This window comes from Rutidosis leptorrhynchoides, chromosome 10 (assembly GCF_046630445.1).
Source record: "Rutidosis leptorrhynchoides isolate AG116_Rl617_1_P2 chromosome 10, CSIRO_AGI_Rlap_v1, whole genome shotgun sequence".
Taxonomy (NCBI): domain Eukaryota; kingdom Viridiplantae; phylum Streptophyta; class Magnoliopsida; order Asterales; family Asteraceae; genus Rutidosis; species Rutidosis leptorrhynchoides.
In genome coordinates, this window is record NC_092342.1 from 37326742 (window position 1) to 37398830 (window position 72089).

Genomic DNA, 72089 nt, shown 5'->3' on the forward strand with positions numbered 1-72089 from the left:
TAAGACCCATTTTAAGTAAATTGGGTGTTCTTGGGTAATTTGGGTCATGTAGACTCAATTATGTGTAAGCTAGGGTTTTAAATGTATAAATTGTTGTTATGAAACCCTAATTGGCTAGTAATTTGTTAGAACACCTTGACGAAGTGTAAATGGGTGTGATTTGGGCATAAATGACCCAAAATGGGTGTGTTGACTTTTATCGAGTCAAATGGGTCAAAATGGACCAAGATGGGTCAATATTAGTGTTTTGTGCAAAAACCTAGTGTTCTAATGTGCGTGAAGGCCATGAGTGCCAAGTGTTAGGGTTTTTGGTAAAAACGACCCAATTTAGGGTTAGTTGTCAAAATGGGTCAAGATGACCTAGGATGGTGTGTGTTATGAGATTAGACCAAGTTGATTGATTAATTATGCTTGTGAAATAGGTACGTTACCTTGGAATTCAAGCTTGGTTTAATAATCACCGAAGGCATAAGGTGAGTGGAATAATTATGCGTATGTGTATATAATGTATTTATTTGTGTTGCACGAATGTGGTATTGTCGCGGTGTTTAAGACACCACATTCTAAGTAACGAGTAGCATTGTCGCGGTGTTTAAGACACTACTCATGGTATGATTGACTTGTGGTATTGTCGCGGTGTTTAAGACACCACAATGTCATGGGAGTGGAAGTGTCGCGGTGATTAAGACACCACTCATTGTATTGAATGAAGTGTGGATTCGTCGCGGTGTTTAAGACGCCACATTGTTGTAAGGGTGAGTTAGTCGCGGTGTTTAAGACATCACCCGGGGACTAGTGATTACGCGGTGTGTAAGTAACACTAGTGGACGTTATGAACTCCAACGGTCTTGTAAGTACCGCTTCCCGTGTTCGAATTGGTTAACCAAGGTTATGTGAATTATGTATTGGAAGTATTAATTTATGAATCGTATGCTATTGTACTATTAGCTACTTGTGGGATTGTGAATTATTGGTATATGCTTATTAATGTAGCATGCTTGATGAATTGTTAAACTCGAATATGATGTTGTGTAAGTGATGCGAGTAAGTAGATTATATATGTGTATGTATAATTATTGGGCTCACTAAGCTTTGCTTACCCTCTCGTTGTTTACCTTTTTATAGGTTCGTGTGTGGATAAGGGTAAGGGCATTACCTTGGATTGAGTTTCCCGCTTCGATGATTAGGAAGCACTTTTGGGTTATGGCTTGGAGTTTGACCGAGACTTGGGTAGTTTAACCCCAAACACCATGCTCGTTGTGTCGTTTGGCAATTAAACTTTTTGTGGTCGAAACTCTAATTTGTATTAAACATTGTATTTTAAACTTAGTGGCGTTTTGGGCACGTGTGGGCCCCACCTTGTAAAACTTGTTCATACCTTAGTTATGTGCTAGTTTTACATATATGAATGTATGGTTAAAAGCGTTTTGGTTAAATATGCCGAGAACACGTTCATCTTTTTCGCATTTAAACTTTCCGGTAACAGCAGGGGTTTGGCGCGGCGCGCGGCCCTTTTGGCGCGGCGCGCCGATGGCCTGGAACAACAAATTTTTTTTTGTTTGAAATTTCGTCGTGTTTGGTCGGTTACGGTTTGGGTTGTTACAGCTCAGAGGAGGCAGTCATCATTTTGGACAAATTGAAGGAAGATGAGACCGACTCGATACGGGTTTTAGATCCCGTTTGGTTGAGAAATTGCTGTGAAGCTGACATCTTCACATTGTACTACAATCGGATGCTGTACAGGCCAGAAAATAGAGTTCAAGCACAACAGTACATTCGTGTTGCAAAGGTTTGCTATTTGAACAATATGGTTACAGATCCGTACAGAGATTGAAGCAGATCGAAGACTTATGAGGAACTAGGTCTTAGGGGGAGTTTGTTAGTGCATATTTTGTAATCCCTAGTTCCATGAACTTTAACGTTTTATTCGATCATGTTGTAACCTGCAATATTGTTAAACGTTGATTGTCGATTTGTTATTTTATACTTGTAAACGTTTAAATGTAATCTGTAATGTTACTCGACAGTCGGCCGACTGACATAGTCAGTCGACCGACTGTCATCCACAGTCGACCGACATAGGAACTGAGGTATTTAAGCCAAGTTAATCTCCACTAATTTGGTTAATCACTCTGTATATTTTCATACACACAAACAGTTCCATGCCGGGTCTCTCTCAATCTTCATGTCCAAATACCACAGAATGTCAGTCTAGGCTTCGTGTTTATCAAGATCTAATCTTGGTTTGACTTGTACGAATCCGAAAACCCATAGATATTCGTTTAAGCTCGTTCTAGTGTTATTCCGCCTCTAGATCGTGTTAGGTTGATTCTAAGATCATCTCCCAGCGTCTACAGTGGGTTTCCAAAGGAAACACTGGGTGTCCCTGCCAAATATACACCTTTTGGACCTAAAGTGGCTAAAAACACATATGTACTTCACTTCATGTACGCCTAACTAGTAAATTTACGAACAGAGAATATCCTAGAGAATGAGAGATCTTGCTTTACATACGAAGAGCATATCTATATCAATGACTATATAACTCACACGACATAGGCAACTAAGAATTCTACAGTATACAATCAACCTGCAAATGCGCGCACCTTCACTTGGCCTTTGCATAATAAACGTTAAAAAGCGAACCACCTATTAATCTATTATATTATAACCTCTATATATTAATTATTCAAACTTCTTATATAAGTTCAGCAAAAAGGAAACAAAAATACTTGTATCGACTGCTTGCACTTCATTCAGTCATCATGGATCAGGTTGGACAACTCGTCGTTTTCCTTAATACCCTCGTTTTTTCCTTGGGCTTTTGAGTTTTCGGTATCGCTTTCATCCTCATTTCTTCAAAAAACTGCACAAAGAATTTGTAGTTTCAGTAACAATAATTTTCCCTGTTCACCATCAAAAAAGTTTTGAACATGCGCGCAGTGCACCATTTCGATAAAAATTCAAAACTATATCACATTAATATTTAATACTTTAGTTCTTACCAAAGCGTGTTTTAGTTGGGCATTCTCCTCTTTTAACATGTTCAATTCTGCCTCCAGTTCAACGGTGTAAGCCTTATATAAACAAAACCAGATGAGATCACAAATAACAAATAACGATAACCTTTAAATGTAACGTTTGTGAGTAAAAACTATATTTAAAAAAACATTAAGTTTGATACATAAGCCCTTAGGTTATCTATAAAAATAAATGTTATAAGCACAAAAATGCTCATTCCTTTCAGTTGCATATTTGGAGTAATTGTTGGTATCTAACAATTGTATCACTATTATTGTATTACTATTAATTGGTATAATATCATTTATGAATAAAGTCTATTAAACAGCTGTTAATAATAAAATTCAAAATTGTAACAATAGTGTTAATGTACCTGTTTTCTAGCTCGTGACCTTGCAGCTGACTCACGGTTTTTTATCATCCTTCGTTGCCGTCTCTCCACCACTTTCTCGACCTGACCGTCTATTATCCGTTTCCGGCTACCCCTTATACCGCCCATATCCAATCCATACTGATTTCCGCTATCTAGCTGATTAGTAGCAATCCCATCGGAAGATACCGGACTTACCGGTGACCCGATCCCCAACCCAGTCCCATAACCGCCACCATTTCCCACCATGCCGCCATAACAAGCAGGTGGTTGCGATTGGTAACCGCCGCTCTGTTTGCCTCCAGGATAACCTGGTATCTCCCTGATGAGCGGAGAGTAAGGTGGGATAACGGTCCCGCCAGCACCTGGATTTATGCCCATCATGGGTCGTACCATGTGAGACGATCCAGGTGGCAGTCCAACAACACGATTGTTCCCGTTCGGGTATACCCCGAATGGGGGCGGTTGCTGCTGAAGTGGCTGAGCGTTGGCTTGGTTTTGTTCCCGAACGACACCAGCTTTCACTAAGAAGTCTTCAAGTGTCATTTCTCCATAAGTAGGCTGACGTTGAGTAGAACCCGTAACTTGATCGTTATTACCATTATTTGGTTGCTGGTGATCATGTTGAGTTTTTTGAATTTCTGACCAAACCTCATCAACCGTTTTACGAGAGAGTGGGCCCGGGAGGGTTAACGAGCCTTGTCTAACCAAACTACCTTGCCTAGCAATATTCATATTAGGTTCAGCAGAACTTGTGTTAATTCCCATCAAAAATTGTCCGCTGCTAGCCGGTATGGCAGCGGAAGTAGAGGCGGTGGGGCCACCAACGGTGTTGATTGCTGAAGGGTGGACTTGGGCTTGGGCTTGATTCTCTTCTGCAGTCCAAATGCTGTTGAGAAATTCGTCCATATTCATTGAACCAAAATTTTTCCCACTCTCGTTAAGAGTGTGTTGAAACTCGTCTAAGGTGAGGGAGTAGATGGAAGATTGTCGACCGAGTTGAGGCATGAAGGCGTTATGGATATTGTTTCTAGATGGGTGTTGAGCAGATTGCATAGCCGATTCGACCTCTCCGGGGGACATGATTTCGGTGTTGTGAACCACCATTCGTTTACTTTTCTGCTATTTAAGATAAGTTAGAACAATCAGATGGAAACTAAATGATGAAGATCAATTTGAGCATCGTATATAAGAATAAACAAAAAACTAAGAAACTAAATACATTTGAGTTCCGAACACATATCCACTTGTGTTAAGATTTATAAAAAGTAACTAAATTAAATGATGCGACGTTAATTATGGTGACTTTTGGCAACAGTAATTAATGATTAAATAATGATGCTAATCCTACCATGACGCAATTGAAACTATCAATAGTTATCCTAGACCAAGATGCAAATGGGACGCTCATATTCCTGAAAAAAGTTTAAGCGTTGAATAGCGTAAAGGCACGTATTTTGGGGCTCATATTCAACGTCTAAAGTAAGTCAAATGAACATATCATTGAAAAGAATGACTATTTTCTTTGAATACGATTGGTGCATGTAGTAGTAGTAATATACAAAAACTAAGTATACATAAATGGTATATAGTAAGATCATTACCCCTGATGGTGCTTGATGGTGCTAGCCGATAGGGTGTGACTATCGTTTGGGGGTTCATCGGTCCAGTTATCCCGGTTCGGTTTTGAAAATATAAGGAGCAAAACCGAAACCGAAATCAGATTTCTAAACCGAAACCCAACCAAACCTAATTAGAATACGTTCTAGTCTCGGTTAAAACCGAATTCAATTTTCCAAATCGGTTTGTTACTTTTCCCTCAAGGGATAAACAAGCACAAGCACTCTATTAGTAACTTGTCAACTACCGTACTAAATACTAAATTAATATTCATAATCGAACAAAGATACAAATACACAATTTAATAACCTTTTGGAGTATCATAATTTTTTTTTTTTTTTTTTTTTTTTGTGACTCAGGAACCCCCCTACGAACGAATCCTTTGGACTCCCCCGCAGAGGGTAAACCTGGGGGAACGAGCCTGCTGAGCGCCAGACCCGCTACCTGGTGAATTGCCTGTGAAGGCACCCCTCACAACAACCTCCCATTTTGAACGAGCGACCGAAGCCAGACTCGAACCCGGGTGGGTTGCAGGGTGGAGCAACTCAGTGGCCATCCAAGCTATGCCCGGATGGTTTTTTGGAGTATCATAATTAATAATCATAATATAATACATACTTTGTTTGCAAAGCAATATAATACATAGTAAATCAATTTGTTAAAGGTTTCAATATATCAATTTGCCTTTTTAAAAAAAAATATATATAATACATAGTAAATCAAACAAAATATGCAAAATCGATAATCAAAACAAAAACCTAAATATAAACCTTTAAACCAATTCCTCTCTCCAATTTAGTGTCTACATGGCACACAATTTAGTGTCTATATGGCACACAATTTAGGGAATATTCCCTAATATCGTTTTTGACCAATCACATAATAAAAATACGGAGTACATTTTAGGTATCTTCACTAATTACTTTTTTAACCAATCACAGAATAAAGTGGGTTGTGTTGGAAGCTTCGACGAGCCCAACACACCACTATAGAGGATCTAGACTATACTAGACTCACTACATCAACACTTTGACGTTGGTTAGCCTTTAATTTTATAAATCCTTAGTGCACAATGTACTTAGGCGACAGTGTCGACCATATATCTTTAGGCGGTATAACCGACCATGTATTACTTAGGCGGCAGAGCCGACCATATAATAAGAACAACAAAAGTGCACTAAGAACTTAAACACAAACTAAGGCTTGATCGGGAAACTTAACAAAAACACTTATATTAAATTACACTTACAATATTACTTACAAGCTTTATCTTCTCTACTTTCGCTAACTCACACTCTTCTTCTCTTCTTCACAACTCACTTCTTATTTCACTCTCACAACTTCACACAACACAAATGAAATCTCCTCCCATATTTATACTACTCCATGGAACATTCTAGAACCTAGATATTTCCATGGATATATAAATATCTAGATATTTCTACAACCTACAAATATCTAGATTTTTCTTTTACATTTCAATTTCTAGATTTTTCTCTCATATTCTAATATCTAGATATTTTCTTATACATATTAATATCTAGATATTTTACCCATATACATTTACTAATTCCATATTATTCTAAATTTGCATTGTATTTTAACACTCCCCCTCAATGCAAATTTTCTTCCAACGATGTCTTGCAGACCATTCCAAGTGCTTCTCTGAATTTTGTAAACTTCGATTTACTTAGGCTCTTGGTGAATATATCTGCTACCTGTTCATCTGTCTTTGTTGGCACCATCTTGATCTCCCCTTCAAGGACCTTCTCGCGAACATAGTGATAGTGTACTTCTATATGTTTTGTTCTTGCGTGAAAGACTGGATTCTCTGCTAGACGTATAGCTGATAGGTTATCGCAGAAAAGCTCTACTTGATAGTCTGTTGATTGATGAAGATCATCCATTAGTTGTTTCAACCATGTAATTTCTTGTGTTGCTGACGATGCCGATCGATATTCTGCTTCAGTGCTTGACAAGGATACTGTTGGTTGTCTCTTGCTGCACCATGATATTACTCCTGATCCAAGACTAAACATGTATCCAGTTGTTGACCGTCGTGTATCATAGTTTCCAGCGTAATCAGCGTCACAATATCCAGTCACGTGACATTCTTTTGTTTTCTTGTACAAAATGCCAAAGTTAATAGTGCCTTTAACATACCTTAAGATGCGTCGTACAACATCAAGATGAGGCTTCTTCGGATTGCTCATGTATCGACTAACCACTCCAACTGCATAAGATATATCTGGCCGGCTTAGTGTGAGATAAATAAGACTTCCGACCATCTTTCGATACATGGTAACATCTTGAAGACTTTTTCCTTCATCTGCTCGTAGTTTTGTATTCGGATCCATCGGAGTTGAGATAGGTTTACAATTAAGCATTCCGTACTTTTGTAAAAGATCTCGCGTATATTTCTGTTGTCCCATAAATAATCCTTCTCTTTTCTGCTCAATTTCGAGTCCAAGAAAATGTTTGAGTTCTCCAAGCTCCTTCATACGAAATCTGATAGACAGATTCTCTCTTGTCCTTTGGATCTCCTCATAGTGATCTCCCGTGATGATTAAGTCATCCACATATACTAGCACTATGGCTATTTTTCCTTGATCTTGTTTCACAAATAAACTAGAATCTGAAGGAGCAACTGTGAAACCACTTTGTACCAAGAACTCGCCAATCTTCCCGTACCAAGCTCTTGGAGCCTGCTTCAAGCCGTATAGTGCTTTCTTTAATTTGCAGACATGTTCGGGATGAATTTTATTCTCAAAGCCTATTGGTTGATCCATATAAATGTCTTTGTCAAGTTCTCCACGTAAGAAAGCGTTCTTGACATCCATCTGCCACAGCTTCCAAGATTTGCTAGCGGCTAAAGCTAGTAGAGCTCGAATTGTTGTGATCTTCGCCACTGGACTAAACGTTTCTTCATAATCCAGCCCATATTGTTGAGAAAAACCTCTAGCAACAAGTCGAGCTTTATACCTTTCAATGGAGCCATCTGATCGAGTCTTCACCTTGTAAACCCATTTACAAGATATTGGTTTTACATCTTTTGGCTTTGGAACTAAACTCCATGTCTGGTTTTCTTTTAGAGCATTAATTTCTTCTTCCATCGCTTTCTGCCATTCTTGACTTTGTGCTGCTTCTTCATAAGTGGAAGGCTCAATAGGTATTGATTCATCCACATGAGCAGCATTGGCATACCTCGGATTAGGTTGCCTCGGCCTTGTTGATCTCCGTAATTCTTGCACATGCTCCTCGGCATCCATTTGGCTTGGACGAACCTCTTCGGATGTAGATTGACGTACCCTAGTTTTCCATGGACTCGTTTCCTTAGAGTACGATCCATCTCCTTCTTTAATTGGATCCGATATGTGATCTTTATGTTCTTCTTTCTCTTCTGGAACTTCTTCTAATCCATGAGATTCTGGAAGCTCTATCTTTTGAGGTGACCACCATGAAGAAGCTTCATCAAATACCACATTTCTTGAAGTATGGCACTTTCCAGTATTTGGATCACAACATCTCCATCCTTTTCTTGATTCATCATAACCGACAAAAATGCACCGAATTGCCTTCTTATCAAATTTGCTTCGTAGATGATCTGGCATGAACACGTAGCATACACATCCAAAAACCTTGAGATGATTGACGGTTGGCTTGATCTTCCATAATCTTTCATATGGTGAAATATATCCCAACTTTGTTTGTGGGAGTCAGTTAATCACGTATGAAGCCGTCCTCATACATTCGGCCCAAAATCTTCCTGGTACATTCTTACCATGAAGCATACTTCGACAGGTTTCAGCAAGATGACAATTCTTACGTTCTGCCACTCCATTCTGTTGTGGAGTATTAGGGCAAGTTAATTGCCTTCTGATCTTGTGCTTCTCAAGATAGATATTGAACTCGGTTGATAAATATTCTCCTCCATTATCTGTGCGTAAGCATCGAATCTTAGTATTGAGCTCACTTTCTACTTTGTTCTTGAACTCTTTAAACTTCAGAAAAGTCTCCGACTTCTCCTTCATGAAGTAAACCCACACATATCTTGAGAAGTCATCAATGAATGTCACCATATATTTCATACCTCCAAGTGATGTTTGTTTCACTGGTCCGAAGACATCTGAGTGTATTGTCACACCCCCAAAATGGACCAGGGGTAATTGTGACCAATCATATCATAACACAGTTGTATAAGCGAGAACGACTCTAAATGAGGCGTTATATTTTTAAATAAACAGCGGAAGCATTATTCAAAGTTTTACATCATAAGAGTACAGTAAATGGGAAATGTCTAAATAAAATGATAAATATGAATGATGGATTTCATGCAAGCAGCAAAGCATACGTCAATCATCTAGTAGCAAGTAGCAGCTAGCTCAATCATTACCTGAGACAAAACATGCTTAAAGTGTCAACCAAAAAGGTTGAGTGAAATTCATAGGTTTATAAATAATATCCAAAGTTTTAGACCACAAGATTTAGTTTAAAGTTGATCAATATAGATATATCAATCTAAAAGTGTTGCTGTAGTTTGTAATATCGCTACTAAACAATTTACCCTATGACACCTTGTACTGTCAGTGTCGTGGAATCATTATTATGTAACCAAAGACCAACGGTCGAATGGTTAGAGACGTTACTCTCAATAGGCCTACTCACAATAATTAAGTTTGCATTTAAACGTAGCAATTGACGATATTACAGTAGGGATTTAGCATGAATCAAAGCATGACAGCATAGTTAACAATTTAGTACTTGTGTCTAAGCGTAAAACAGTTATAAAGCAAGCATGTGTCTCACCCCAAAAGTTATAAATAGTTAAGTAAACAGTAAAAGTGGGGCTATGAAAATCACCTTAGTAGCACACGAAAGAATTGAACGGAAGGACGTGACCAAGATCTCAACCTAGAGATAGAACGTATGATCAGACATTGCCTAACAGACAATATTATATAGTACTATATTGATAGTAATGGTTCACTAAAGAATTTCCATTTTCGGAAGGTTACTATTTATGGAAAGTTTCCACTTATAGTAATTTTTTCAATTTTAGAAAGTTCGGGTTAATCTTTAGCAAGATGTTGTACAACTCTACTCAAACTTCGTTGCTATCAAATAAGTCAGGAACGACCAGATGTAACCGGGGGCCCAGGATTCTTGACCAGAATCTAAGTCATGGCATTCAAGATCCACAAGCTTACTCATAAATGGCAACCTAGACATCATTCACTTACGACCGTGAGTAGCGATGAAGTTCACATGAATTGTACATTATCTTTGATTAACCTTCACTTTAGGTGTATACACACAATGAATTATTAATGTACTTAATAATTATATATGTGATAATATAACCTAAGTATTATTTAATATTTAGTTATTATACCTTGGTATTTCTTATATAAATTAAATACAATTACCTTTAAATAAATACCTAAATTACTTCAAAAATAATAGTGTTTTATTAATCGAACATTATCCAAAAATGTCTAAATAATTAATTAAATATGTAAAAATTATATACATAATTTTTATAGTCTTAGTTAATCATATATATTAGTAAAAAAATTTAATAAAACGTTTTTATTATATTTTTATATTTATTTTTGTTTTTACCCTTAATGTATTCACAAAACAATTTTAATTCTACATAATTACTAAATAAACCTAAATAATTATTTTTATAATTTTTATAAGTTTCTATCAGTCTAATAACCTGTAGAAAAATATTTAAAAAAATATTTTTTATTATTTTATATTTATTCTTAATTTACCTTCGAATTACATAATAATAGAGTTTAATTATATAATAAATACCAATTCGACCCAAGTAATTATTTTTATAATTTTTTCAGATCTATATAAGTTTTATAAACTCAGAAAAAAAAATATATATTTTATTTTTGGTTAAAAGTATTTATTACGAATTTTACATTGTTTTTACGTTTAAACACTACATAATTCGTATTTAATTATAAATAATATTCCATAAATTATCAAAATTATTTTTATGCATCATAACACTTATAATACTAATTATAACATATAAACATAATTAATTTCAAATTTTACAAATAATATACAATAAATATAAATATAAATGACAATATTGAAAAAAATTAATAAAAATAGAAAGTACCTCAAATTTTCTTTAAGATTTTGAGAGAATAACTTAAGTTTTTGTGTTTGGCAAGAAAAAATGAATGAGGAGCCATGTATTTATAGGTAAAAATGGTTGGTGAAAAGAAAAAAAATTATAAAATAAAGGTGCCAATTTTGACAAAATAATAAAAACATGTTAAAAATGTTTTTAATAAGTTTTTGTTTTTGAAAAATATTTAGTCAAAATTCATGGGCTCATTATTTAATTTATAAAAAAAAATCTTATTTTTTTATAAGCTAAAAATATAAATAATGATTAAAATAACTTATCATTTAATTAATAATTATGTTACATATAGTTTTATATATAATACACATTAATATTAATATTAACTAAAGTTATTTTATATAATTAGTATAAACTTTAGTTAACAAAACGTGTCAAAAAAAAATATTTAATCAACGTCAAATTTAATCATATATTAAGTATGGATAACAACCCTAGGGGCAAATTAGTCAATTCAGGCATGGAAATATGAGGGTTGTTATAGTACCTACCCGTTAAAAGAAATTTCGTCCCGAAATTTAGTTGTTGCCATTAATCGGTGTTGTTCGTACATAGACGAGGATATTTACGTTTTATTTGGTTTTCACGTTCCCAGGTATGCTCGGGGCCTTGCGTGAATTCCAACGGATAGAATATTGTTCTGTTTCAAGAATTAAAATCATACAAACCATAATTTCTACAAGTTCTTCTACGAAGTGCATTTTATTATTAATGCGGAGATCATTCAAAATGATGATGTTATACAAGTCATTTCAGTAAATTGGATATATAAAATGTGTTATGAATAATATCGAGCTCATTTAAACCTTGAGCGTTTATGCCACCACGCTAGGGTAGACAAAATAGAAAGGAGTTCATGAAAATCATAGTCGTGAAATTTGATAGTGATTGTCATTCTTTACAACAAGAATGATGAATATGAGTTGAAAATATTGTTTTATCAACATTGGGTAATATGGATAAAACGGTTCGATTATAGGAAGAGTATAAATGAAGTTATCTTAAAAGTTTGAAATAAGGAAATATCAGTTTGCCTTAACTTTTGACATAATTAAAGGTGATTTCCGGAATTCAAGGGATTTAAAGGAAATCTTTATAATCTGTATAAGATTTGATTCTCCGGTAATTAAGGAAATTAAAATTGCCTTGATTGTTGTGTCTAGAATTTTGCTATAAATTAGCTTCTTTTGTTTCATTATCTTCACCACTTCTATACTTTCTTTCTCGATTCATACTTTCAAAGATTGTGAAAATGCTCCATCCAGTTCTTATCCTGGATATTTTTCTGACTATCGTTTCTGTCATTCTTCTTTTTCATTTACCCCCAGAGGAATCTGTTTTTTTCTTCTACAATTACCTTGGGGTTATAGTGTTTTTAATTCTCCCGTGTCTTTATGTTGCTATACGCATTGATATACACGGTTTGTAATTTCCGTGTTGTTATCGGGCTTTATATTTTCCCTTATATGTCGGAGCTCTATGCTCTTGTTTTTCCTTCCCGACTTCAAGTCAAGCGAATAATGGTCTAGAATTCGTAGGTATGGAGTTTCAAATGATCATAATATACAAAGCAGCAGGAAAGGTAATAGCACGATTTGATTTGTCAAATTACTAGAATTACTAAGGATAGAACTATCAAGAATATATATTCTTGATATGTTCAGAGGTTAAGTAGAATGTAAAAGTCATGTAACATGGCAAATGATGATTATAAAGTCTATGAATCATCATCTTCCATTAAAAATTTAGCATGACTTACTGTAATATAATCACGTTGGCCTGACATCATTATATTATACTAACTCATGCTTCAATTCCCAACACTACCTCAAATCATTCAAAATTTAAACTTGTATGTTATAGAAATATAGAAACTAAAACAGTTTCCTTTATTATGTAACACAGAAAGTGCGAAGTGATAAATAATTTCGGACAAGAGTAGTTATGAATGTATCTTCAGAAATATGGAGGATATTTATAACGAAAGATACGATGATATCTTAGAATTTTCTAAGATCAAATGATAACGAGAAAAATTCTTCTGTAAGGATTTAGAATGCGTAAGGAGATCTTTTGTGATTTTCATCAGAAATTGAATCATCTAGATTCTTTGATTACAGGTTTAATCCTTGTGATTTGTCCACGGTCTCCTTCATGGTTTGCTCAATCCATTTTTCAGTACCAAATTTTCTATCGAGCGTTCCCAATACCCCATTCTTTATCATCAAACTCCAGGCCATTTAGGCCATCTACAATTTTGCTGTTTCCTCTGCATTTAATGCAGCCATATTTGAATCGTCGGTTATCAATCTGAGATGGTTTCAAGAAATTTCATTTTTAGATAATTGAACGCTGATTGTGATCGTCAAGATTCAAAGGATGTTTTCAAAAATTTTGAATTTGAAGTGTTTAAGCGTAAGATGCATCCATCAATGGATCTAACAGTTGACGAAGAAATGTTTGTGATTTTCAAAAGTAAGGAATGGTAAGTTCGGTGGTTTGATGTGATAATTCATCATAGAATACGAATGAATATAATTCATGAATGTAGTGATCTTTAAGAAGATAACACTTGCTAAAGTTTTACTTAAATTCCGATATGTGAATATGTATTTGAATTTGTATGTAAATGGTTGTTCTTTAGTGAACGGATACATATGTGGATGTAAGTAGTATAGTTAATGACTGTTGAATCAGAATTGAAGAATGTACGATGTAACATATTAATGTGAGATATAAATATTTCTCGGGTATTACCTACCCGTTAAAATATTTTCACCGTCAACAGTTTGTACAACAGAATATTTAATTACAATCTTTATGAAAATATACGTACATATATATTTTCTTTCAGATGTAATCATGGATTTAATGAGTTAATATAATATTAAACTCATTTGATTTACAGTTGAAATGAGAATTAATAATCTCCAAAACCTTAGAGATTTCATAATTGTCCCGAAATATTTCACTAATACTTCATCGTTCATTGTTATTGATATATCTCGGTATATGATGTTGGTGCTCGTGGATTTCTTGTGAAATTCACAAGGCACGAATAATGTTTTCTAGAAAGTTTTGAGTACATCGAAAATGGAAGTGTGAAATCAAACATGTATTTGAATAATACACTTGATTTATTATGAAAATGGAGTTTAGTGTGCTGAAGCAGTGATTAACATTGTTAAGTCATTAACGAAGGATATACATCATAGCATATTAGTGATATGAATTAACCGAGTAGTATTTACTAGTTAAGATTCACACGTAATAGCTTAGTACGAAAATATTTATTATTGTTCCAAACCATATATATATAAAGTATACATATATAATTCTTCAGGAAGAATGAGTCAATACATCTTAACTCATTATTACTAATATTCCTTGGTATCTATGGGGCGTATGATGTTAATGTTTGAGGTACTGAGTGTGATGTTGAGGCGTGGAATGCAGATGTTGTTGTTGGTGAAGCTAATGCTATTGGCGGTGATGCTGATGGTACTGGTGGTACTGGTTATGCTGCTGGTGCTCGTAGGTTTTGCACCATATTTTCCAAAGCCACTACTCGAGCGCGAAGCTCGTTGACTTCTTCTATTATTCCGGGATGATTGGCGGTTTGGACAAGGGGATGAATAAGATCTGAAATTTTAAATATTATATATTCGTGACGGGATATCCTGGAAATGAGGGTGAAAATAGTGTTCCGAACGGGTTCGCCGGTAAGTGCTTCAGGTTCTTCGCCAATAGGGCAATGTGGTGGGTGAAAAGGATCACCTTCTTCACTTCTCCATTGATTAAGTAGACTACGAACCCACCCCCAATTCATCCAGAAAAGATGATGACTAATTAGTTGGTTCATTCCAGTTACGCTGCCATTAGAGCTTGAGGAGTTCGAGGAATCAAGTGAGACATCCATATTATCTGATCGGAATAAGGGTTTTTGTTATAAGATGAGTGTTGAATATTGAATGATATATTTGTCTTCTTGATATACGTATATATAGCAAAAAAATTTCCGTAATTTACGGAGGAAATTTAGAAAAAGTGTTAGACAAAGTCTATTAAGATAGATATGATAAGATATAATAAGATATGATGTGTCGAGATCATAAAGTGATAAGTATGTAATCTAGTAATCTTTTGATTAAAGACTTCCAATTCGTATACTGTGATAACCCAATGACATTTTCCGGTTCGCAAACCGATGCATAAAGGCATAAGGCATATAGGTACGTGATATAATAGGGAGTTACATATGTTTGAGTGTGAGTAGTAACAAATATAGGAGTTTCAAAAATCATGGATAATATTTCATGTAATACATATGTAATACACAAAACCATGATAGATGACATAGGAATGTCAAGAATTTCAGAAATCATGGTGTCGCATTTAAATGTGGTGGCGGAATTGAATAGTACTTAGGAAAGTGAGCAGAGTTCTTAGGTTGGCTCGGCATTCTAAGATAAGTAAATTTTCTAAAGTATAGTGTAGCATTTAACAGTTTAAGGCAACAATTAAAGGCACTATAGTCAAGGAAAGTTGTAGTCCTACATTGCTAAGGTACCTAATTATATAAGGCACACATAAAATGCAATCCTAGTTCTCTACAACAGCCTGCTCTGATACCAATATGTCACACCCCCAAAATGGACCAGGGGTAATTGTGACCAATCATATCATAACACAGTTGTATAAGCGAGAACGACTCTAAATGAGACGTTATATTTTTAAATAAACAGCGGAAGCATTATTCAAAGTTTTACATCATAAGAGTACAGTAAATGGGAAATGTCTAAATAAAATGATAAATATGAATGATGGATTTCATGCAAGCAGCAAAGCATACGTCAATCATCTAGTAGCAAGTAGCAGCTAGCTCAATCATTACCTGAGACAAAACATGCTTAAAGTGTCAACCAAAAAGGTTGAGTGAAATTCATAGATTTATAAATAATATCTAAAGTTTTAGACCACAAGATTTAGTTTAAAGTTGATCAATATAGATATATCAATCTAAAAGTGTTGCTGTAGTTTGTAATATCGCTACTAAACAATTTACCCTATGACACCTTGTACTGTCAGTGTCGTGGAATCATTATTATGTAACCAAAGACCAATGGTCGAATGGTTAGAGACGTTACTCTCAATAGGCCTACTCACAATAATTAAGTTTGCATTTAAACGTAGCAATTGACGATATTACAGTAGGGATTTAGCATGAATCAAAGCATGACAGCATAGTTAACAATTTAGTACTTGTGTCTAAGCGTAAAACAGTTATAAAGCAAGCATGTGTCTTACCCCAAAAGTTATAAATAGTTAAGTAAACAGTAAAAGTGGGGCTATGAAAATCACCTTAGTAGCACACGAAAGAATTGAACGGAAGGACGTGACCAAGATCTCAACCTAGAGATAGAACGTATGATCAGACATTGCCTAACAGACAATATTATATAGTACTATATTGATAGTAATGGTTCACTAAAGAATTTCCATTTTCGGAAGGTTACTATTTATGGAAAGTTTCCACTTATAGTAATTTTTTCAATTTTAGAAAGTTCGGGTTAATCTTTAGCAAGATGTTGTACAACTCTACTCAAACTTCGTTGCTATCAAATAAGTCAGGAATGACCAGATGTAACCGGGGGCCCAGGATTCTTGACCAGAATCTAAGTCATGGCATTCAAGATCCACAAGCTTACCCATAAATGGCAACCTAGACATCATTCACTTACGACCGTGAGTAGCGATGAAGTTCATATGAATTGTACATTATCTTTGATTAACCTTCACTTTAGGTGTATACACACAACGAATTATTAATGTACTTAATAATTATATATGTGATAATATAACCTAAGTATTATTTAATATTTAGTTATTATACCTTAGTATGTCTTATATAAATTAAATACAATTACCTTTAAATAAATACCTAAATTACTTCAAAAATAATAGTGTTTTATTAATCGAACATTATCCAAAAATGTCTAAATAATTAATTAAATATGTAAAAATTATATACATAATTTTTATAGTCTTAGTTAATCATATATATTAGTAAAAAAATTTAAGAAAACGTTTTTATTATATTTTTATATTTATTTTTGTTTTTACCCTTAATGTATTCACAAAACAATATTAATTCTACATAATTACTAAATAAACCCAAATAATTATTTTTATAATTTTTATAAGTTTCTATCAGTCTAATAACCTGTAGAAAAATATTTAAAAAAATATTTTTTATTATTTTATATTTATTCTTAATTTACCTTCGAATTACATAATAATAGAGTTTAATTATATAATAAATACCAATTCGACCCAAGTAATTATTTTTATAATTTTTTTCAGATCTATATAAGTTTTATAAACTCAGAAAAAAATATATATTTTATTTTTGGTTAAAAGTATTTATTACGAATTTTACATTGTTTTTACGTTTAAACACTACATAATTCGTATTTAATTATAAATAATATTCCATAAATTATAAAAATTATTTTTATGCATAATAACACTTATAATACTAATTATAACATATAAACATAATTAATTTCGAATTTTACAAATAATATGCAATAAATATAAATATAAATGACAATATTGAAAAAAATTAATAAAAATAGAAAGTACCTCAAATTTTCTTCAAGGTTTTGAGAGAATAACTTAAGTTTTTGTGTTTGGCAAGAAAAAATGAATGAGGAGCCATGTATTTATAGGTAAAAATGGTTGGTGAAAAGAAAAAAAGTAATAAAATAAAGGTGCTAATTTTGACAAAATAATAAAAACATGTTAAAAATGTTTTTAATAAGTTTTTGTTTTTGAAAAATATTTAGTCAAAATTCATGGGCTCATTATTTAATTTATAAAAAAAAATCTTATTTTTTTTATAAGCTAAAAATATAAATAATGATTAAAATAACTTATCATTTAATTAATAATTATGTTACATATAGTTTTATATATAATACACATTAATATTAATATTAACTAAAGTTATTTTATATAATTAGTATAAACTTTAGTTAACAAAACGTGTCAACAAAAAAAATATTTAATCAACGTCAAATTTAATCATATATTAAGTATGGATAACAACCCTAGGGGCAAATTAGTCAATTCAGGCATGGAAATATGAGGGTTGTTATATGTATTAGCTCTAGTGGTGTCTTGGACTGATGCGCTGACTCCTTGAATGGCAATTGGTGAGCTTTGCCAAATTGACATCCAGCACATATTGTATCTGTTCGGATATCAATTTGAGGAAGCCCATTTACTATGTGTTTCACCGTCATCTCCTTTAACTTGGTGTAGCCCACATGCCCAAGACGTTCATGCCAAAGATCAGCCGTCTCATTCTTTTGAGTCTTATCCACATATGCTGTTTCAGCAGATAGTACATAGACCGACTCTATTCTTCTTCCTTGCATAATTGGATTGCCAACCACCTTCACTCTCTTGAATACGGACACATCTTCTGGTCCAAAGAGCACATAATTCCCTTCTGCTGTCAATTGTGGTACTGACAGTAAATTCTTCTTTAGGCCAGGGACAAGATACACCTTCTCGAGTTGGAGCTTATGAGAACCGCCTTCATTTGGAATTATTGTCTTTCCAATGTGAGAAATAGACAACCTTGAATTGTCGGCTGTCAACACGACTCTCTTTCCTTTGTAATCATCCATTTCTTGCAGCTTCGTCTCATCATTGATCATATGATTTGAGCACCCAGAATCGATGATCCAATCATCTTTGTAGTTTATTGTTGACTTTAAGATTGCTGCAAGAGCTTGATCATCCATGCTAGCTTCAACAGAAAATCCAGCTTCTGCATCCCATGTTTCTTCATTAATGGTTGCTTCAAATGTGACCCCTTTCTTCTCATCTCTTGCGGTGACCACATTTCCTTCAAAAGTTCGCCTTTTGAGGAATTTACAATCTCGAGCAAAATGACCCTTCTTGCCACAATTGAAACATTCACCATTCTTTCTCTTATCATTTTCTCCATGTTGTTGGCGATAATCTCTTCTTCCTTGTTGAGCTCCCCGAGCTCCCCCTGAAGCGTTGCCTTTTGACTTTGGGTGACTCTTCCATCCATATGTCTGACTTTCTTTCATCACTTCTTGTCTTCGAGACATAGTTTTCTTCTTATTGGTGAAGAGTGCTTCTTCTTCGCCTTTTATGCTCACTTCATTCATCTGCTTGGCTAATGCCTCTTGGTTAGCCAATAAATTCTCCAGCTCTATTAATGATGGTTGAGTAGGCCATCCTCTCACAGCAGCTATAAATCCATTATATTCGGATCTTAGGCCGTGGATGATAATTCTCTTCATCCTTGCTTCACTCACTTTCTCTTCAGGAGCAAGTTGAGATATCTCACAGCAGATAGATTTCACCTTGGTGAAATACTGAGAAATAGACAGACTTCCTTGTGAGATACCCGCGAGCTCATTTTCCAAGAGCTGGAGGCGTGCTTCATGTTAGAAATCGGGTATGAATTGACTGCCGGATTCGTTCTTGAATCGTGTAATCACTATCTCTATAAAGTATTTCGACCCTACGATTGCCACGGTTGCACGAAATCTTTACAGGGATCAAACAAGAACGCAATCAGTGTTTTGGGCAACGAAATCACTGATCAAATTGTTAGAGAATATGTGTGTGTTTCTGTTGGTTTTTATGAATGCAGAATGAATGAACAAAGACGTTCATAAACTGTTTATAGGAAAACAGTTAAACCGAAAGGGTGTAACCCTTCAGTTTTGGCGGGAAAATCGGTTATACCAAAAGGCATACCTGTTCGCTGACACTTATTTGAACGCAACTTTTCTAGTTAACGAATAGTGCAATTTCTGTTGAGGTTTCGGGGCGCTGCCCCTTGGACCCCGCAAGGGGGCACAGCCCCCTTGACCCCCGCATTTTACGCGACAGTTAGTAGCCAACTCTTACGGACGTGTACTCCACACTCTCCGAACCCGTTGGTAAGTATAGCTAGCTAACACCTGCATTCAAGTAAATCGCAACTAACTAAAATGTACGTTGGATGACACTAAAATCACCAACACTTCATTCTTCTTTGAAAATAATTTTTCAAAAGTTTCCCAAGCTGCCTTTGGTGTTTTCTCGTCACGGATGTGCTCCAATAGATCCTCCTCGATTGTAGTCTTCAATATAAATAAAGCCTTCCCGACCTTGATGTTCCATTTTCTAAAGGCTTCGGCATTTTCTTTCGGTGGAGGCGTTGTGTCACTGCCAGCAACTATTTCCCATAAATCCTGTCCTTGTAGGTAGGATTCTATACAAGTCCGCCAATAACCATAGTTGTGGTTATTGAGACTCTTGATTCCACTGCTCGTACTTGTAGTGACCCGAACTTTTCCATATTTATATATATTAATTGAGATTGATATTTACATGATTAAATGTTTCCAACATGTTAAGCAATCAAACTTGTTAAGACTTGATTAATTGAAATATGTTTCATATAGACAATTGACCACCCAAGTTGACCGGTGATTCACGAACGTTAAAACTTGTAAAAACTATACAATGACATATATATGGTTATATATATAGTTAACATGTTTTTATTATAAGTATGTATCTCATTAGGTATTTTAACAATGAGTTATATACATAAAAATGAGACTATTAATTTAAGAAACTCGAAAACGATATATATAACGATTATCGTTATAACAACGTCTTACTAGGTACATATGAATCATATTAAGATATTGATACACTTGGTTAATTATGTTAAATGATAAGTAAATATATTATTAAGTGTATTAACAATGAAATACATATGTAAAAATAAGACTACTAACTTAATGATTTCGAAACGAGACATATATGTAACGATTATCGTTGTAACGACATTTAACTGTATATACATCATACTAAGATATATTATATATCATAATATCATGATAATATAATAATTTAACATCTCATTTGTTATAATAAACAATGGGTTAACAACATTCAACAAGATCGTTAACCTAAAGGTTTCAAAACAACATTTACATGTAACGACTAACGATGACTTAACGACTCAGTTAAAATGTATATACATGTAGTGTTTTAATATGTATTCATACACTTTTGAAAGACTTCAAGACACTTATCAAAATACTTCTACTTAACAAAAATGCTTACAATTACATCCTCGTTTAGTTTCATCAACAATTTTACTCGTATGCACCCGTATTCGTACTCGTATAATACACAGCTTTTAGATGTATGTACTATTGGTATATACACTCCAATGATCAGCTCTTAGCAGCCCATGTGAGTCACCTAACACATGTGGGAACCATCATTTGGCAACTAGCATGAAATATCTCATAAAATTACAAAAATATGAGTAATCATTCATGACTTATTTACATGAAAACAAAATTACATATCCTTTATATCTAATCCATACACCAACGACCAAAAACACCTACAAACACTTTCATTCTTCAATTTTCTTCATCTAATTGATCTCTCTCAAGTTCTATCTTCAAGTTCTAAGTGTTCTTCATATATTTTACAAGTTCTAGTTACATACAATCAAGAATACTTTCAAGTTTGCTAGCTCACTTCCAATCTTGTAAGGTGATCATCCAACCTCAAGAAATCTTTGTTTCTTACAGTAGGTTATCATTCTAATACAAGGTAATAATCATATTCAAACTTTGGTTCAATTTCTATAACTATAACAATCTTATTTCAAGTGATGATCTTACTTGAACTTGTTTTCGTGTCATGATTCTGCTTCAAGAACTTCGAGCCATCCAAGGATCCGTTGAAGCTAGATCCATTTTTCTCTTTTCCAGTAGGTTTATCCAAGGAACTTAAGGTAGTAATGATGTTCATAACATCATTCGATTCATACATATAAAGCTATCTTATTCGAAGGTTTAAACTTGTAATCACTAGAACATAGTTTAGTTAATTCTAAACTTGTTCGCAAAAAAAAGTTAATCCTTCTAACTTGACTTTTAAAATCAACTAAACACATGTTCTATATCTATATGATATGCTAACTTAATGATTTAAAACCTGGAAACACGAAAAACACCGTAAAACCGGATTTACGCCGTCGTAGTAACACCGCGGGCTGTTTTGGGTTAGTTAATTGAAAACTATGATAAACTTTGATTTAAAAGTTGTTATTCTGAGAAGATGATTTTTATTATGAACATGAAACTATATCCAAAAATTATGGTTAAACTCAAAGTGGAAGTATGTTTTCTAAAATGGTCATCTAGACGTCGTTCTTTCGACTGAAATGACTACCTTTACAAAAACGACTTGTAACTTATTTTTCCGACTATAAACCTATACTTTTTCTGTTTAGATTCATAAAATAGAGTTCAATATGAAACCATAGCAATTGGATTCACTCAAAACGGATTTAAAATGAAGAAGTTATGGGTAAAACAAGATTGGATAATTTTTCTCATTTTAGCTACGTGAAAATTGGTAACAAGTCTATTCCAACCATAACTTAATCAACTTGTATTGTATATTATGTAATCTTGAGATACCATAGACACGTATACAATGTTTCGACCTATCATGTCGACACATCTATATATATTTCGGAACAACCATAGACACTCTATATGTGAATGTTGGAGTTAGCTATACAGGGTTGAGGTTGATTCCAAAATATATATAGTTTGAGTTGTGATCAATACTGAGATATGTATACACTGGGTCGTGGATTGATTCAAGATAATATTTATCGATTTATTTCTGTACATCTAATTGTGGACAACTAGTTGTAGGTTACTAACGAGGACAGCTGACTTAATAAACTTAAAACATCAAAATATATTAAAAGTGTTGTAAATATATTTTGAACATACTTTGATATATATGTATATATTGTTATAGGTTCGTGAATCAACCAGTGGCCAAGTCTTACTTTCCGACGAAGTAAAAATCTGTGAAAGTGAGTTATAGTCCCACTTTTAAAATCTAATATTTTTGGGATGAGAATACATGCAGGTTTTATAAATGATTTACAAAATAGACACAAGTACGTGAAACTACATTCTATGGTTGAATTATCGAAATCGAATATGCCCATTTATATTAAGTCTGGTAATCTAAGAATTAGGGAACAGACACCCTAATTGATGCGAATCCTAAAGATAGATCTATCGGGCCCAACAAGCCCCATCCAAAGTACCGGATGCTTTAGAACTTCGAAATTTATATCATATCCGAAGGGTGTCCCGGAATGATGGGGATATTCTTATATATGCATCTTGTTAATGTCGGTTACCAGGTGTTCACCATATGAATGATTTTTATCTCTATGTATGGGATGTGTATTGAAATATGAAATCTTGTGGTCTATTGTTACGATTTGATATATATAGGTTAAACCTATAACTCACCAACATTTTTGTTGACGTTTAAAACATGTTTATTCTCAGGTGAATATTAAGAGCTTCCGCTGTTGCATACTAAAATAAGGACAAGATTTGGAGTCCATGTTTGTATGATATTGTGTAAAAACTGCATTCAAGAAACTGATTTCGATGTAACATATTTGTATTGTAAACCATTATGTAATGGTCGTGTGTAAACAGGATATTTTAGATTATCATTATTTGATAATCTACGTAAAGCTTTTTAAACCTTTATTTATGAAATAAAGGTTATGGTTTGTTTTAAAAATGAATGCAGTCTTTGAAAAATGTCTCGTATAGAGGTCAAAACCTCGCAACGAAATCAATTAATATGGAACGTTTTTAATCAATAAGAACGGGACATTTCAGTTGGTATCAGAGCGTTGGTCTTAGAGAACCAGAAAATTTGCATTAGTGTGTCTTATTGAGTTTGTTAGGATGCATTAGTGAGTCTGGACTTCGACCGTGTTTTCTTTAAAAAATGATTGCTTAACATTTTTGTTGGAAACTATATATTTTTAACATATGAATATTATGTGATATATTAATCTCTTAACGTGTTTGACATTATGTAATAGATGTCTACCTCTAGAACAAGTCCCATTGACTCACCTAATAATAATGAAGAGTCAAATGTAAATTGGAATGATTCGTGGACTGATTCACAAGTTCCCGAAGAGGAACCGGAAGAAGAGTCGGAACCGGAAGAAGAATCGGAACCGGAAGAAGAATCGGAACCGGATGAAGAAATAGAACCGGTGGGAGAAATAATAAAACGGTTAAGTAAAAGAAAATCCTCAACCAACCGACCAAGGTTAATTATGGTCAATGGTGTTTCCGCCAAGGAAGCAAAATATTGGGAGGATTACCAATTCTCCGATGAATCGAATTCCGACGAGAATTCCGATGATGTTATAGAAATTACCCCAACTGAATTTAAAAAGGCAAAAGAAAATAATAAGGGAAAGGGCATAAAAATAGAAAAATCTAATTCCAACCCCGATGAACTTTATATGTATCGTCAACCCCCGAAGTCCTTAAGTTGTAACAATGACCCGGGAACCTCTAAACCACCAGGTTTTTCTAAACCAATGTGGACAACGACAGTTAGTATTAGGGGAACATCATATATCCCTAGAAACTTGGCAAAACGAACCAAAACCGAAGAAGAAGAAACGAGCGAGTCGGAATAAGATAGTTGTATTCGTGTGGTGTAATATATGTAATATAGTGTGCTTATGCTTTATGATATATGTAAAAATTACTTGTATTAATAAGTATTTTTTTATGAATCTAACTCTTGTCTATTTTACAGTTTAAAAACACAAAATGGATAGACAACCCAATATTTTAAGAGACCTACCCGGAGACATGATTGATGAAATCTTGTCTAGAGTCGGTCAGAATTCCTCGGCACAACTATTTAAGGCGAGATCAGTTTGTAAGACATTCGAAGAACGTTCCAAGAATGTCTTGGTTTATAAGAGACTTTCGTTTGAAAGATGGGGGATATCACATTGGGAAACCCATAAGTTACGATGTGTTTACTTTGACGCATATATTGCGGGGAACCCAAATGCTATTTTACGCAACGGGTTAAGAAATTATTTTGACTCAATATATCCGAATATTGGACTTCGTGATTTAGAAAAAGCGGCTAACATGCAACATAAAGAAGCATGTTATGCTTACGGATTAGTAATGTTCGCTTCTCACCAAAGTGAGAACAAGAACATCGGGCTACAACTATTAAACAAAACGTTTCCACAAGTGACGGAGTCGGTAATTGGGGTAAGAAATGAGGTTTTTAGATTGTTACGGGACTGTTGGACATTATGTAACCCTCGTCCTTTTGACGACGTTACAACACGCTGTCTTTTCAAAGGCCATAACGGTTATGTTCCACAAGACCAAGGATGGGAAGTAATCCTAGTAAAACCAGAATGCATGACTTGTTTCTGGACGTATGAATTACGTGTCTTTATTGCCTTTGCTGAATGACTTGTGTACTAGCTAGAATTATCTTCACAACTATCTTGTATCAAAGTTATTGCGTGCTATATTTCATGCTTTATGTAAAATAAGCGGTATTGTAAGTTTGTAAAATATTGTATAAAAGTTTGAACGCGAAATATTATTATAATCAGTTTTTCATATAGAATTGTAGTAGTTGAATTGTATATTAGCTACTAAGTATGAACTTAACGGGTAGGTACTACCCGAATTTAAACTTATAAAACGCTAATATGAAGAAAAAGCTTTTATAAATGAGTTCATATTATGCTACGAAATACTATTAACTACTCTTAATATTCTGTATGATTAACTTGTTCCATTTGAATATTTTGAAGGAAATGGCACCGACTACTCGACACACCTTGAATATGAATGAAGAGGAATTCCGTACTTTTCTAGCTTCAAACATAGCCGCAGTACAGGCTGCGCTACATACCAACAATAACCTTGGATCTAGCAGTACAGGAAATCGTGTAGGATGCACCTACAAAGAATTTACTGCCTGCAAACCTTTGGAATTTGATGGAACCGAAGGACCGATCGGATTGAAACAGTGGACCGAGAAGGTTGAATCGGTGTTTGCCATAAGTAAGTGTACTGAAGAGGACAAAGTGAAGTACGCTACGCATACCTTCACAGGTTCTGCGTTAACATGGTGGAATACCTATCTAGAGCAAGTGGGACAAGACGATGCGTACGCACTACCGTGGTCAGCATTCAAGCACTTGATGAACGAGAAGTACCGTCCCAGAACCGAGGTCAATAAGCTCAAGACAGAACTTAGAGGGTTACGAACCCAAGGATTTGATATTACCACGTACGAAAGACGATTCACAGAATTGTGCCTATTGTGTCCGGGAGCATTCGAAGATGAGGAAGAGAAGATCGACGCGTTTGTGAAAGGATTACCGGAAAGAATCCAAGAAGATATAAGTTCACACGAGCCCGCCTCTATACAACAGGCATGTAGAATGGCTCACAAACTAGTGAACCAGATTGAAGAAAGAATTAAAGAACAGACTGCTGAAGAGGCCAATGTGAAGCAAGTCAAAAGAAAGTGGGAGGAAAACGGTGATAAGAATCACCAATACAACAACAACAGCAATTACAACAATAATCGCAACAATTATCCCAACAATCGCAACATCAATCGCAACTACAACAAACGGCCCAACAACAACAACAACAACAACAACAACAACAACAACAACAACAACAACAACAACAACAACAACAACAACAACAACAACAGCAACTACAACAATCATCCCAACAATAATAATAACCGCAACAACAACAGCAATCAAAAGCAGCTATGCCAAAGGTGTGAAAAGTATCACTCGGGGTTCTGCACCAAATTTTGCAACAAGTGTAAAAGAAATGGTCATAGCGCGGCGAAGTGTGAGGTCTACGGACCAGGGGTTAATAGAACGAAAGGAACAAATGGTGTCGGAACGAGTAATGGCGGAGCAAGTAGTGTCGGAGCAAGTTATGCCAATGTAGTTTGTTATAAATGTGGAAAACCGGGCCACATTATTAGAAATTGCCCGAACCAGGAGAACACGAATGGACAAGGCCGCGGAAGAGTTTTCAATATTAATGCGGCAGATGTAGTGACCCGAACTTTTCCATGTTTATATATATTAACTGAGATTGATATTTACATGATTAAATGTTTCCAACATGTTAAGCAATCAAACTTGTTAAGACTTGATTAATTGAAATAGGTTTCATATAGACAATTAACCACTCAAGTTGACCGGTGATTCACGAACGTTAAAACTTGTAAAAACTATATGATGACATATATATGGTTATATATATAGTTAACATGATATTATGATAAGTAAACATATCATTAATTATATTAACAATGAACTACATATGTAAAAACAAGACTACTAACTTAATGATTTTGAAACGAGACATATATGTAACGATTATCGTTGTAACGACATTTAATGTATATATATCATATTAAGAGATATTCGTACATCATAATATCATGATAATATAATAATTTAAAATCTCTTTTGATATTATAAACATTGGGTTAACAACATTTAACAAGATCGTTAACCTAAAGGTTTCAAAACAACATTTACATGTAACGACTAACGATGACTTAACGACTCAGTTAAAATGTATATACATGTAGTGTTTTAATATGTATTCATACACTTTTGAAAGACTTCAAGACACTTATCAAAATACTTCTACTTAACAAAAATGCTTACAATTACATCCTCGTTCAGTTTCATCAACAATTCTACTCGTATGCACCCGTATTCGTACTCGTACAATACACAGCTTTTAGATGTATGTACTATTGGTATATACACTCCAATGATCAGCTCTTAGCAGCCCATGTGAGTCACCTAACACATGTGGGAACTATCATTTGGCAACTAGCATGAAATATCTCATAAAATTACAAAAATATGAGTAATCATTCATGACTTATTTACATGAAAACAAAATTACATATCCTTTATATCTAATCCATACACCAACGACCAAAAACACCTACAAACACTTTCATTCTTCAATTTTCTTCATCTAATTGATCTCTCTCAAGTTCTATCTTCAAGTTCTAAGTGTTCTTCATAAATTCCAAAAGTTCTAGTTTCATAAAATCAAGAATACTTTCAAGTTTGCTAGCTCACTTCCAATCTTGTAAGGTGATCATCCAACCTCAAGAAATCTTTGTTTCTTACAGTAGGTTATCATTCTAATACAAGGTAATAATCATATTCAAACTTTGTTTCAATTTCTATAACTATAACAATCTTATTTCAAGTGATGATCTTACTTGAACTTGTTTTCGTGTCATGATTCTGCTTCAAGAACTTCGAGCCATCCAAGGATCCATTGAAGCTAGATCCATTTTTTCTCTTTTCCAGTAGGTTTATCCAAGGAAATTAAGGTAGTAATGATGTTCATAACATCATTCGATTCATACATATAAAGCTATCTTATTCGAAGGTTTAAACTTGTAATCACTAGAACATAGTTTAGTTAATTCTAAACTTGTTCGCAAACAAAAGTTAATCCTTCTAACTTGACTTTTAAAATCAACTAAACACATGTTCTATATCTATATGATATGCTAACTTAATGATTTAAAACCTGGAAACACGAAAAACACCGTAAAACCGGATTTACGCCGTCGTAGTAACACCGCGGGCTGTTTTGGGTTAGTTAATTAAAAACTATGATAAACTTTGATTTAAAAGTTGTTATTCTGAGAAAATGATTTTCATTATGAACATGAAACTATATCCAAAAATTATGGTTAAACTCAAAGTGAAAGTATGTTTTCTAAAATGGTCATCTAGACGTCGTTCTTTCGACTGAAATGACTACCTTTACAAAAACGACTTGTAACTTATTTTTCCGACTATAAACCTATACTTTTTCTGTTTAGATTCATAAAATAGAGTTCAATATGAAACCATAGCAATTTGATTCACTCAAAACGGATTTAAAATGAAGAAGTTATGGGTAAAACAAGATTGGATAATTTTTCTCATTTTAGCTACGTGAAAATTGGTAACAAATCTATTCCAACCATAACTTAATCAACTTGTATTGTATATTATGTAATCTTGAGATACCATAGACACGTATACAATGTTTCGACCTATCATGTCGACACATCTATATATATTTCGGAACAACCATAGACACTCTATATGTGAATGTTGGAGTTAGCTATACAGGGTTGAGGTTGATTCCAAAATATATATAGTTTGAGTTGTGATCAATACTGAGATACGTATACACTGGGTCGTGGATTGATTCAAGATAATATTTATCGATTTATTTCTGTACATCTAACTGTGGACAACTAGTTATAGGTTACTAACGAGGACAGCTGACTTAATAAACTTAAAACATCAAAATATATTAAAAGTGTTGTAAATATATTTTGAACATACTTTAATATATATGTATATATTGTTATAGGTTCGTGAATCAACAGTGGCCAAGTCTTACTTCCCGACGAAGTAAAAATCTGTGAAAGTGAGTTATAGTCCCACTTTTAAAATCTAATATTTTTGGGATGAGAATACATGCAGGTTTTATAAATGATTTACAAAATAGACACAAGTACGTGAAACTACATTCTATGGTTGAATTATCGAAATCGAATATGTCCCTTTTTATTAAGTCTGGTAATCTAAGAATTAGGGAACAGACACCCTAATTGACGCGAATCCTAAAGATAGATCTATTGGGCCTAACAAACCCCATCCAAAGTACCGGATGCTTTAGTACTTCAAAATTTATATCATATCCGAAGGGTGTCCCGGAATGATGGGGATATTCTTATATATGCATCTTGTTATTGTCGGTTACCAGGTGTTCACCATATGAATGATTTTTATCTCTATGTATGGGATGTGTATTGAAATATGAAATCTTGTGGTCTATTGTTAAGATTTGATATATATAGGTTAAACCTATAACTCACCAACATTTTTGTTGACGTTTAAAGCATGTTTATTCTCAGGTGAATATTAAGAGCTTCCGCTGTTGCATACTAAAATAAGGACAAGATTTGGAGTCCATGTTTGTATGATAGTGTGTAAAAACTGCATTCAAGAAACTGATTTCGATGTAACATATTTGTATTGTAAACCATTATGTAATGGTCGTGTGTAAACAGGATATTTTAGATTATCATTATTTGATAATCTACGTAAAGCTTTTTAAACCTTTATTTATGAAATAAAGGTTATGGTTTGTTTTAAAAATGAATGCAGTCTTTGAAAAACGTCTCATATAGAGGTCAAAACCTCGCAACGAAATCAATTAATATGGAACGTTTTTAATCAATAAGAACGGGACATTTCAGTTGGTATCCGAGCGTTGGTCTTAGAGAACCAGAAAATTTGCATTAGTATGTCTTATCGAGTTTGTTAGGATGCATTAGTGAGTCTGGACTTCGACCGTGTTTTCTTTAAAAATGATTGCTTAACATTTTTGTTGTAAACTATATATTTTTAACATATGAATATTATGTGATATATTAATCTCTTAACGTGTTTGATATTATGTGATAGATGTCTACCTCTAGAACAAGTCCCATTGACTCACCTAATAATAATGAAGAGTCAAATGTAAATTGGAATGATTTGTGGACTGATTCACAAGTTCCCGAAGAGGAATCGGAAGAAGAGTCGGAACCGGAAGAAGAATCGGAACCGGAAGAAGAATCGGAACCGGATGAAGAAATAGAACCGGTGGGGGAAATAATAAAACGGTTAAGTAAAAGAAAATCCTCAACCAACCGACCAAAGTTAATTATGGTCAATGGTGTTTCCGCCAATGAAGCAAAATATTGGGAGGATTACCAATTCTCCGATGAATCGGATTCCGACGAGAATTCCGATGATGTTATAGAAATTACCCCAACTGAATTTAAAAAGGCAAAAGAAAATAATAAGGGAAAGGGCATAAAAATAGAGAAATCTAATTCCAACCCCGATGAACTTTATATGTATCGTCAACCCCCGAAGTCCTTAAGTTGTAACAATGACCCGGGAACCTCTAAACCACCAGGTTTTTCTAAACCAATGTGGATCACGACGGCTCGTATTAGGGGAACATCATATATCCCTAGAAACTTGGCAAAACGAACCAAAACCGAAGAAGAAGAAACGACCGAGTCGGAATAAGATAGTTGTATTCGTGTGGTGTAATATATGTAATATAGTGTTCTTATGCTTTATGATATATGTAAAAATTGCTTGTATTAATAAGTATTTTTTTTATGAATCTAACTCTTGTCTATTTTACAGTTTAAAAACACAAAATGGATAGACAACCCAATATTTTAAGAGACCTACCCGGAGACATGATTGATGAAATCTTGTCTAGAGTCGGCCAGAATTCCTCGGCACAACTATTTAAGGCGAGATCAGTTTGTAAGACATTCGAAGAACGTTCCAAGAATGTCTTGGTTTATAAGAGACTTTCGTTTGAAAGATGGGGGATATCACATTGGGAAACCCATAAGTTACGATGTGTTTACTTTGACGCATATATTGCGGGGAACCCAAATGCTATTTTACGCAACGGGTTAAGAAATTATTTTGACTCAATATATCCGAATATTGGACTTCGTGATTTAGAAAAAGCGGCTAACATGCAACATAAAGAAGCATGTTATGCTTACGGATTAGTAATGTTCGCTTCTCACCAAAGTGAGAACAAGAACATCGGGCTACAACTATTAAACAAAACGTTTCCACAAGTGACGGAGTCGGTAATTGGGGTAAGAAATGAGGTTTTTAGATTATTACGGGACTGTTGGACATTACGTAACCCTCGTCCCTTTGACGACGTTACAACACGCTGTCTTATCAATGGCCATAACGGTTATGTTGCACAAGACCAAGGATGGGAAGTAGTCCTAGTAAAACCAGAATGCATGACTTGTTTCTGGACGTATGAATTACGTGTCTTTATTGCCTTTGCTGAACGACTTGTGTACTAGCTAGAATTATCTTCAAAACTATCTTGTATCAAAGTTATTGTGTGCTATATTTCATGCTTTATGTAAAATAAGCGGTATTGTAAGTTTGTAAAATATTGTATAAAAGTTTGAACGCGAAATATTATTATAATCAGTTTTTCATATAGAATTGTAGTAGTTGAATTGTATATTAGCTACTAAGTATGAACTTAACGGGTAGGTACTACCCGAATTTAAACTTATAAAATGCTAATATGAAGAAAAAGCTTTTATAAATGAGTTCATATTATGCTACGAAATACTATTAACTACTCTTAATATTCTGTATGATTAACTTGTTCCATTTGACTATTTTGAAGGAAATGGCACCGACTACTCGACACACCGTGAATATGAATGAAGAGGAATTCCGTACTTTTCTAGCTTCAAACATAGCCGCAGTACAGGCTGCGCTACATACCAACAATAACCTTGGATCTAGCAGTACAGGAAATCGTGTAGGATGCACCTACAAAGAATTCACTGCCTGCAAGCCTTTGGAATTTGATGGAACCGAAGGACCGATCGGATTGAAACGGTGGACCGAGAAGGTCGAATCGGTGTTTGCCATAAGTAAGTGTACTGAAGAGGACAAAGTGAAGTATGCTACGCATACCTTCACAGGTTCTGCGTTAACATGGTGGAATACCTATCTAGAGCAGGTGGGACAAGACGATGCGTACGCACTACCGTGGTCAGCATTCAAGCACTTGATGAACGAGAAGTACCGTCCCAGAACCGAGGTCAATAAGCTCAAGACAGAACTTAGAGGGTTACGAACCCAAGGATTTGATATTACCACGTACGAAAGACGATTCACAGAATTGTGCCTATTGTGTCCGGGAGCATTCGAAGATGAGGAAGAGAAGATCGACGCGTTTGTGAAAGGATTACCGGAAAGAATCCAAGAAGATATAAGTTCACACGAGCCCGCCTCCATACAACAGGCATGTAGAATGGCTCACAAACTAGTGAACCAGATTGAAGAAAGAATTAAAGAACAGACTGCTGAAGAGGCCAATGTGAAGCAAGTCAAAAGAAAGTGGGAGGAAAACGGTGATAAGAATCACCAATACAACAACAACAGCAATTACAACAATAATCGCAACAATTATCCCAACAATCGCAACATCAATCGCAACTACAACAAACGGCCCAACAACAACAACAACAACAACAACAACAACAACAACAACAACAGCAACTACAACAATCATCCCAACAACAATAATAACCGCAACAACAACAACAATCAGAAGCAGCTATGCCAAAGGTGTGAAAAGAATCACTCGGGGTTCTGCACCAAATTTTGCAACAAGTGTAAAAGAAATGGTCATAGCGCGGCGAAGTGTGAGGTCTACGGACCAGGGGTTAATAGAACGAAAGGAACAAATGGTGTTGGAACGAGTAATGGCGGAGCAAGTAGTGTCGGAGCAAGTTATGCCAATGTAGTTTGTTATAAATGTGGAAAACCGGGCCACATTATTAGAAATTGCCCGAACCAGGAGAACACGAATGGACAAGGCCGCGGAAGAGTTTTCAATATTAATGCGGCAGAGGCACAAGAAGACCCGGAGCTTGTTACGGGTACGTTTCTTATTGACAATAAATCTGCTTACGTTTTATTTGATTCGGGTGCGGATAGAAGCTATATGAGTAGAGATTTTTGTGCTAAATTAAGTTGTCCATTGACGCCTTTGGATAGTAAATTTTTACTCGAATTAGCAAATGGTAAATTAATTTCAGCAGATAATATATGTCGGAATCGAGAAATTAAACTGGTTAGCGAAACATTTAAGATTGATTTGATACCAGTAGAGTTAGGGAGTTTTGATGTGATAATCGGTATGGACTGGTTGAAAGAAGTGAAAGCGGAGATCGTTTGTTACAAAAATGCAATTCGCATTATACGAGAAAAAGGAAAACCCTTAATGGTGTACGGAGAAAAGGGCAACACGAAGCTACATCTTATTAGTAATTTGAAGGCACAAAAACTAATAAGAAAAGGTTGCTATGCTGTTCTAGCACACGTCGAGAAAGTACAAACTGAAGAAAATAGCATCAATGATGTTCCCGTCGCAAAAGAATTTCCTGATGTATTTCCGAAAGAATTACCGGGATTACCCCCACATCGATCCGTTGAATTTCAAATAGATCTTGTACCAGGAGCTGCACCAATAGCTCGTGCTCCTTACAGACTCGCACCCAGCGAGATGAAAGAACTACAAAGCCAATTACAAGAACTTTTAGAGCGTGGTTTCATTCGACCAAGCACATCACCGTGGGGAGCTCCTGTTTTGTTTGTCAAGAAGAAAGATGGTACATTCAGGTTGTGTATCGACTACCGAGAGTTGAACAAACTTACCATCAAGAACCGCTACCCACTACCGAGAATCGATGACTTATTTGATCAACTACAAGGCTCGTCTGTTTATTCAAAGATTGACTTACGTTCCGGGTATCATCAAATGCGGGTGAAAGAAGATGATATTCCAAAGACTGCTTTCAGAACACGTTACGGTCATTACGAGTTTATGGTCATGCCGTTTGGTTTAACTAATGCACCAGCTGTGTTCATGGACCTTATGAACCGAGTGTGTGGACCATACCTTGACAAGTTTGTCATTGTTTTCATTGATGACATACTTATTTACTCAAAGAATGACCAAGAACACGATGAACATTTGAGAAAGGTGTTAGAAGTATTGAGGAAGGAAGAATTGTACGCTAAGTTTTCAAAGTGTGCATTTTGGTTGGAAGAAGTTCAATTCCTCGGTCACATAGTGAACAAAGAAGGTATTAAGGTGGATCCGGCAAAGATAGAAACTGTTGAAAAGTGGGAAACCCCGAAAACTCCGAAACACATACGCCAGTTTTTAGGACTAGCTGGTTACTACAGAAGGTTCATCCAAGACTTTTCCAGAATAGCAAAACCCTTGACTGCATTAACGCATAAAGGGAAGAAATTTGAATGGAATGATGAACAAGAGAAAGCGTTTCAGTTATTGAAGAAAAAGCTAACTACGGCACCTATATTGTCATTGCCTGAAGGGAATGATGATTTTGTGATTTATTGTGACGCATCAAAGCAAGGTCTCGGTTGTGTATTAATGCAACGAACGAAGGTGATTGCTTATGCGTCTAGACAATTGAAGATTCACGAACAAAATTATACGACGCATGATTTGGAATTAGGCGCGGTTGTTTTTGCATTAAAGACTTGGAGGCACTACTTATATGGGGTCAAAAGTATTATATATACCGACCACAAAAGTCTTCAACACATATTTAATCAGAAACAACTGAATATGAGGCAGCGTAGGTGGATTGAATTATTGAATGATTACGACTTTGAGATTCGTTACCACCCGGGGAAGGCAAATGTGGTAGCCGATGCCTTGAGCAGGAAGGACAGAGAACCCATTCGAGTAAAATCTATGAATATAATGATTCATAATAACCTTACTACTCAAATAAAGGAGGTGCAACAAGGAGTTTTAAAAAAGGGAAATTTAAAGGATGAAATACCCAAAGGATCGGAGAAGCATCTTAATATTCGGGAAGACGGAACCCGGTATAGGGCTGAAAGGATTTGGGTACCAAAATTTGGAGATATGAGAGAAATGGTACTTAGAGAAGCTCATAAAACCAGATACTCAATACATCCTGGAACGGGGAAGATGTACAAGGATCTCAAGAAACATTTTTGGTGGCCGGGTATGAAAGCCGATGTTGCTAAATACGTAGGAGAATGTTTGACGTGTTCTAAGGTCAAAGCTGAGCATCAGAAACCATCAGGTCTACTTCAACAACCCGAAATCCCGGAATGGAAATGGGAAAACATTACCATGGATTTCATCACTAAATTGCCAAGGACTGCAAGTGGTTTTGATACTATTTGGGTAATAGTTGATCGTCTCACCAAATCAGCACACTTCCTACCAATAAGAGAAGATGACAAGATGGAGAAGTTAGCACGACTGTATTTGAAGGAAGTCGTCTCCAGACATGGAATACCAATCTCTATTATCTCTGATAGGGATGGCAGATTTATTTCAAGATTCTGGCAGACATTACAGCAAGCTTTAGGAACTCGTCTAGACATGAGTACTGCCTATCATCCACAAACTGATGGGCAGAGCGAAAGGACGATACAAACGCTTGAAGACATGCTACGAGCATGTGTTATTGATTTCGGAAACAGTTGGGATCGACATCTACCGTTAGCAGAATTTTCCTACAACAACAGCTACCATTCAAGCATTGAGATGGCGCCGTTTAAAGCACTTTATGGTAGAAAGTGCAGGTCTCCGATTTGTTGGAGTGAAGTGGGGGATAGACAGATTACGGGTCCGGAGATTATACAAGAAACTACCGAGAAGATCATCCAAATTCAACAACGGTTGAAAACCGCCCAAAGTCGACAAAAGAGCTACGCTGACATTAAAAGAAAAGATATAGAATTTGAAATTGGAGAGATGGTCATGCTTAAAGTTGCACCTTGAAAAGGCGTTGTTCGATTTGGTAAACGAGGGAAATTAAATCCAAGGTATATTGGACCATTCAAGATTATTGATCGTGTCGGAACAGTAGCTTACCGACTTGAGTTACCTCAACAACTCGCGGCTGTACATAACACTTTCCACGTCTCGAATTTGAAGAAATGTTTTGCTAAAGAAGATCTCACTATTCCGTTAGATGAAATCCAAATCAACGAAAAACTTCAATTCATCGAAGAACCCGTCGAAATAATGGATCGTGAGGTTAAAAGACTTAAGCAAAACAAGATACCAATTGTTAAGGTTCGATGGAATGCTCGTAGAGGACCCGAGTTCACCTGGGAGCGTGAAGATCAGATGAAGAAGAAATACCCGCATCTATTTCTAGAAGATTCGTCATCACCTTCAACAGCTTAAAATTTCGGGACGAAATTTATTTAACGGGTAGGTACTGTAGTGACCCGAACTTTTCCATGTTTATATATATTAACTGAGATTGATATTTACATGATTAAATGTTTCCAACATGTTAAGCAATCAAACTTGTTAAGACTTGATTAATTGAAATAGGTTTCATATAGACAATTAACCACTCAAGTTGACCGGTGATTCACGAACGTTAAAACTTGTAAAAACTATATGATGACATATATATGGTTATATATATAGTTAACATGATATTATGATAAGTAAACATATCATTAATTATATTAACAATGAACTACATATGTAAAAACAAGACTACTAACTTAATGATTTTGAAACGAGACATATATGTAACGATTATCGTTGTAACGACATTTAATGTATATATATCATATTAAGAGATATTCGTACATCATAATATCATGATAATATAATAATTTAAAATCTCTTTTGATATTATAAACATTGGGTTAACAACATTTAACAAGATCGTTAACCTAAAGGTTTCAAAACAACATTTACATGTAACGACTAACGATGACTTAACGACTCAGTTAAAATGTATATACATGTAGTGTTTTAATATGTATTCATACACTTTTGAAAGACTTCAAGACACTTATCAAAATACTTCTACTTAACAAAAATGCTTACAATTACATCCTCGTTCAGTTTCATCAACAATTCTACTCGTATGCACCCGTATTCGTACTCGTACAATACACAGCTTTTAGATGTATGTACTATTGGTATATACACTCCAATGATCAGCTCTTAGCAGCCCATGTGAGTCACCTAACACATGTGGGAACTATCATTTGGCAACTAGCATGAAATATCTCATAAAATTACAAAAATATGAGTAATCATTCATGACTTATTTACATGAAAACAAAATTACATATCCTTTATATCTAATCCATACACCAACGACCAAAAACACCTACAAACACTTTCATTCTTCAATTTTCTTCATCTAATTGATCTCTCTCAAGTTCTATCTTCAAGTTCTAAGTGTTCTTCATAAATTCCAAAAGTTCTAGTTTCATAAAATCAAGAATACTTTCAAGTTTGCTAGCTCACTTCCAATCTTGTAAGGTGATCATCCAACCTCAAGAAATCTTTGTTTCTTACAGTAGGTTATCATTCTAATACAAGGTAATAATCATATTCAAACTTTGTTTCAATTTCTATAACTATAACAATCTTATTTCAAGTGATGATCTTACTTGAACTTGTTTTCGTGTCATGATTCTGCTTCAAGAACTTCGAGCCATCCAAGGATCCATTGAAGCTAGATCCATTTTTTCTCTTTTCCAGTAGGTTTATCCAAGGAAATTAAGGTAGTAATGATGTTCATAACATCATTCGATTCATACATATAAAGCTATCTTATTCGAAGGTTTAAACTTGTAATCACTAGAACATAGTTTAGTTAATTCTAAACTTGTTCGCAAACAAAAGTTAATCCTTCTAACTTGACTTTTAAAATCAACTAAACACATGTTCTATATCTATATGATATGCTAACTTAATGATTTAAAACCTGGAAACACGAAAAACACCGTAAAACCGGATTTACGCCGTCGTAGTAACACCGCGGGCTGTTTTGGGTTAGTTAATTAAAAACTATGATAAACTTTGATTTAAAAGTTGTTATTCTGAGAAAATGATTTTTATTATGAACATGAAACTATATCCAAAAATTATGGTTAAACTCAAAGTGAAAGTATGTTTTCTAAAATGGTCATCTAGACGTCGTTCTTTCGACTGAAATGACTACCTTTACAAAAACGACTTGTAACTTATTTTTCCGACTATAAACCTATACTTTTTCTGTTTAGATTCATAAAATAGAGTTCAATATGAAACCATAGCAATTTGATTCACTCAAAACGGATTTAAAATGAAGAAGTTATGGGTAAAACAAGATTGGATAATTTTTCTCATTTTAGCTACGTGAAAATTGGTAACAAATCTATTCCAACCATAACTTAATCAACTTGTATTGTATATTATGTAATCTTGAGATACCATAGACACGTATACAATGTTTCGACCTATCATGTCGACACATCTATATATATTTCGGAACAACCATAGACACTCTATATGTGAATGTTGGAGTTAGCTATACAGGGTTGAGGTTGATTCCAAAATATATATAGTTTGAGTTGTGATCAATACTGAGATACGTATACACTGGGTCGTGGATTGATTCAAGATAATATTTATCGATTTATTTCTGTACATCTAACTGTGGACAACTAGTTATAGGTTACTAACGAGGACAGCTGACTTAATAAACTTAAAACATCAAAATATATTAAAAGTGTTGTAAATATATTTTGAACATACTTTAATATATATGTATATATTGTTATAGGTTCGTGAATCAACAGTGGCCAAGTCTTACTTCCCGACGAAGTAAAAATCTGTGAAAGTGAGTTATAGTCCCACTTTTAAAATCTAATATTTTTGGGATGAGAATACATGCAGGTTTTATAAATGATTTACAAAATAGACACAAGTACGTGAAACTACATTCTATGGTTGAATTATCGAAATCGAATATGTCCCTTTTTATTAAGTCTGGTAATCTAAGAATTAGGGAACAGACACCCTAATTGACGCGAATCCTAAAGATAGATCTATTGGGCCTAACAAACCCCATCCAAAGTACCGGATGCTTTAGTACTTCAAAATTTATATCATATCCGAAGGGTGTCCCGGAATGATGGGGATATTCTTATATATGCATCTTGTTATTGTCGGTTACCAGGTGTTCACCATATGAATGATTTTTATCTCTATGTATGGGATGTGTATTGAAATATGAAATCTTGTGGTCTATTGTTAAGATTTGATATATATAGGTTAAACCTATAACTCACCAACATTTTTGTTGACGTTTAAAGCATGTTTATTCTCAGGTGAATATTAAGAGCTTCCGCTGTTGCATACTAAAATAAGGACAAGATTTGGAGTCCATGTTTGTATGATAGTGTGTAAAAACTGCATTCAAGAAACTGATTTCGATGTAACATATTTGTATTGTAAACCATTATGTAATGGTCGTGTGTAAACAGGATATTTTAGATTATCATTATTTGATAATCTACGTAAAGCTTTTTAAACCTTTATTTATGAAATAAAGGTTATGGTTTGTTTTAAAAATGAATGCAGTCTTTGAAAAACGTCTCATATAGAGGTCAAAACCTCGCAACGAAATCAATTAATATGGAACGTTTTTAATCAATAAGAACGGGACATTTCAGCAGAGGCACAGGAAGACCCGGAGCTTGTTACGGGTACGTTTCTTATTGACAATAAATCTGCTTACGTTTTATTTGATTCGGGTGCGGATAGAAGCTATATGAGTAGAGATTTTTGTGCTAAATTAAGTTGTCCATTGACGCCTTTGGATAGTAAATTTTTACTCGAATTAGCAAATGGTAAATTAATTTCAGCAGATAATATATGTCGGAATCGAGAAATTAAACTGGTTAGTGAAACATTTAAGATTGATTTGATACCAGTAGAGTTAGGGAGTTTTGATGTGATAATCGGCATGGACTGGTTGAAAGAAGTGAAAGCAGAGATCGTCTGTTACAAAAATGCAATTCGCATTATACGAGAAAAAGGAAAACCCTTAATGGTGTACGGAGAAAAGGGCAACACGAAGCTACATCTTATTAGTAATTTGAAGGCACAAAAACTAATAAGAAAAGGTTGCTATGCTGTTCTAGCACACTTCGAGAAAGTAAAAACTGAAGAAAAGAGCATCAATGATGTAACATCCCGCCTTTTTCCATTTACTTTTCCGTTATACTAATATAAAGTCCGTTATATGTTTATAACATCTCCCGTTGATACGCGTTTTAAATTATCTCGTTTAGGTAATTCACGCACCCGAACGAAAGTTGAGGGACTAAACTTGACAAGGGATCAAACCCTTGACTAGGTCAAAGGGTCAAACCCCTTTCACCCATTCATTATCATCTCCATCTCTCTCTTTCTCTCTAGCAAGAACACACACCCATTTACCAAATTCATTCAATCATCATCTAAATCCGATCTAGGAGGCTTACAACAAAATAAATTACATATTCGTGATCCTCTCTTCATCCTCTTCATTTTGGTACCAACTTCATCTCGTTTGGGTAATATTTCTAAAACTCTAGATTTCTCTAAATTCGTGTTTTTGACTTGAAATGGTGTTAGTTAGTGTCTATGGCTCATTGTGATGTCGTGTATGTAATTTGTATGCTCGATCTCGTTGTTTTAGTGTAACTAGCATGAACTTGAATTTTGGTGTGTTGTTCTTGAATTTTGGATGATCATATGTTTTTAGATGTTAAAAGTTCATGTTCTAATTGTGTTCCTAGTATCATTAGCTTCGTTTTGATGTATAGGTTGATTAAGGAAACTCCAAGAACATGATTAGTGATTTTGTGAACTTGGATTAGGGTTTGATAAGCTTTAGATGAACTTTTGATGCACCAAATGCTATGAAATATTGTAGATAAGAATTTTGTTGCAATGTGTGTATGATTACCTTCGAAACGGCATATCATACATGTAAATTGGTTGCCCGAATCATGAAATGCATATTTGGAACTTGAACCTTGATTATGGACGTTTAAATGCGGTTTTGGGGTGTGTAAGTGTTGAATTGCTTGATGAAATGTGGCTAGGTGTTTTCCTCGTCAAATTACCTTTCCGGTGATATAAAATACATGTTCTAATTGTTTGCGGTTTGTAATTTGGGTTGGTTTGATTGTTGGTTCGTGCACTTAGAGTTGCAGCAAACAGGGCCTGCAAACCAACCAGGACGCCGTCCAGAAACTCAGGACGCCGTCCCAACCTTCATTTTGGGACGCCGTCCCAACCTTCATTTTGGGACGCCGTCTAGCAACTTGGGACGCCGTCCCGTTTGCCTAAAACTGACTGTTTGCTTGACCTTTTGACGAAAAATGTTTGGCATGTTCTAGACCTCCGATTAACATGAAACTTGGCCAACATGCTCATATATGATTATATAACTTAGAAAAATTGTCGGATACCCGACCCGACCCCGTTGACTTTGACTTTGACCAAGTTTGACTTTTAATCAAACTTAACCAAATGGTTGTGCAATCGTTCTAACATGCTTTTATACTTGTATCTTGCATGAAACATGACAACTTGATTCACATGCTACATTATTGAGTGGTAACGAGCCATAGGACTAATTGAACATCTTTGACCTATCGTGTTTACCGTTATTGATACAACCTATTGTTTAGGTCAAGACTAGCATTGTTCTTTGCACACGTTTACTTGTCGAAGTACTTTACTACTCGTGCACTCAAGGTGAGATCATAGTCCCACTTTTACTCTTTTTGAACTTACATTTGGGATGAGAAAACATAAACATTTCTTTTACTAAGAGAACACAAGTACAGGAAAACAAACATTCTACATACGAGTTTAGAACAAAATCCTCAATTCGATTATCATTAGTTACACTTGTCGGGTGTAAGCGAGAACTTATGTTGTATGGATCCATATGGGTTTGACAAACCCTCATTCAAACGGTTCGCTACCGTTTACGAATGAAATATATTTTCGAGAAACAGTGTATGTTCTAGCACTAAGTGATGGGGTTCAATGGAAGGAATGTTAAGCATTGATAATTGGGTGCTCGTGAAACAAACTTTTGGAATGTATTACTATTATTTCATTGATGCAAATCTTGTGGTTCACTTGTACTTACTTACTTAAACCTATGATTTCACCAACGTTTTCGTTGACAGATTTCTATGTTTTTCTCAGGTCCTTGAACGATACATGATACATGCTTCCGCTCATTATTTTGATACTTGCATTGGATGTCGAGTATATATGCATACATGGAGCGTCCTTTGGATACTTTTAAATTGTGTCGCATAAGTTTCATTTGTACTTAAAACTTTGTATCGTAACTTGTGGTGGAACTATTCTTGTAAACTTGAACAACCTTTACATTTGAAATGAATGCGACATATCTTTTGGTCAAACGTTGTTTTAAAGACTTATGACCACGTAACGGGACCTAAGTAGACGGCGCCGTCAATGACGATTTGGTCGGGTCGCTACAGATGGTATCAGAGCGTTGGTTGTAGGGATTTAGAGTTCATTAGTGTCAACCCCGAGTCATAGGGTACATTGGTGAGTCTAGACTACAACCGGCATATAGACTTGAAGTAGGAATTACTTGACTACTTGTGCATTTATACTCGAACGCTTCTACTCATATCTACTCTTAGTTCATCTTAATCTCACGTTGTTTAATTTGATTGACGCGCCACCTTGACTATATGAAATGATGTCGAATGCACATATGAATCAGGGTAATATAATTTCCGGGATTATATTACGGTGACTCATATGAACGTTCTGACATTATGACATAAAGAATTTAAGGCGAGTCGAGGAAAAACTTCTCTTTATCTTTATTCTATATCACGGTTAGTATTATTGAGAATACTAATCAATGATATTCTTGTGTCTTGAAGGAACAATGGCTCCTCGTCGTGTACGCCGCAATGAAACTCCCGAACAAGCTCTCGAACGGATGATAGCTACCGCCGTAGATGCGGCCATGGCCGGTCACTCATCCAACAACAATAATAATAACAACCACAACAACAACAACAACAACAACAATGGAGCCGGAAACTCAAACGAGGGATGCTCCTATAAAGCTTTCATGGGGTGCAAACCTCACACTTTTGATGGAACCGGGGGACCGGTCGTGCTCACCCGATGGTTTGAGCAAACGGAAGCCGTCTTTAGCATAAGCGGTTGTCGGGACCAAGACAAGGTCAAATACTCCACTCACACTTTCTCCGGAATTGCTCTAACATGGTGGAACACCTATGTTCAATCGGTGGGTACCGATGAAGCTCATGCCCTCTCTTGGGCCGATCTAAAGGAAAAGATGATTGTTGAATATTTTCCGCGCGAAGAAACCCGAAAGCTTGAGGAAGAACTAAGAGCTTTGAAAGCGGTCGGAAACGATCTTAAAGCTTATAATCAACGCTTCGCCGAACTATCCTTGATGTGTCCTAATCTTGTTAACCCCGAATCTCAAAGGATTGAGCTCTACATGCTCGGTCTTCCAAAAAGCATCAAACAAGGGGTGATGTCATCCAAACCCACTACTCATCAAGCCGCTATGAACATGGCTCGCCAACTAATTGAAACGGTTGACGAAATCGTAGTTCCGGCACCTAAGGCCGAGGATAAATCGGGCGGCAACAAAAGAAAATGGGAAGCTCCCCAATCAAGCAACAACAACTTTGCCAAGAAATCTTTCACTTCCGACGGCAAGAAGGGTTATGCCGGGAACCTACCTCTTTGCAACAAATGCAACAAACATCACTTTGGCGAATGTAGTAAGCTAATTTGCCATCGGTGCCAAGGAGTTGGTCATAAGGCCAACGATTGTAAAAGTGCCACTCCCGTCGCTCGAAAGTGGCCCAATGCACTAAAGACGGGCACTTGTTACGAATGTGGCCAAACGGGTCATTATAGAAATGCATGCCCAAAGAAGAAAGATAACCCCAACACGCGCGGCCGAGCTTTCAACATCAACACCGAGGAAGCCCGGGATGACACTGAACTAGTCACGGGTACGTTTCTTCTCAACAATTCTTATGTCTCCTGTTTATTCGATTCGGGTGCCGATAAATGCTTTGTATCCAAGACCTTGACTCATTCTTTTAGCACTCCACCTCTTCCATTAGATACCACTTATACCATTGAAGTGGCTAACGGGAAACTATTAAGTGCCAACACATATTACCGGGGGTGTACGTTAAACATTTTGGGTAAGGAATTTGAAATTGACTTGATACCCATGGAACTAGGAAGCTTTGATGTAATAATCGGTATGAATTGGTTAGTCAAAACGAAATCTCACATTCTTTGTGATCTTAACGCAATCCTAATTCCTATCGAGAATGGTGAACCTTTGATTGTCTATGGCGATAAGAGTTGCACCAGACTCAACCTCGTTTCGTGCCTTAAAGTTAGAAAACTACTCCGTAAGGGTTGTTTTGCGATCCTTGCCCACGTTAAGGAAGTCGAGTCCGATGAGAAGCATATCGATGATGTGCCAATTGTTAGTGATTTTTCCGATGTATTTCCCGACGAATTGCCGGGTCTTCCACCTCATCGACCGGTTGAATTCCAAATCGATCTTATTCCGGGAGCCGCACCCGTAGCACGTGCACCGTATAGACTTGCTCCATCCGAAATGCAAGAATTGCAAAGTCAAATCCAAGAACTACTTGATCGTGGTTTTATCCAACCTAGCCATTCACCTTGGGGCGCTCCGATTTTGTTTGTTAAAAAGAAAGACGGATCCCTACGAATGTGCATTGATTATCGTGAACTAAATAAATTGACGGTTAAGAACCGATATCCTCTTCCTCGCATCGATGACCTCTTTGATCAACTACAAGGGTCTTGTGTATATTCGAAAATCGATCTCCGCTCGGGTTATCATCAATTAAAGGTTAAGGGGGAAGATGTCTCCAAAACCGCTTTCCGGACTCGTTACGGTAGTTATGAATTCCTTGTCATGCCATTTGGTCTCACTAACGCACCGGCGGTGTTCATGGATCTTATGAACCGCGTGTGCAAACCGTATCTCGATAAATTCGTTATTGTGTTCATCGATGATATATTGATCTATTCTAAAAATGAAGAAGAGCACGAACAACATCTCCGACTTGTGCTTGAACTCTTGAGACAAGAACGACTTTATGCCAAATTCTCCAAGTGTGAATTTTGGTTGAAGGAAGTTCAATTTCTTGGTCATGTTGTAAGTGATCAAGGTATTAAAGTCGATCCCACGAAGATCGAAGCCATTAGTAAATGGGAGACTCCTACTACTCCTACTCACATTCATCAATTCTTGGGTCTCGCCGGGTACTATCGTAGATTCATCGAAAACTTCTCTTTGGTTGCACGTCCTCTAACCGCATTGACTCACAAGGGAAAGAAATTCATTTGGGCGACCGAACATGAATCCGCATTCCAAATCTTGAAAACGAAGCTAACCACCGCTCCTATCTTGTCACTTTCCGAAGGCAATGATGATTTTGTTGTATATTGCGATGCCTCGAAACATGGTTTTGGGTGTGTATTGATGCAACGAAAGAAAGTCATTGCTTATGCCTCCCGACAACTCAAAATTCATGAACGAAACTACACGACGCATGATCTCGAACTCGGAGCCGTTGTCTTTGCACTTAAAATGTGGAGACACTATCTTTATGGAACCAAGAGTACTATCTTTACCGACCACAAAAGTCTCCAACACATTTTCGATCAAAAGCAACTAAACATGAGACAACGACGGTGGATTGAAACTTTGAACGATTACGATTGCGAGCTTCGTTACCATCCCGGGAAGGCAAACGTAGTAGCCGATGCCTTAAGTCGAAAAGAAAGAGCGGTGCCTCTTCGTGTCCGAGCTTTAAACATCACCATCCACACAAACCTTAATAGCCAAATTCGGGTAGCCCAAGATGAGGCTCTCAAGGATGAAAACCTTTCACACGAGCTCTTGAACATTCTCGTCTCTCGATTCGAAATTAGGGAGACCGGACTCCGATATTACGCCGGAAGGATTTGGGTGCCTAGTTATGGGGACCTACGAAGCCTTATTTTAGATGAAGCCCATAAGTCACGATACTCGATTCACCCCGGTGCCAATAAGATGTACCACGACCTTAAACAACTATATTGATGGCCGAACATCAAAAGGGACGTAGCTACTTATGTTTCCAAGTGTTTGACATGTTCCAAAGTCAAAGCCGAACACCAAAGACCGTCCGGACTACTTCAACAACCCGAGATCCCGCAATGGAAGTGGGAAAGGATAACGATGGATTTTATCACCAAGCTACCAAAAACGACGGGCGGTTATGATACCATTTGGGTTATTGTTGACCGTCTCACCAAATCCGCACACTTCCTTGCCATGAAAGAAACGGACAAAATGGAGAAACTTGCACAACTTTACATTAAGGAGATCGTAGCCCGACACGGTGTACCTTTATCGATTATCTCCGACCGAGATGGCCGTTTCGTTTCTAGATTTTGGCGTACATTGCAAGAAGCGTTGGGAACGCGTTTAGACATGAGCACCGTATATCATCCTCAAACCGATGGACAAAGCAAACGTACAATTCAAACCTTAGAAGACATGTTACGAGCTTGCGTGGTTGATTTCGGAAAAGCTTGGGACAAGCACTTACCTCTCGCCGAGTTCTCTTATAACAATAGTTATCAGGCGAGTATTAAAGCCGCACCTTTTGAAGCGCTATATAGCCGCAAATGTCGTTCACCTCTTTGTTGGGCCGAGGTAGGCGACGTGCAAATCACCGGTCCCGAACTCATTCACGAAACCACCGAGAAAATCGTTCAAATCCGAGATAGGCTTAGGACGGCCCGAAGTCGTCAAAAGAGCTATACCGACAAACGACGCAACGATCTTGAATTTCAAGTCGGTGATCGAGTAATGTTAAAAGTCGCACCTTGAAAGGGTGTAATACGTTTTGGGAAACGCGGGAAGCTAAATCCGCGGTATATTGGTCCTTTCGAAATCTTGGAGCGTATTGGAACCGTTGCTTATCGTTTAGATCTTCCGCCTCAACTGAGTTCCGTTCATCCTACCTTCCATGTATCTAACTTGAAAAAGTGTCTTGCCGAACCCGATATCGTCATCCCTCTCGAGGAACTTACTATTGATGACAAACTTCATTTTGTGGAGGAACCGGTTGAAATTGTGGACACCTCCGTCAAGACATTGAAACAAAGCCGAATCCCGATTGTTAAAGTCCGTTGGAACGCCAAAAGGGGACCCGAGTTTACTTGGGAAAGACAAGATCAAATGCAAAGGAAGTATTCTCATCTATTCGTGAATTCGGAAACGCAAGATCTCGAGGAAGAAACAACGACTACTACGCCTACTTAAATTTCGGGACGAAATTTCTTTTAAGGAGTAGGTAATGTAACATCCCGCCTTTTTCCATTTACTTTTCCGTTATACTAATATAAAGTCCGTTATATGTTTATAACATCTCCCGTTGATACGCGTTTTAAATTATCTCGTTTAGGTAATTCACGCACCCGAACGAAAGTTGAGGGACTAAACTTGACAAGGGATCAAACCCTTGACTAGGTCAAAGGGTCAAACCCCTTTCACCCATTCATTATCATCTCCATCTCTCTCTTTCTCTCTAGCAAGAACACACACCCATTTACCAAATTCATTCAATCATCATCTAAATCCGATCTAGGAGGCTTACAACAAAATAAATTACATATTCGTGATCCTCTCTTCATCCTCTTCATTTTGGTACCAACTTCATCTCGTTTGGGTAACATTTCTAAAACTCTAGATTTCTCTAAATTCGTGTTTTTGACTTGAAATGGTGTTAGTTAGTGTCTATGGCTCATTGTGATGTCGTGTATGTAATTTGTATGCTCGATCTCGTTGTTTTAGTGTAACTAGCATGAACTTGAATTTTGGTGTGTTGTTCTTGAATTTTGGATGATCATATGTTGTTAGATGTTAAAAGTTCATGTTCTAATTGTGTTCCTAGTATCATTAGCTTCGTTTTGATGTATAGGTTGATTAAGGAAACTCCAAGAACATGATTAGTGATTTTGTGAACTTGGATTAGGGTTTGATAAGCTTTAGATGAACTTTTGATGCACCAAATGCTATGAAATATTGTAGATAAGAATTTTGTTGCAATGTGTGTATGAGTACCTTCGAAACGGCATATCATACATGTAAATTGGTTGCCCGAATCATGAAATGCATATTTGGAACTTGAACCTTGATTATGGACGTTTAAATGCGGTTTTGGGGTGTGTAAGTGTTGAATTGCTTGATGAAATGTGGCTAGGTGTTTTCCTCATCAAATTACCTTTCCGGTGATATAAAATACATGTTCTAATTGTTTGCGGTTTGTAATTTGGGTTGGTTTGATTGTTGGTTCGTGCACTTAGAGTTGCAGCAAACAGGGCCTGCAAACCAACCAGGACGCCGTCCAGAAACTCAGGACGCCGTCCCAACCTTCATTTTGGGACGCCGTCTAGCAACTTTGGACGCCGTCCCAACCTTCATTTTGGGACGCCGTCTAGCAACTTGGGACGCCGTCCCGTTTGCCTAAAACTGACTGTTTGCTTGACCTTTTGACGAAAAATGTTTGGCATGTTCTAGACCTCCGATTAACATGAAACTTGGCCAACATGCTCATATATGATTATATAACTTATAAAAATTGTCGGATACCCGACCCGACCCCGTTGACTTTGACTTTGACCAAGTTTGACTTTTAATCAAACTTAACCAAATGGTTGTGCAATCGTTCTAACATGCTTTTATACTTGTATCTTGCATGAAACATGACAACTTGATTCACATGCTACATTATTGAGTCGTAACGAGCCATAGGACTAATTGAACATCTTTGACCTATCGTGTTTACCGTTATTGATACAACCTATTGTTTAGGTCAAGACTAGCATTGTTCTTTGCACACGTTTACTTGTCGAAGTACTTTACTACTCGTGCACTCAAGGTGAGATCATAGTCCCACTTTTACTCTTTTTGAACTTACATTTGGGATGAGAAAACATAAACATTTCTTTTACTAAGAGAACACAAGTACAGGAAAACAAACATTCTACATACGAGTTTAGAACAAAATCCTCAATTCGATTATCATTAGTTACACTTGCCGGGTGTGAGCGAGAACTTATGTTGTATGGATCCATATGGGTTTGACAAACCCTCATTCAAACGGTTCGCTACCGTTTACGAATGAAATATATTTTCGAGAAACAGTGTATGTTCTAGCACTAAGTGATGGGGTTCAATGGAAGGAATGTTAAGCATTGATAATTGGGTGCTCGTGAAACAAACTTTTGGAATGTATTACTATTATTTCATTGATGCAAATCTTGTGGTTCACTTGTACTTACTTACTTAAACCTATGATTTCACCAACGTTTTCGTTGACAGATTTCTATGTTTTTCTCAGGTCCTTGAACGATACATGATACATGCTTCCGCTCATTATTTTGATACTTGCATTGGATGTCGAGTATATATGCATACATGGAGCGTCCTTTGGATACTTTTAAATTGTGTCGCATAAGTTTCATTTGTACTTAAAACTTTGTATCGTAACTTGTGGTGGAACTATTCTTGTAAACTTGAACAACCTTTACATTTGAAATGAATGCGACATATCTTTTGGTCAAACGTTGTTTTAAAGACTTATGACCACGTAACGGGACCTAAGTAGACGGCGCCGTCAATGACGATTTGGTCGGGTCGCTACAAATGATGTTCTCATTGCAAAAGAATTTCCCGATGTATTTTCGAAAGAATTACCGGGATTACCCCCACATCGATCTGTTAAATTTCAAATAGATCTTGTACCAGGAGCTGCACCAATAGCTCGTGCTCCTTACAGACTCGCACCCAGCGAGATGAAAGAACTGCAAAGCCAATTACAAGAACTTTTAGAGCGTGGTTTCATTCGACCAAGCACATCACCATGGGGAGCTCCTGTTTTGTTTGTCAAGAAGAAAGATGGTACATTCAGGTTGTGTATCGACTACCGAGAGTTGAACAAACTTACCATCAAGAACCGCTACCCACTACCGAGAATCGACGACTTATTTGATCAACTACAAGGCTCGTCTGTTTATTCAAAGATTGACTTACGTTCCGGGTATCATCAAATGCGGGTGAAAGAAGATGATATTCCAAAGACTGCTTTCAGAACACGTTACGGTCATTACGAGTTTATGGTCATGCCGTTTGGTTTAACTAATGCACCAGCTGTGTTCATGGACCTTATGAACCGAGTGTGTGGACCATACCTTGACAATTTTGTCATTGTTTTCATTGATGACATACTTATTTACTCAAAGAATGACCAAGAACACGGTGAACATTTGAGAAAGGTGTTAGAAGTATTGAGGAAGGAAGAATTATACGCTAAGTTTTCAAAGTGTGCATTTTGGTTGGAAGAAGTTCAATTCCTCGGTCACATAGTGAACAAAGAAGGTATTAAGGTGGATCCGGCAAAGATAGAAACTGTTGAAAAGTGGGAAACCCCGAAAACTTCGAAACACATACGCCAGTTTTTAGGACTAGCTGGTTACTACAGAAGGTTCATCCAAGATTTTTCCAGAATAGCAAAACCCTTGACTGCATTAACGCATAAAGGGAAAAAATTTGAATGGAATGATGAACAAGAGAAAGCGTTTCAGTTATTGAAGAAAAAGCTAACTACGGCACCTATATTGTCATTGCCTGAAGGGAATGATGATTTTGTGATTTATTGTGACGCATCAAAGCAAGGTCTTGGTTGTGTATTAATGCAACGAACGAAGGTGATTGCTTATGCGTCTAGACAATTGAAGATTCACGAACAAAATTATACGATGCATGATTTGGAATTAGGAGCGGTTGTTTTTGCATTAAAGACTTGGAGGCACTACTTATATGGGGTCAAAAGTATTATATATACCGACCACAAAAGTCTTCAACACATATTTAATCAGAAACAACTGAATATGAGGCAGCGTAGGTGGATTGAATTGTTAAATGATTACGACTTTGAGATTCGTTACCACCCGGGGAAGGCAAATGTGGTAGCCGATGCCTTGAGCAGGAAGGACAGAGAACCCATTCGAGTAAAATCTATGAATATAATGATTCATAATAACCTTACTACTCAAATAAAGGAGGCGCAACAAGGAGTTTTAAAAGAGAGAAATTTAAAGGATGAAATACCCAAAGGATCGGAGAAGCATCTTAATATTCAGGAAGACGGAACCCGGTATAGGGCTGAAAGGATTTGGGTACCAAAATTTGGAGATATGAGAGAAATGGTACTTAGAGAAGCTCATAAAACCAGATACTCAATACATCCTGGAACGGGGAAGATGTACAAGGATCTCAAGAAACATTTTTGGTGGCCGGGTATGAAAGCCGATGTTGCTAAATACGTAGGAGAATATTTGACGTGTTCTAAGGTCAAAGCTGAGCATCAGAAACCATCAGGTCTACTTCAACAACCCGAAATCCCGGAATGGAAATGGGAAAACATTACCATGGATTTCATCACTAAATTGCCAAGGACTGCAAGTGGTTTTGATACTATTTGGGTAATAGTTGATCGTCTCACCAAATCAGCACACTTCCTGCCAATAAGAGAAGATGACAAGATGGAGAAGTTAGCACGACTGTATTTGAAGGAAGTCGTCTCCAGACATGGAATACCAATCTCTATTATCTCTGATAGGGATGGCAGATTTATTTCAAGATTCTGGCAGACATTACAGCAAGCATTAGGAACTCGTCTAGACATGAGTACTGCCTATCATCCACAAACTGATGGGCAGAGCGAAAGGACGATACAAACGCTTGAAGACATGCTACGAGCATGTGTTATTGATTTCGGAAACAGTTGGGATCGACATCTACCGTTAGCAGAATTTTCCTACAACAACAGCTACCATTCAAGCATTGAGATGGCGCCGTTTGAAGTACTTTATGGTAGAAAGTGCAGGTCTCCGATTTATTGGAGTGAAGTGGGGGATAGACAGATTACGGGTCCGGAGATTATACAAGAAACTACCGAGAAGATCATCCAAATTCAACAACGGTTGAAAACCGCCCAAAGTCGACAAAAGAGCTACGCTGACATTAAAAGAAAAGATATAGAAATTGAAATTGGAGAGATGGTCATGCTTAAAGTTGCACCTTGGAAAGGCGTTGTTCGATTTGGTAAACGAGGGAAATTAAATCCAAGGTATATTGGACCATTCCAGATTATTGATCGTGTCAGACCAGTAGCTTACCGACTTGAGTTACCTCAACAACTCGCGGCTGTACATAACACTTTCCACGTCTCGAATTTGAAGAAATGTTTTGCTAAAGAAGATCTCACTATTCCGTTAGATAAAATCTAAATCAACGAAAAACTTCAATTCATCGAAGAACCCGTCGAAATAATGGATCGTGAGGTTAAAAGACTTAAGCAAAACAAGATACCAATTGTTAAGGTTCGATGGAATGCTCGTAGAGGACCCGAGTTCACCTGGGAGCGTGAAGATCAGATGAAGAAGAAATACCCGCATCTATTTCCAGAATATTCGTCAACACCTTCAACAGCTTAAAATTTCGGGACGAAATTTATTTAACGGGTAGGTACTGTAGTGACCAGAACTTTTCCATGTTTATATATATTAATTGAGATTGATATTTACATGATTAAATGTTTCCAACATGTTAAGCAATCAAACTTGTTAAGACTTGATTAATTGAAATATGTTTCATATAGACAATTGACCACCCAAGTTGACAGGTGATTCACGAACGTTAAAACTTGTAAAAACTATACAATGACATATATATGGTTATATATATAGTTAACATGTTTTTGTTATAAGTATGTATCTCATTAGGTATTTTAACAATGAGTTATATACATAAAAATGAGACTATTAATTTAAGAAACTCGAAAACGATATATATAACGATTATCGTTATAACAACGTCTTACTAGGTACATATGAATCATATTAAGATATTGATATACTTGGTTAATTATGTTAAATGATAAGTAAATATATTATTAAGTGTATTAACAATGAAATACATATGTAAAAATAAGACTACTAACTTAATGATTTCGAAACGAGACATATATGTAACGATTATCGTTGTAACGACATTTAACTGTATATACATCATACTAAGATATATTATATATCATAATATCATGATAATATAATAATTTAACATCTCATTTGTTATAATAAAAAATGGGTTAACAACATTCAACAAGATCGTTAACCTAAAGGTTTCAAAACAACATTTACATGTAACGACTAACGATGACTTAACGACTCAGTTAAAATGTATATACATGTAGTGTTTTAATATGTATTCATACACTTTTGAAAGACTTCAAGACACTTATCAAAATACTTCTACTTAACAAAAATGCTTACAATTACATCCTCGTTCAGTTTCATCAACAATTTTACTCGTATGCACCCGTATTCGTACTCGTATAATACACAGCTTTTAGATGTATGTACTATTGGTATATACACTCCAATGATCAGCTCTTAGCAGCCCATGTGAGTCACCTAACACATGTGGGAACCATTATTTGGCAACTAGCATGAAATATCTCATAAAATTACAAAAATATGAGTAATCATTCATGACTTATTTACATGAAAACAAAATTACATATCCTTTATATCTAATCCATACACCAACGACCAAAAACACCTACAAACACTTTCATTCTTCAATTTTCTTCATCTAATTGATCTCTCTCAAGTTCTATCTTCAAGTTCTAAGTGTTCTTCATATATTTTACAAGTTCTAGTTACATAAAATCAAGAATACTTTCAAGTTTGCTAGCTCACTTCCAATCTTGTAAGGTGATCATCCAACCTCAAAAAATCTTTGTTTATTACAGTAGGTTATCATTCTAATACAAGGTAATAATCATATTCAAACTTTGGTTCAATTTCTATAACTATAACAATCTTATTTCAAGTGATGATCTTACTTGAACTTGTTTTCGTGTCATGATTCTGCTTCAAGAACTTCGAGCCATCCAAGGATCCGTTGAAGCTAGATCCATTTTTCTCTTTTCAAGTAGGTTTATCTAAGGAACTTAAGGTAGTAATGATGTTCATAACATCATTCGATTCATGCATATAAAGCTATCTTATTCGAAGGTTTAAACTTGTAATCACTAGAACATAGTTTAGTTAATTCTAAACTTGTTCGCAAAAAAAAGTTAATCCTTCTAACTTGACTTTTAAAATCAACTAAACACATGTTCTATGTCTATATGATATGCTAACTTAATGATTTAAAACCTGGAAACACGAAAAACACCGTAAAACCGGATTTACGCCGTCGTAGTAACACCGCGGGCTGTTTTGGGTTAGTTAATTGAAAAATATGATAAACTTTGATTTAAAAGTTGTTATTCTGAAAAGATGATTTTTATTATGAACATGAAACTATATCCAAAAATTATGGTTAAACTCAAAGTGGAAGTATGTTTTCTAAAATGGTCATCTAGACGTCGTTCTTTCGACTGAAATGACTACCTTTACAAAAATGACTTGTAACTTATTTTTCCGACTATAAACCTATACTTTTTCTGTTTAGATTCATAAAATAGAGTTCAATATGAAACCATAGCAATTAGATTCACTCAAAACGGATTTAAAATGAAGAAGTTATGGGTAAAACAAGATTGGATAATTTTTCTCATTTTAGCTACGTGAAAATTGGTAACAAGTCTATTCCAACCATAACTTAATCAACTTGTATTGTATATTATGTAATCTTGAGATACCATAGACACGTATACAATGTTTCGACCTATCATGTCGACACATCTATATATATTTCGGAACAACCATAGACACTCTATATGTGAATGTTGGAGTTAGCTATACAGGATTGAGGTTGATTCCAAAATATATATAGTTTGAGTTGTGATCAATACTGAGATACGTATACACTGGGTCGTGGATTGATTCAAGATAATATTTATCGATTTATTTCTGTACATCTAATTGTGGACAACTAGTTGTAGGTTACTAACGAGGACAGCTGACTTAATAAACTTAAAACATCAAAATATATTAAAAGTGTTGTAAATATATTTTGAACATACTTTGATATATATGTATATATTGTTATAGGTTCGTGAATCAACCAGTGGCCAAGTCTTACTTCCCGACGAAGTAAAAATCTGTGAAAGTGAGTTATAGTCCCACTTTTAAAATCTAATATTTTTGGGATGAGAATACATGCAGGTTTTATAAATGATTTACAAAATAGACACAAGTACGTGAAACTACATTCTATGGTTGAATTATCGAAATCGAATATGCCCCTTTATATTAAGTCTGGTAATCTAAGAATTAGGGAACAGACACCCTAATTGACGCGAATCCTAAAGATAGATCTATCGGGCCCAACAAGCCCCATCCAAAGTACCGGATGCTTTAGTACTTCAAAATTTATATCATATCCGAAGGGTGTCCCGGAATGATGGGGATATTCTTATATATGCATCTTGTTAATGTCGGTTACCAGGTGTTCACCATATGAATGATTTTTATCTCTATGTATGGGATGTGTATTGAAATATGAAATCTTGTGGTCTATTGTTACGATTTGATATATATAGGTTAAACCTATAACTCACCAACATTTTTGTTGACGTTTAAAGCATGTTTATTCTCAGGTGAATATTAAGAGCTTCCGCTGTTGCATACTAAAATAAGGACAAGATTTGGAGTCCATGTTTGTATGATATTGTGTAAAAACTGCATTCAAGAAACTGATTTCGATGTAACATATTTGTATTGTAAACCATTATGTAATGGTCGTGTGTAAACAGGATATTTTAGATTATCATTATTTGATAATCTACGTAAAGCTTTTTAAACCTTTATTTATGAAATAAAGGTTATGGTTTGTTTTAAAAATGAATGCAGTCTTTGAAAAACGTCTCATATAGAGGTCAAAACCTCGCAACGAAATCAATTAATATGGAACGTTTTTAATCAATAAGAACGGGACATTTCAGTACTTGCAAGATCTGCCATCATGACGTCCAACGTCCAATAAGCTTAGTCCCTGATCGATAAGCTTTCACAGTTCCTAACTGTGCTCCGACAGAATCTCCCTTAGAGCCTTGGTGAAAACAAGTCGATGTAAACGTCCAACGTTTACCGATTTCCTCCACTTGAAATGGTCCCGAACGACCCGCTCTGATACCAATTGTTGGAAGCTTCGACGAGCCCAACACACCACTATAGAGGATCTAGACTATACTAGACTCACTACACCAACACTTTGACGTTGGTTAGCCTTTAATTTTATAAATCCTTAGTGCACAATGTACTTAGGCGACAGTGTCGACCATATATCTTTAGGCGGTATAACCGACCATGTATTACTTAGGCGGCAGAGCCGACCATATAATAAGAACAACAAAAGTGCACTAAGAACTTAAACACAAACTAAGGCTTGATCGGGAAACTTAACAAAAACACTTATATTAAATTACAATTACAATATTACTTACAAGCTTTATCTTCTCTACTTTTGCTAACTCACACTCTTCTTCTCTTTTTCACAACTCACTTCTTATTTCACTCTCACAACTTCACACAACACAAATGAAATCTCCTCCCATATTTATACTACTCCATGGAACATTCTAGAACCTAGATATTTCCATGGATATATAAATATCTAGATATTTCTACAACCTACAAATATCTAGATTTTTCTTTTACATTTCAATTTCTAGATTTTTCTCTCATATTCTAATATCTAGATATTTTCTTATACATATTAATATCTAGATATTTTACCCATATACATTTACTAATTCCATATTATTCTAAATTTGCATTGTATTTTAACAGGTTGTACATTATTTATTGCTTAAACACACAAATTGATGTTAAATTTAATAACTGACCATAGCAATGATCCTAAAAAATGGACGACTATAAGACGAAAGATTAGAAAGTGAACAATGATCGACATAAAAGAAATAAGATGCGACTTGGAATGTTTAGAATTTAAAAGTATGGAGTGAAAGAAATTACGAAAAACTCGAAATGAATGATTCATATAGGATCTCATATATGGATAAACACAAATCGACTTGAAAAACTCAAATTTGATATATTATTTTAATATGGATAAACACGAATCAACTCAAATTATGTCGAAAACGTATACAAAAAAATATTATTATAGTACTCATTTAATTTTTTTTCGATTAAACCATATACAAAATATTCAAATCTGAAAACCTAATGTTATCTCGACCCGAAAATCATTTTTCGAATTTGGCTTGGTATCTATGTGATTTGGTTTCAGTTCGGTATTCAGATTAAACGATTTCAACTAAATATTGAGCACACCTATTATGAATGGCATGGGATGATTAAATATTCGTTCTATAAGTTGTTTGCACTTATAGCCACGGGAGCAAGGATTCACTAAACAATTTGTGACAGAACCAAGTAAGCTAAATGAGCTAATCTTATATATCTTCCAATATTATATGATGTTATATATCTTGATTTCGAGTGTGGTCACTTGACCCCACAAGAATACATATGGCTCCGCCTCTGCTTGTACCCATCAAATATTTACAATATGTACGTTATGAACGTAAAATTATCGAGGTAACCCTTTAAACCATAAGGTTAAGGTTCAAGCTGTGGGATGTGAAATTTTTTATATTCATGGATTTATTCATGGGAGTGGGCATGTAAGCTTTTTTAAGAAAAAATGTGTGTCATTATATCAACATGTACACAAATAATTAACATGCGTCTGAATTCAAGTATCTACAGAAGTTACTACACTAACAAAGCACATGTATAACCAAAGAGCCAATGTCTTGGTGTTATCGAGTTCACCCTTACAACCTTGAGGTTGATGGTTCGAGTTCTGCTTAGGACATTTCGTGGTGTATATATTCGTGTTAGTATTAAAAAAAAAAAAAAAAAAAACATGTACAAATAATATAGCATTAACAAGCTTTTAACTAACCATTCAAATGGTAGAATACATGATCATGTTTATATATTCTTGTTGCATAGTTAACCCAACATAACACTTAAAGTACATAAGTTCCGACACTTGTGTCCATTATTATTTTTGTTGCTAAGTTTAATTAACATGTATATAAGGGCTAATTAAGTAGATAATGAACAAAATTTTAATCCAAAATTCACATAAATACTGTGAAGCAAATTAGTGAAACTGGTGATTAATATATCATGCATAATCAACTGTTTTATAGGTGGGCATAACTATACATAGAGCTCGTCGCTTGATACATGAAGTTCCGTTAATACCCCTCCCAATCAAAACTCCTTCTCTTGAAAGTACTATATATAGAACCTATGATTAAGCAAATGCTATCTGTTACTATCTAAAAACCCTCAAATAAGCAAATCAAGATTTAAGATCTTGAAACCCTTTAAGCGCTCAATCAAAAACGAACTTAAAAAAAAACTCTTTAAATAACAAGATTCGAAAAAATAAATAAAGTTTCAATAGCATGCGTTATACCTTCTGTGTTGGCAATTAGTAGATCCAATCACACACTTCAAACTTCAAAATCTTGAATCTTGAAAACACTAGCTTCATGCCACTAACTGACCCATTTCAAATCAGCTCAAATTTCACAATTCTAAGCAATACCCAAAACCAGAATCAACCAACTGACCCAAAAGCTTCCATCTTTATACTAATAACTATACATATATTCAGAGAATTTTAGAGAGAGAAAATGTGGAAGTATAAGGAATTAAACTTGCAGAAACATGCAGTTAGTGGTGGTGTTGAAGACAAAGGAAGATGGATGGCAGTACGTGTGGGTCCCACTTAAAGGGTAAAATGGTCAAGTAAATTATAGATTACAAGAGAGGGCCACAATGGAGAAATATGAGAGGATGACTGCGAATTTCATGCAAAAGACAACAATGAGAGGAAAGAAGATGATAGGCAGAAGGGTATTTTTGTAACTTTTGGTTATATTAATTCGATTGACACGTCTTGGACAGGTGTCCGATTGTAGCAGCCTCGTAGTTTGTTACATTTTTTATATTGTGACACGTGTCCTTTGTATTTCAGACACCATATATCGACGCTTTTTTCTGTAGATACGACGTCTTTGATTACGTATTGTCTTTAACTATTTTTGTTTTAGGTTTTTTTGTTTTATACGGTTTTTATGTGTATTGTGATTTTTTATATTGGATCCTACTTGTAAAATCATACGTAGTATTTGGAAACTAGTTTTATGAGCCCGTGCGTTGCATAGAAGTTATAAATATACGTTTTTGCAAATGTAAATCAAAAACGAAATCTAGTTAATGTTACGTAATGGAGATCAAAATACACATGTCATCCTGAGTAAAAACTTGCAATTGTAGATTTTCACATTGTTACAACAAAAGTAGAATAAATTATCTTAATCCTAGTATGATGACACGTCACTATCATACGTGATCATTATACAGTTTTGACCTAAAAATCAAACCAACAATTTTGAAGTTGTGCTAAACATACTTTAGTAACACAATAACTCCACAAAATGTAAAGTTTACATTTTATAATTCTTGTTACCTATATTTTTTTGGTCTCCAATAATTGTAACGTTAACTGGATTTAGTTTTTATTAATTTTATGAGCCCGTGCTAAATTGATTTTGGCAAATGTTAAAAATTAATGATAATTCATAGTAATCTAGTTTATATTTTAAAATTTTCATTTTTACTGCTTTACATTGTCAAATGTGATTTTAGCATCGAAGTTCTGAAGTTGAAACTGAAACTAAATTCGACGGAGAAGAAATTCGTTTTGTTGATGACAAATAGGCAATATTATCGTTGTATACAATTTTTAATATCAATTTGCTTGAACAAATACGCTAACTAATAATATAAAACAATTATCTTGATCACACAAAGTTCAACAAAACAATTATCTAAACAACTAAACTAAAATGTGTTGTTAACACATTGTAATAAAGTTAAAAGTCTTGACAAATTGATAACATAAATATAAACGAACAAAACTTGTTACATAGTCATCCAACACAAGTTTGCAAAATTCGCTATTCGGGGATTAATCGGTTGGAATTCTAAAATGAGTAATCGACAATTCGGTGATAAATCGTAGATTAATCGTATTGTACTGTATACATTTAAATATTAAATTTCAAAAATTATATGTGTAAATATAGAAGAAAACTATAAACAGAAACATAAATTATAACGCAATTGTCTAAAATTGTGGATTTTGTTCAAAAACTCTAAAGTTATAGTTTAAATTCATGTTAAAATGTTGACCATTTTTTATTTTGACTGAATTTGATTACCAAATTCGAATTTTGACTCATCAAATGACTTTGACCGATTAATTAAACGAATTTTAGAAAATCGGAACGGACTGCTTTAAAAATGAGTAATCGGGGATTAATTGAAAAGTAATCAAGTTTTTTTATAACAATGATCAAACACATTATAGTTCCAAAGTATCTTTACCTTGGAATCATAGCCTTTACCAAGTTGCGATCAAACACATAATAGCATAATCATGGATTATTATACGTTCGTTTGCAGTTTCGTTTTAAATTTCTCGTGGTAATCTAGTTAGTGTGTTGTTTAGTTGAGGGGTTTTTAGGGCCTGTTTTTCGCGCTTTTGTGGTTTGTTTTTTGGTAAAGGTTGTTCGTAATCGTTATATTAGCTAGTTTTTGAGTTGTATTGAGGTTGTTGGGTGTCGTTGTACTTGATAGCTTCTAGGTAGTGTATTTTTTTTTAATATATTTTGCTTGGCTTTCAAAAGAAGAAGAAAAAAAACTATTTTTTAAAACCGTGTAATAATGGATTAAGGTATAATTATATTAAAGGTTAGGATTGCATTTTAAGTTATAGTATATATGATTAAGGAAGAAAGAATCAGTTATGATTATCAATTTTTTAAAATATAGGGAGTATTAAATAGACTAAGATTGGAGAAAATTAAGAAGTCAAATTCAGAAGCTGTGATGACCCGAAAATTTCTGACCAAATTTAAACTTAATCTTTGTATGATTAACATTTCCGACACGATAAGCAAAGTTTGTAAAACTGAATCTCAAAATTTTTGAACTACTTTCATATATTCAAATACCTTTCGGTTATTCTTGACGATTCGCGAACAATTATATGTATATAGATACATATATATATACTATAACTTGAAAACGTAACAATGTATTAATTGTTTGATACCGTACATTAAACTTATTGGTTTAAATATTTATTTGAATATATATGATAAATTGGAATATTAATTATATGAATAACTTGCGACGTATATTTAAAACGTGTTTATGAATGTTGAAAATATATATTAACTTGGTCATAAAATGATTTGTTATTATATATATATTAACAAATAGCGAGACAATGATTTATAGAAGTAAATGACCAAAACACTCGAAAGTTTAAGATACACTTTGAATGATATAATTTATTGATAATTTAAGACTATATTTTGACAAAGGTACGAATCACAAAACGTAAATTGCGAGTTTTCTAAGCGTACGAAAATGCGTTCGAGAAACCGGAACCGGGACATAAGTCGAGTGACAACGTACGAGTCATCGGAATGAAAATTACAAGTCAACTATGTAGCGACCCGACCAAATCATGTTTGACGGCACCGTCTACTTAGGTCCCGTTACGTGGTCATAAGTCTTTAAAACAACGTTTGACCAAAAGATATGTCGCATTCATTTCAAATGTAAAGATTGTTCAAAGTTTACAAGAATAGTTCCACCACAAGTTACGTTACAAAGTTATAAGTACAAGTGAAACTTATGCGACACAATTTAAAAGTAGCCAAAAGACGCTCCATGTATGCATATATACTCGACATCCAATGCAAGTATCAAAATAATGAGCGGAAGCATGTATAATGTATCGTTCAAGGACCTGAGAAAAACATAGAAATCTGTCAACGAAAACGTTGGTGAAATCATAGGTTTGAGTAAGTAAGTACAAGTGAACCACAAGATTTGCAACAATGAGATAATAGTAATACATTCCAAAAGTTTGTTTCACGAGCACCCAATTATCAATGCTTAACATTCCTTCCATTGAACCCCATCACTTAGTGCTAGAACATACACTGTTTCTCGAAAATATATTTCATTCGTAAACGGTAGCGAACCGTTTGAATGAGGGTTTGTCAAACCCATATGGATCCATATAACATAAGTTCTCGCTTACACCCGGAAAGTGTAACTAATGATAATCGAATTGAGGATTTTGTTCTAAACTCGTATGTAGAATGTTTGTTTTCTTGTACTTGTGTTCACTTAGTAAAAGAAATGTTTATGTTTTCTCATCCCAAATGTAAGTTCAAAAAGAGTAAAAGTGGGACTATGATCTCACCTTGAGTGCACGAGTAGTAAAGTACTTCAACAAGTAAACGTGTGCAAAGAACAATGCTAGTCTTGACCTAAACAAATAGGTTGTATCAATAACGGTAAACACGATAGGCCAAAAATGTTCAATTAGTCCTATGGCTCGTTACGACTCAAATACTACAACATGTGAGTCAAATTGTCATGTTTCATGCAAGATACGAGTATAAAAGCATGTTAGAACGATTTGCACAAACATTTGGTTAAGTTTGATTAAAAGTCAACTTGGTCGGGTCAAAGTCAACGAAAAGTCAACACGTTCGGGTCGGGTCCCGAACTATTTTTCTGAGGTTTTTAATCATATATGAGCATGTTAGAACAAGTTACATGTGAATCGGAGATCCATAGCATAGCAAACATTTTCCGTAAAATGACCAACGAAGACAGTGGCCTGCCAGTGTATCTGGACGGCGTCCAGCTTTGAAGGCTGGGACGGCGTCCAAATATCTGGACGGCGTCCAGCTTTGAAAAGTGGGACAGCGTCCAAGGATCTGGACGGCGTCCAGATTGTTTTTCAAGTCTGATGCAGAAACTCCTAAGTGCACGAACCAAAAACCAAATAAACACAATTTACGATCTGCAAACAATCAAGTCAAGTATTTTATACCGTTGGGAAGGTAATTTGACGAAGAAAACGACTAGAAACATTTCAACAAGTAATTTAACACCTACAATAACCCAAAACCGCATTAAACTTTCATAATCAAAGGTTCAAGTTCTAAAAAAGCATTTCATGATTCGGGTAACCAATTTACATGTATGATATGCCGTTTCGAAGGTAATCAAACACACGTTGCAACAAAACACTTATCAACAATATTTCATAGCATTTGATACATCAAAAGTTCATATAAAGCTTATCAAACCCTAACCAAAATCTCAAAACCAATAATCATGTTAATGTAAGGTTTTCATGTCAATCAACACACCAAAACGAAGTTAATGAAGTGACTAACACTTTGAACACACAACCATTAACATCTAAACACATTTTATCATTCAAAATCAAAGGTTAAACTAACCCATTTCAAGTGTTCATGCTAGTTACACCAAATAACAAGATCGAGCCTACAAATTACATATACGACATCACAATGAGCCATAGACACTAACACCATTTCAAGTCAAAAACACGAATTTAGAGAAATCTAGAGTTTTAGAAATGTTACCCAAACGAGATGAAGTTGGTACCAAAATGAAGAGAATGAAGAGAGAATCACGAATATGTAATTTATTTTGTTGTAAGCCTCCTAGATCGAATTTAGATGATGATTGAATGAATTTGGAAATTGTGTGTGTGTTCTTGCTAGAGAGAAAGAGAGAGAGATGGAGATGGTTGAATGGTGGTGATTGGGGTGGACTAGGTGACCTAGTCAACTAGTTTGCCCAGTGTCAATTTTAGTCCCTCGAGTTTGTAGTCGGGTGCGAAAATTACCTAAACGGAATATTTTAAAACGCGTATTAACGGGAGATGTTATAAACATATAACGGAGTTTAAATTAGTATAACGGAAAAGAAAATGGAAAAATACGGGATGTTACATTACCTACTCCTTAAAAGAAATTTCGTCCCGAAATTTAAGTAGGCGTAGTAGTCGTTGTTTCTTCCTCGAGATCTTGCGTTTCCGAATTCACGAATAGATGAGGATACTTCCTTTGCATTTGATCTTGTCTTTCCCAAGTAAACTCGGGTCCCCTTTTAGCGTTCCAACGGACTTTAACAATCGGGATTCGGCTTTGTTTCAATGTCTTGATGGAGGTGCCCACAATTTCAACCGGTTCCTCCACAAAATGAAGTTTGTCATCAATAGTAAGTTCCTCGAGAGGGATGACGATATCGGGTTCGGAAAGACACTTTTTCAAGTTAGATACATGGAAGGTAGGATGAACGGAGTTCAATTGAGGCGGAAGATCTAAACGATAAGCAACGGTTCCGATACGCTCCACGATTTCGAAAGGACCAATATACCGCGGATTTAGCTTCCCGCGTTTCCCAAAACGGATTACACCCTTCCAAGGTGCGACTTTTAACATGACGCGGTCACCGACTTGAAATTCAAGGTCGTTGCGTCTTTTGTCGGTATAGCACTTTTGACGACTTCGGGCCGTCCTAAGCCTATCTCGGATTTGAACGATTTTCTCGGTGGTTTCGTGAATGAGTTCGGGTCCGGTAATTTGCACGTCGCCTACCTCGGCCCAACAAAGAGGTGAACGATATTTTCGGCCATATAGCGCTTCAAAAGGTGCGGCCTTAATACTCGCGTGATAACTATTGTTGTAAGAGAACTCGGCGAGGGGTAAGTGCTTGTCCCAAGCTTTTCCGAAATCAACCACGCAAGCTCGTAACATGTCCTCTAAGGTTTGAATTGTACGTTCGCTTTGTCCATCGGTTTGAGGATGATATGCGGTGCTCATGTCTAAACGCGTTCCCAACGCTTCTTGTAAAGTACGCCAAAATCTAGAAACGAAACGGCCATCTCGGTCGGAGATAATCGATAAAGGTACACCGTGTCGGGCTACGATCTCCTTAATGTAAAGTTGTGCAAGTTTCTCCATTTTGTCCATTTCTTTCATGGCAAGGAAGTGTGCGGATTTGGTGAGACGGCCAACAATAACCCAAATGGTATCATAACCGCCCGTCGTTTTTGGTAGCTTGGTGATAAAATCCATCGTTATCCTTTCCCACTTCCATTACGGGATCTCTGGTTGTTGAAGTAGTCCGGACGGTCTTTGGTGTTCGGCTTTGACTTTGGAACATGTCAAACACTTGGAAACATAAGTAGCTACGTCCCTTTTGATGTTCGGCCACCAATATAGTTATTTAAGGTCGTGGTACATCTTATTGGCACCGGGGTGAATCGAGTATCGTGACTTATGGGCTTCATCTAAAATAAGGCTTCGTAGGTCCCCATAACTAGGCACCCAAATCCTTCCGGTGTAATATCGGAGTCCGGTCTCCCTAATTTCGAATCGAGAGACGAGAATGTTCAAGAGCTCGTGTGAAAGGTTTTCATCCTTGAGAGCCTCATCTTGGGCTACCCGAATTTGGTTATTAAGGTTTGTGTGGATGGTGATGTTTAAGGCTCGGACACGAAGAGGCACCGCTCTTTATTTTCGACTTAAGGCATCGGCTACTACATTTGCCTTCCCGGGATGGTAACGAAGCTCGCAATCGTAATCGTTTAAGGTTTCAATCCACCTTCATTGTCTCATGTTTAGTTGCTTTTGATCGAAAATGTGTTAGAGACTTTTGTGGTCGGTAAAGATAGTACTTTTGGTTCCATAAAGATAGTGTCTCCACATTTTAAGTGCAAAGACAACGGCTCCGAGTTCGAGATCATGCGTCGTGTAGTTTCATTCATGAATTTTGAGTTGTCGAGAAGCATAAGCAATGACTTTCGTTCGTTGCATCAATACACACCCAAAACCATGTTTCGAGGCATCGCAATATACAACAAAGTCATCATTGCCTTCGGGAAGTGACAAGATAGGAGCGGTGGTTAGCTTCGTTTTCAAGATTTGGAATGCGTATTCATGTTCGGTTGCCCAAACGAATTTTCTTCCCTTATGAGTTAACGTGGTTAGAGGACGAGCAACCAAAGAAAAATCCTTGATGAATCTACGGTAGTATCCGGCGAGACCCAAGAATTGACGAATGTGAGTAGTAGTAGTAGGAGTCTCCCATTTACTAATGGCTTCGATTTTCGTTGGATCGACTTTAATACCTTGGTCACTTACAACATGACCAAGAAATTGAACTTCCTTTAACCAAAATTCACACTTGGAGAATTTGGCATAGAGTTGTTCTTGTCTTAAAAGTTCAAGCACAAGTCGGAGGTGTTCCTCGTGTTCTTCTTCGCTTTTTGAATAGACTAAAATATCATCGATGAACACGATAACGAATTTGTCAAGATACGGTTTACACACGCGGTTCATAAGATCCATGAACACCGCCGGTGTGTTAGTGAGACTAAATGGCATTACAAGAAATTCATAACTACCATAACGAGTTCGGAAAGCGGTTTTGGAGACATCTTCCCCCTTAACCCTTAATTGATGATAGCCCGAGCGGAGATCGATTTTCGAATATACACAAGACCCTTGTAGTTGATCAAAGAGGTCATCGATGCGAGGAAGAGGATATCGGTTCTTAACCGTCAATTTATTTAGTTCACGATAATCAATGCACATTCGTAGGGATCCGTCTTTCTTTTTAACACACAAAATCGGAGCGCCCCAAGGTGAATGGCTAGGTTGGATAAAACCACGGTCAAGTAGTTCTTGGATTTGACTTTGCAATTCTTGCATTTCAGATGGAGCAAGTCTATACGGTGCACGTGCTACGGGTGCGGCTCCCGGAATAAGATCGATTTGGAATTCAATCGGTCGATGAGGTGGAAGACCCGGTAATTCGTCGGGAAATACATCGGAAAAGTCACTAACAATTGGCACATCATCGATATGCTTCTCATCGGACTCGACTTTCTTAACGTGGGCAAGGATCACAAAACAACCCTTACGGAGTAGTTTTCTAACTTTAAGGCACGAAACGAGGTTGAGTCTGGTGCAACTCTTATCGCCATAAACAATCAAAGGTTCACCATTCTCGATAGGAATTCGGATTGCGTTAAGATCACAAAGGATGTGAGATTTCATTTTGACTAACCAATTCATACCGATTATTACATCAAAGCTTCCTAGTTCCATGGGTATCAAGTCAATTTCAAATTCCTTACCCAAAATGTTTAACGTACACCCCCGGTAATATGTGTCGGCACTCAATAGTTTTCCGTTGGCCACTTCAATGGTATAAGTGGTATCTAGTGGACGTGGTGGAGTATTAAAAGAATGAGTCAAAGTCTTGGATACAAAACTCTTATCGGCACCCGAATCGAATAAACAAGTAACATAAGTGTTGTTGAGAAGAAATGTACCCGTGACTAGTTCAGTGTCATCCCGGGCTTCCTCGGTGTTGATGTTGAAAGATCGGCCTCGCGTGTTGGGGTTATCTTTCTTCTTTGGGCATGCATTTCTATAATGACCCGTTTGGCCACATTCGTAACAAGTGCCCGTCTTTGGTGCATTGGGCCACTTTCGAGCGACGGGAGCGGCACTTTTACAATCGTTGGCCTTATGACCAATTCCTTGGCACCGATGGCAAATTAGCTTACTACATTCGCCAAAGTGATGTTTGTTGCATTTGTTGCAAAGAGGTAGATTTCCGGCATAACCCTTCTTGCCGTCGGAGGTGAAAGATTTCTTGGCAAAGTTGTTGTTGCTTGATTGGGGAGCTTCCCATTTTCTTTTGTTGTTACCCGACTTGTCCTCGGCTTTAGGTGCCGGTACTACGATTTCGTCAACCGTTTCTATCAATTTGCGGGCCATGTTCAAAGCTTCTTGATGATTAGTGGGTTTGGATGACATTACTCCGTGTTTGATACTCTTTGGAAGACCATCCATGTAAAGTTCAACCCTTAAAGCTTCGGGGTTCACAAGATTTGGGCACATCAAGGCTAGTTCAGAAAATCGTTGATTATAAGCCTTGAGATCATTTTCGATCGCCTTTAAAGTTCTTAGCTCTTGTTCGAGCCTTCGGGTTTCTTCACGAGGGAAATATTCGACAATCATCTTTTCCCTCAAGTCGGCCCAAGAGAGGGCGTGAGCTTCATCGGTACCCACCGATTGTACATAAGTATTCCACCATGTAAGAGCGACACCGGCGAAGGTGTGAGTGGAGTATTTGACCTTGTCTTGGTCCCGACAACCGCTTATGCTAAAGACGGCTTCCGTTTGCTCAAACCATCGGGTGAGCACGACCGGTCCCCCGGTTCCATCGAAAGTGTGAGGTTTGCACCCCATGAAAGCTTTATAGGAGCATCCCTCGTTTGAGTTACCGGCTCCATTGTTGTTGTTGTTGTGGTTGTTGTTATTATTATTGTTGTTGTTGGATGAGTGACCGGCCATGGCCGCATCTACGGCGGTAGCTATCATCCGTTCGAGAGCTTGTTCGGGAGTTTCATTGCGGCGTACACGACGAGGAGCCATTGTTCCTTCAAGACACAAGAATATCATTGATTAGTATTCTCAATAATACTAACCGTGATATAGAATAAAGATAAAGAGAAGTTTTTCCTCGACTCGCCTTAAATTCTTTATGTCATAATGTCGGAACGTTCATATGAGTCACCGTAATATAATCCCGGAAATTATATTACCCTGATTCATATGTGCATTCGACATCATTTCATATAGTCAAGGTGGCGTGTCAATCAAATTAAACAACGTGAGATTAAGATGAACTAAGAGTAGATATGAGTAGAAGCGTTCGAGTATAAATGCACAAATAGTCAAGTAATTCCTACTTCAAGTCTATATGCCGGTTGTAGTCTAGACTCACCAATGTACCCTATGACTCGAGGTTGACACCAATGAACTCTAAATCCCTACAACCAACGCTCTGATACCATCTGTAGCGACCCGACCAAATCATGTTTGACGGCGCCGTCTACTTAGGTCCCGTTACGTGGTCATAAGTCTTTAAAACAACGTTTGACCAAAAGATATGTCGCATTCATTTCAAATGTAAAGATTGTTCAAAGTTTACAAGAATAGTTCCACCACAAGTTACGTTACAAAGTTATAAGTACAAGTGAAACTTATGCGACACAATTTAAAAGTAGCCAAAAGACGCTCCATGTATGCATATATACTCGACATCCAATGCAAGTATCAAAATAATGAGCGGAAGCATGTATAATGTATCGTTCAAGGACCTGAGAAAAACATAGAAATCTGTCAACGAAAACGTTGGTGAAATCATAGGTTTGAGTAAGTAAGTACAAGTGAACCACAAGATTTGCAACAATGAGATAATAGTAATACATTCCAAAAGTTTGTTTCACGAGCACCCAATTATCAATGCTTAACATTCCTTCCATTGAACCCCATCACTTAGTGCTAGAACATACACTGTTTCTCGAAAATATATTTCATTCGTAAATGATAGCGAACCGTTTGAATGAGGGTTTGTCAAACCCATATGGATCCATACAACATAAGTTCTCGCTTACACCCGGAAAGTGTAACTAATGATAATCGAATTGAGGATTTTGTTCTAAACTCGTATGTAGAATGTTTGTTTTCCTGTACTTGTGTTCACTTAGTAAAAGAAATGTTTATGTTTTCTCATCCCAAATGTAAGTTCAAAAAGAGTAAAAGTGGGACTATGATCTCACCTTGAGTGCACGAGTAGTAAAGTACTTCAACAAGTAAACGTGTGCAAAGAACAATGCTAGTCTTGACCTAAACAAATAGGTTGTATCAATAACGGTAAACACGATAGGCCAAAAATGTTCAATTAGTCCTATGGCTCGTTACGACTCGAATACTACAACATGTGAGTCAAATTGTCATGTTTCATGCAAGATACGAGTATAAAAGCATGTTAGAACGATTTGCACAAACATTTGGTTAAGTTTGATTAAAAGTCAACTTGGTCGGGTCAAAGTCAACGAAAAGTCAACACGTTCGGGTCGGGTCCCGAACTATTTTTCTGAGGTTTTTAATCATATATGAGCATGTTAGAACAAGTTACATGTGAATCGGAGGTCCATAGCATAGCAAACTTTTTCCGTAAAATGACCAACGAAGACAGTGGCCTGCCAGTGTATCTGGACGGCGTCCAGATTGTCTGGACGGCGTCCAGCTTTGAAGGCTGGGACGGTGTCCAAATATCTGGACAGCGTCCAGCTTTGAAAAGTGGGACGGCGTCCAAGGATCTGGACGGCGTCCAGATTGTTTTTCAAGTCTGATGCAGAAACTCCTAAGTGCACGAACCAAAAACCAAATAAACACAATTTACGATCCGCAAACAATCAAGTCAAGTATTTTATACCGTTGGGAAGGTAATTTGACGAAGAAAACGACTAGACACATTTCAACAAGTAATTTAACACCTACAATAACCCAAAACCGCATTAAACTTTCATAATCAAAGGTTCAAGTTCTAAAAAAGCATTTCATGATTCGGGTAACCAATTTACATGTATGATATGCCGTTTCGAAGGTGTTCAAACACACATTGCAACAAAACACTTATCAACAATATTTCATAGCATTTGATACATCAAAAGTTCATATAAAGCTTATCAAACCCTAACCAAAATCTCAAAACCAATAATCATGTTAATGTAAGGTTTTCATGTCAATCAACACACCAAAACGAAGTTAACGAAGTAACTAACACTTTGAACACACAACCATTAACATCTAAACACATTTTATCATTCAAAATCAAAGGTTAAACTAACCCATTTCAAGTGTTCATGCTAGTTACACCAAATAACAAGATCGAGCCTACAAATTACATACACGACATCACAATGAGCCATAGACACTAACTAACACCATTTCAAGTCAAAAACACGAATTTAGAGAAATCTAGAGTTTTAGAAATGTTACCCAAACGAGATGAAGTTGGTACCAAAATGAAGAGAATGAAGAGAGGATCACGAATATGTAATTTATTTTGTTGTAAGCCTCCTAGATCGAATTTAGATGATGATTGAATGAATTTGGAAATTGTGTGTGTGTTCTTGCTAGAGAGAAAGAGAGAGAGATGGAGATGGTTGAATGGTGGTGATTGGGGTGGACTAGGTGACCTAGTCAACTAGTTTGCCCCGTGTCAATTTTAGTCCCTCGAGTTTGTAGTCGGGTGCGAAAATTACCTAAACGGAATATTTTAAAACGCGTATTAACGGGAGATGTTATAAACATATAACGGAGTTTAAATTAGTATAACGGAAAAGAAAATGGAAAAAGGCGGGATGTTACAAACTATGCACATGAATTTAATATAATATATAATTAATTATTTA

At 35.9% G+C, this 72089-nt stretch overlaps 1 protein-coding gene across 1 annotated transcript; it reads right to left on the reverse strand.

Moving 5' to 3' along the window:
• Positions 1 to 2522: 2522 nt before the first annotated feature.
• LOC139872794 (protein ABSCISIC ACID-INSENSITIVE 5-like) lies at positions 2523 to 59411 on the reverse strand. Its single transcript, XM_071860719.1, has 4 exons — positions 59307 to 59411; positions 3395 to 4510; positions 2994 to 3077; positions 2523 to 2866 (listed from the first exon to the last, which is right to left on the reverse strand). The coding sequence occupies exons 2-4, from the start codon at positions 4496 to 4498 to the stop codon at positions 2771 to 2773; spliced, it is 1284 nt and encodes a 427-aa protein (XP_071716820.1). The 5' UTR covers positions 4499 to 4510; positions 59307 to 59411; the 3' UTR covers positions 2523 to 2770.
• Positions 59412 to 72089: the final 12678 nt, after the last annotated feature.

What these genes read in the sequence shown, in the direction of transcription:
- LOC139872794 (XM_071860719.1), bottom strand. Translation starts at nt 4,498, where the DNA reads ATGGTGGTTCACAACACCGAAATCATGTCCCCCGGAGAGGTCGAATCG. An exon ending in GGTCACGAGCTAGAAAACAG is followed by an intron (nt 3,078 to 3,394) that starts GTACATTAACAC and finishes TGTTTATATAAG; the next exon opens with GCTTACACCGTTGAACTGGA. An exon ending in ACGCTTTGGTAAGAACTAAA is followed by an intron (nt 2,867 to 2,993) that starts GTATTAAATATT and finishes TTCTTTGTGCAG; the next exon opens with TTTTTTGAAGAAATGAGGAT.